The sequence below is a fragment of the Pinus tabuliformis genome, chromosome 8 (genome assembly GCF_031772625.1).
Source record: "Pinus tabuliformis cultivar Carrire ecotype Pingquan chromosome 8, CPIR1, whole genome shotgun sequence".
NCBI classification, from domain to species: Eukaryota; Viridiplantae; Streptophyta; class Pinopsida; order Pinales; family Pinaceae; genus Pinus; species Pinus tabuliformis.
Window position 1 is genome coordinate 1106097563 of NC_142294.1, and position 72089 is coordinate 1106169651.

The following is a 72089-nucleotide window of genomic DNA, read 5'->3' on the forward strand; positions in this document are numbered from 1 at the left end:
GTACCCCAAGGTCAACCCCAGTATCAATTTATACCTCAAGGTCAACCCCAGTATCAGTACATGCCTCAAGGGTATCTACCCCAAGGTCAGTACTCGAACCAAGGTTTCCAACCACCCCAAGGTCAATCTTATGTTCAAGGTACGGGAAATGTACCTTTCAATTATCAATCCTACCCTCAACCCGGTTTTGGATCTCAATATTCTCAACCTGTTATGGGTCAATACCCCGTAATAAACATAGTGTGGGATCCATCGCAAACTCAACAGGTGTTGCAGCCAAATGTACAGTTGTCATCTCAAACTGGACAACCCTTAGTTTTTGGTTCACCCCAGCAACCAGTCCAGTCTAATATTCAAACTTCTGTACCTTCGGTAGTTTCTCAGTCTGGGCTATTTCGCCTCGTACTCCATCTCAAACGACTGTTGCAACTGCTGCAACATCTGTTCAATCTACCCCACTTACTTCTGGAGTATCGACAGCTCCGGTTTCTACTGTTCCTGTATCTACTCCTCAGACATCTTTACCATCGTCTGGATCCACGATTCAAACTACGGTTCAGATGCCTGTAGGACAACTTGGTTTAAGTACGGTTTTCACAAGTCAACCACAATTCACTTATCAACCGTACCAGGGACAGTACCAATTCGGTCCTGCTGTCCAGCAGCCAGTTTACCAGTATCAACCGTATCCTGGGTACACTTATCAACAACCACAACAACCCCAGTACGGTCCGGTTAATCCTGGTTTTCCGGGAGGATACAATATCCCAAACGCGATTCCTATTCCTAGTTATCCTGGATATCCTCCTCCTGGGGCTGGTCTCATGACCCAGAGTTTTAGGGATCCTAATCGGCAGCTACCGTTTATCGCAACTTTGGACTTACCAGACTTGTCGCGCCTAACGAACGATCCAATAAATTATCTTCCGTTTCGGCCGCCAATGCCGAATAAGTTGCCCAGTGACATTCCCAAGTTCGAGGGTAAATCTGGAGAGGACCCGTCGAATCATGTGATGACTTACCACCTCTGGTGTGCCTCTAATTCCATCTCGGATGATTCGATCTGCTTACGTCTTTTCCAGCGCACTCTCATTGGTCTTGCGGCCAAGTGGTATTTTGAGTTACACGGGCCTCTTTTTATAATTTTAGTCAGTTAGCTACCTCGTTTTTAACTCATTTTCAGTTGCCGGTCAGATATGATAATGGCACGGAGTTACTAACTTCATTAAAGCAATCGACGTCCACTTATATTTCTGATCATATTCATGAATGGAGACGTCGAAGGCGGTTAGTGAAAGTTTTTATCCCGGACCAGATCTTAGCTGAATGGTTTGTTAAATCATTATTACCGAAGATTACTGAAGACGTAGCTAAGGCCAGAGTAGTTACTGAGGAGCAAGTGATTGCTCAAGCGCAGTACCTTGACTTAGTTTATACTCAGTCAGGTACGTTACATGAAAAAATCCCAGATCTTCCAAAGTCAAATCAAATCGCTGCAGCTCCTTCGGGATCTCATGCCGTTGATGGTATGATTGGTACGGTTAACACTAAAAGTAAGAAGAAGTCTTCCAAGAATTCTTCTCCTATCATAACCTTGCCTGATTCCCCGACAGGAGATTCTTCTGCTGAACTCTCCACCGATATTCACGCTGTAGAGTCATCTACAGCTAAATCAAAATCCGGTGGGAAGAAGAAAGGGAAGAAGAAGAATAAAGCAGAAAAAATTCCAAAGGAGAAAACTGAAAAGGCGGAATCCAATGATGAAAAGTGCAAACCTCGATATCCTTGTCTTATTTGTGAAGAAGAACATTTTACAAGAGACTGCCCTCATCGGGCAGAGGTTGCGAAAATCGTCAAAGGTTCCCAAATTCCTGCTGTCTTGAAGGATCCATTTCCAAAAGATAGCAAAATGATAGGTTCTTCCTCGAGTGCCATTGAAGAACCCATATTGATGATGTCTCATGTAAGGATTGTGACTCGATCGCAAGATTATGGTAGTAAAAGTCCTGTTGATGGCAAAGAAGCAGAATCTTCTCATTCTAATCCATCAACCTCAGCTCCCGGTTCCGATCCACTACAGATCGAGAAGCCTAACCCAGACTTAGTAATCAAACCGCCCGCCAAGGGTGTACTTCGAAGGTCAGCTTTCAATCCACATGCGAGAGCGGCCCAGAATTATAACATTGTTGAGGACTTAGCTGTTTCACCCTCAGCAATGTCGGCTTTGGAAGTGCTGCAATCATGTCCAGCACAACGCAAATTACTTTTGTCGGCTATAGGAGCTGTTGATGTTCAGGACCCGAACCTAATAATCTTTGATCTAGAAAATAGTACACCGCGTTTGCCTCATCAAATGGCTTTCCAGATCCCAGTGATAGTCAAAAACAGGCCTATTCATCGGACTGTAATTGATGAGGGAGCTTCAACGTGTATTATGTCGATACAGTGTTGGAGATCGCTTGGTTCTCCTTCACTAAATCAATCCCCAACAATTCTTAAGGCCTTTGATGGCTGTGGGTTTCATCCTTTTGGCATTCTATAGGATTTGCCTATAGGGGTTGAAGGAAAAACCGTTAGTCTAGATGTGGAGGTGGTTGATGCCCCTCTAGACTACAACCTTCTCTTGGGTCGAAGTTGGTCTTACGCTATGACAGCGGTCGTTTCATCGGTCTTCCGAGTAATAAAGTTCCCACATAATGGCAAGATCGTAACAATAGACCAGCTGGCTTACTTTTCATCCGACCCAACCTCTTCAGAGAGTATTCAGCATGTCGGTAAAACGACTATCCCATATAAGGATGTTGGAGTAGGATTAGTTAAAGATGCCGGTTTACTGGGAACTTTTCCTTTTCCTCCACTCAACGCATCATCTTCATTTGCAACCATTCATATGATTACATCAGACACTATTTATTATGACGATCCTTGGATCGTTCCTTCTGAATCTGAAATAGACTCATTTGGTAATTTTATGCCTTTGAGTCCATATTAAATTGCCTATGAAGTCGTGCAGTCTTTTACCGACCCGTGTTCAACCAAAATCGACCTAATGAATGTGGTCCGTGAGGAATCACTTTTCACATCAACCTCAGAGTTAATAGCGTTTCCTGAAGTTGTTTCATCTGACGAGCAACTTCGTGAAGTCCTATGTACAGATGATTTACCATGGGACGATCTCCATCATAGATCTTCGTTTTTACCTGAGGATGATCATTTTGAAAATGATTTCTCATCAATTTTTACAGCTGAATATGTCAAGGAACCTCAAAATCCAATGAAACATCTCGATTCAGAGTTAAATTTGGGAAACATCTCTCGAACTATTCCCATTGACATTTCGGTTAAGCCTGGAATTGTTGAGAACATTCATATAGGTGCCTCGTGTACAGATGATGAAATTCAGACATACAAGGCCCTATTTCAAGAATTCTGCGACGTGTTTGCCTGGTCCTATGAGGAAATGCCAGGAATTGATCCCGCGATTGTTGTTCATGAGATCAAGACTTACTCGGACGCTAAACCCGTCCGGAAACGTTTGCGTCAGATTCACCCACGAAAAGCTGCTGCAATTAAAGCAGAAGTTGAAAAACTGTTGAAAGCAGGTTTCATTTATCCGATCCCGTTAACGGATTGGGTATCGAATATTGTTCCGGTTAACAAAAAACAGGGAACAATAAGAATATGCATCGATTATAGGGACATTAATCGAGCTTGTCCAAAGGACAACTACCCAACTCCCTATATCGATCAAATCATTGATGATTGTGCCGGCAGCGAAATATTTTCCTTTATGGACGGTTTTTCCGGTTACAATCAAATCAATATTCTACCTGCCGATCAACCAAAAACGGCTTTCATTTGTCCATGGGGGACATTTGCTTATTGCAAATTGCCTTTTGGGCTAAAGAATGCCGGAGCAACTTTTCAAAGGGCGATGTCTTATGCGTTTCATGACATCAAACACATTGTGCAACTGTATCTCGATGATTTGCCTGCTCATTCATTACATCGAGCTGATCACCTTGTCCATTTACGAGCAATCTTCATGAGGTGTAGGCATTATCGTATTCGGTTGAACCCACACAAATGTGTCTTCTGTATAGAAACGGGTCGATTACTGGGATTTGTAGTTTCGAAAGCCGACATTCGCGTCGATCCCTCGAAGGTCGAAGCTATCATCAAATTGCCTCCTCCTTCGAGTCTTCGCCAACTCCAAAGTTTGCAGGGGAAAGCAAACTTTTTACGACGATTCATTCCTAACTACGCCGAGGTTACAAAGGGTTTTACACGGTTGTTGAAACAGAACGCTCAATTCTCTTGGGATGAGATAGCTCAGAAATCTTTTGATGCACTCAAACACGCGTTGACCCATGCACCGTTGTTGCATCCTCCCAACTACAACCAGGATTACTTTGTGTACCTCGCCGCCGCTTATTCCACCATTGGAATGGTCTTAGTTCAGGAAGATGAATTCAGAACGGAACATGTGATATATTACCTTAGTCGGACGTTAAATCCAACTGAGCTAAAATACTCACATGTGGAGAAATTGGCATTGGCAGCCGTTCAAGCTGTCGTCCCTACATTTTACTTCGTAAAACTACAGTCATTTCGGATTGCAACCCTATGATCTACATTTTGAACAAACAATTGCTAGGGGGCAAGTACTCTAAATGGATTGTTATCCTGCAGGAGTTCGACTTGGAGTTTGAGAAATCTAAGTCTAAGAAATCTTTAGTTTTTGCAGAGTTAATGTGTGACTTCCCGCGTGCTGACACGAAAACTGTGGCAGAGGAGCCCATTGCGGACGAATCTTTATTTCTAATCAGCACTTTAGATACATGGTATGGAGATATCATCTTCTATCTCTAGACCCAATCCTTTCGGCCTGAAGTTTCAAAGACGGAACGTCGGAAAATTCGATTCCAGTCCCAACAATACAAAATTATTGGAGATACTCTTTATCGCCGTGGGGCGGACTCTATTTTTCGACGTTGCTTAACTCACGAAGAGGTTGAAATGGTTTTAAATGACTGTCACTCTGGAGCATGTGGCGCTCATATGTCTGGGTATGCCACAGCCCAAAAGATATTGTGCGCTGGCTACTTCTGGCCGTCCTTGTTTAAAGATTGTATTACTGCGGTCCGAAAATGCCACAATTGTCAAGTGTTTGATCGAAAGATGCGCGCTCCACCTGCTCCTCTCCACCCTATAATTGTCGTTGGTCCCTTCGCCAAATGGGGTATCGATTTTATTACATGTAACCCTAACTCAGCCGGGGGGCATGCGTATATCATCCTTGCGGTAGATTATTTTACTAAGTGGGCCGAGGCGATGCCTACATTCGAGGCAGACGGAAAGACAGCTGCAATTTTTGTGTTCAATCATATAATTGCTAGGTTTGGTGTCCCACAAGCGATAATCACTGACCATGGGCGCCATTTTCGAAACGTTATGATGACAGAACTTACAGGCCAGCTTGGTTTGCGTCACGATAGTTCAACTCCTTATTATCCACAAGCGAATGGTCTGGTTGAGTCCATCAACAAAGTTTTAGTTATCATGATCCGACGAATCATTGGTATTCATCGGTCGAATTGGCACAACATGTTATTTTCAGCGCTTTGGGCATACCGAACCTCAGTGAAAACATCAACAGGGTTCACTCCTTTCCAACTAGTTTATGGTTTGGAAGCTGTGCTACCCATTGAATGCGAAATCCCGTCACTGCAAATGGCCATCGAGTTACTTCCAGCTACTTCCGAAGAGGAAAAGCGTTTATTATACTTAGCTCAATTAGATGAGAATCGACATGATGCTGCATTGGCGATCGAGAATCACGCAAAACGTATGAAAGCTCAGTATGATCGAAATGTGACCCCTCAAAATTTTTCGGAAGGAGACCTAGTGTTATTATATGATCAAGCTAATGATAAATTAGGTGCTGGAAAATTCGTTCCTATGTGGCATGGGCCCTATATTGTCAAGCGAAAGCTAGCAAAAGGGGCCTATGAGTTGGTAGACTTTGACGAGGACTCTTTGGGTAAACCCAGAAATGGACTTTACCTAAAGAGGTATTATGCTTAAAAGATGGGTATGGAGATTTTTAGTTAGGTTAGTTTTTCTTTCTAGCAAGTGTGTTTGTTAGTTTAGACAGTGTGCTTAGCTTAGAGAGTGTTTTTCTTCGTTATTCTGGCTTATCTTGGTCTTACTCTTGATGATGCAGATGTCGATGCCTCTCCAAACATACATTGGTTTCGCTGATGGTGCTTGTCGTAGTACACGGAATATCTCTTCCGTAGCTTGGGTTATCTATTCGCCCTCTGACAAGTTAGTATCTATGCATGGGGTGAGCCTCGGTCAAACAACAAACAACATTGCCGAATACAGTGCAGTGATTGAGTTATTGTCTGAATCTATTTCATTTGGGATTCGGAGTTTGATAGTGAGGTTAGATTCTGAACTCGTTGTATTACAACTTAATAGAGTGTACGCCATTAGAAATCTAGTGTTATTAAGGTTATTTTTGAGAGTGTGCCTCTTGGAACGTGAGTTTGATTACATTGAATATCAACATATTCCAAGATCTTTAAATACATTAGCAGATGCAATTGCTTCTCGAATGTTAAATAGACATTTGCAATAATCATACATGTAAATTTAAAACCATTCCATAACATGATTTACAAGATAAGCCGGTAATAATGATATATAGATATATAGGAGTGTGTCAAAAAATACATCGTCTTCGATCATAGGTTGAAAAACACCTTATGATCAGCAAAAATGATAAGTACAAAAAACCAAAATGTCACATGTGTCTACAAAAACGACCATCCAATCACTGGTGATGATCTCTATATGACACCATTGCATGGGCCACCCTACACAAGAACCTCCTAAAAGGTCCTGGGACCCCGACTACATAGCGCTGAAGCCTGATTGGAATATCATCTATGGTAGTCTCCGGTATATCTATTGTAAGACGCTCTAGGTCACTTTCCAACTCAGCCAAAGTCTCTGTGGCCTCGTCCTGTGGGGCCGGTGCTGCTACTACTGGTAGTCTCCTCTCATAAGGCTGGAGATTGGCTAGACGTCGTGGGCCTACATCTGCATTTTGAAAATTATTACTATCAATTTTGAGACGATATAAAAGCAAACAAAAAAAAAATAGATAGTTTAAAAACTTGTGGAAAATGAAGTTACCTGTATCATCCCATTGTTCTCCCGGTGGAAGAACCATGTCTGGATCTCCACGAAAATCAACTCCGGCATAAGGAAAATCCTGTATAGAAAAGACCTGGTCTTCTAACCAGTGAAAGTACTCCGGAGTAAATCGGACAACCTCCGTTCCCTCATCAGGATGACGGGCCATAACCGCAACCCATCGCATCAATTTGGGCTCTCGAGGAAGCCCAACCTCAACAGTGAGCTACTGTGGGATCAGCATCGGAACTCTCTCTAAGCCAAAAATCACAACTAAAGCCCCATACGCAAAGGTCTTTAGCTCTCCGTTTTTGGCTCTAGTCAGTTGGCCTTTTACATTGGCCAACACAGCATCACACCAGTTGAAAATGGTACCTCGATAGCAATCAATATCCATCCGCATCTGGGATCCAGTAGCAATGTGTAAAGCGGCAACCCCGCAAAGTCTGGTAACTGTAAAGGCAATCACCTTAAGTTCAGGATGGGATATAGTTTTGATCTCTATCCCCTTCTCCTGAGACTGAGTGTTACACCACTCTAGTCGGAGACTAGCGATAGACTGGCCACCTGGCCAAGTCCCGAACAGAGTCAAGTGTTCGCCTCTCTTGGGTAAACCAGTGAGAAAGTAGATATCTGCGGGCTCCATCTCGAGCTGGTGCCCTCCAATATAAAAACACTGGTCCTGAACGTTCCATCTTTCTACCAGCCACTCTAGAAAGCTCACTTGGGCCCTCATGCCAGGTATGGCCCAGTATTTATAAAGGTCGCATGCCTTCAAAGCATCAATTGACGGTTGATGATTAATGGCGGCCAAATCAACATCTTCGTGCTCTCTCTCGCGCCAATCAAGCATGGTGAACAATCTACATGCCAAAAAACATCCATTAGATTCCATAAAATCAAAAAAAATTGGTCCATTTTGGAGAATTTGGGGTTTAAAAACTTGTTGTGCGGGGTACGCACTCCACCTTTAGGGACAGAGCGTGGGTACGCAAATTCCCTAAAGGCAAGGTGCGTACCCTCGACATTTTTCCAACTGCAAAAAAGTCGGGGTACGCGGGTCTCTAGTGTGGTGCCTGTGTACCCTGAGAGGCGGTTTTTGAAACCCCAAAACCTCCAAAAAATGAAATCTGGGGCCTTAAAAAGAATTCTAAACAGATGAAATTGAAGAGGAGGATGTTGAAAATTACCTGGAAGAGATGGCGTTCGGTTTCAACGGTCGGATTCTCCACAATGTCCACGGGAAGTTTCTTGCCAAAAGCCCTTTTTCTCTCCTCTACAGTAAATTGGTAAAAGCCCTTTTTATAGGTTTTTTGGGTAAATAAATGGTAAATTTGTTTAATTTTCACCATAAAAGGTATTTTTCAAAGTATTTTTATCTATCTTCAACAGGTATGAGTAATGTGTTGGTTTTTGTGCAGGATAAAGGATTTTCAGGGAAAATTGTCATTTTTTACAAACAAAAACATCAGAGTCATCTTTAAGCCCTTTTCTGACTCCTAAAACATGAAAAGATTGCCGAGCGTTTCTTTTACAATCGTTAAAACGGAATTAAAAGACGGTCCTCTTACAGCCCTTTTCTAACCGTAAAAACATGAAATGGTTGCCGGATTTTTGTCGTTTCAAATTCGATATTGGAAATAAAACGACGTGTCCTTGATCGCTTTTTACTTTTCAGATCAGAGACACTAATCATGAAAGTACTCCTTGGTCGTAAAGATCAAGCGGTTCTCTCAAGTATTATTTTATACTTTTTCGGGCTTGGGAGACACAAATTTACGAAAAAGGTCAACCCTGGAGTCTTCTTAAGTTTTTTCAGACTCTCTAAAATTGAAAAACGCTGAGTTTCTCCTATACTGGACTCGTTAAAATTTCACAGTAAAGGACCTGTTCGATTACAAACAGGAACGGACCACTCCTTATTAGGGTTCGAATCTAAACTAAGTTGGACTCATCCGAAGGATGAGCTTATAATCAAGCAAATGTTATCCTCCTCAAGCTTGTAAAAAATAAAGAGGTACTTGCCAGAAATGGTGGGGGAAAAGAGAGAAAAATGAGCCTATTTGTTATCCTTTGTCTCGAAAGTACCTTATCACCTCTCTTGAACACGACACTTTTCATTCACCTCGGTTGGGAAATCCTTTGCCTAACAGTTGATCAAACCACATTGAAAGTCTCCAGCCATTTTTTGGGTATTAACTTTGGGTCAATTGTCACCAAGCCATCTGTTGTTTCGTTATGTGTTCAAGAGGTCACTGCAAATAAACCATTCATCTGCAAAATACCTGTCATCCAATTTGACCATCCCTGAGTCAGTCCTTACAGCTACATTTCTTCAACTTGATCTGTGATTTCGTGTTGTGGGCTTGCCTACGACGGATCGCTTTCTATCGACATCGGCACATTATCTAGAAAGATGATCTAGGAATCATCAGTACCTTGAAATCTGCATGTCTCAATGGCAGGTTTCTCGCCTTTGACGACAGTTTACATCATTGACTTTCGATCGAAGGATTCCGTGACATGTTCGACATCAACACATTCATTCACATCTCATGGATTGTATTGGGTACTTTGAGAACCATTGACATCACTGGTGGTCTCTCTCACACTTGTTAACAGTTTACATCATTGACTGGTAATCAAGTGGTTTCTACCATGTTCGACATCAACTCATTTATTCGCATGGATAGAATCGTACTATTTCGGGAAGTAGGAATGAAGACCCTGGATCTAGTTTCCGCCATCCAGGCTGTGAGGAGTTTTGTATTCATTATATAGTAGACTAATTATAAACAGATGGCTGCGTCCATACTGTGTCTACATGTGTCTATGATTATGATGTATTGCAAAATCATTCCTATATCAGAGCAGTAGTTAGTTTGTTAGTTAAGTTTTTGATCTGAGTATGGGAATGCCTACCTCAGCGATGATACGATCTTATATATGTATTTTGTGTTGAATATTTGCAGGTTCCGACTGGGCTCTCCACAAGATAATCCTTGAAATGATAAAGTGCTTCACCCTTCCTAGATGATATAAAACCCTAATCTACTACAGACCTCGCACTTTAAGGGGCAATCTGTTACACTAAAATTTGTCACCATGACTATTTGTTGTTAGTATGGCTCCATCAATAGTCATACTGTCCTCCTTGGCAAGTCTTATACCTCTGCTCCTCATGTCAAACTCCAAAAAAGAGAAAAAGCCTTTCAAAGTCAATATAACTCTGGTTACGCAGTTTCTCTTACTCTTACCTGCGTGTACGCACCTCAAGTACATAATACCTGCGTACTTGTACGCTCTGTATGTAAAGGGCTGGGTGCGTACTCCTGTAAAGGTCAAAAGGCGCAAGTTTTACTTCAAAAAACTTACTTGTGGTTGATTCTAGAGCATTCTAGAAGATGGTTTGACGTGGATTGAGCGCCTCCAGATGGTTCATGCATCCCAATGAAAGAGGAACTTATCCCATGAAGAGGGGAGCTATCCTTTTGAAAGAGGGGCTTATCCCATTGATGGTGGACCTGTTTAACTTCCTCCAAAGCATTATAAATACAGGCATTGGGCCAGAGGGAGGGGAGGTTGAAAGCTGAACATTCCTAAGGGTAGATGCTGCTGAAATTAGGACTCCCTTATAGAGCTTGAGAGGAGAGATCCCATTCCTTTCTTAGCTTCATTTGGAAGTGGGTGAGCTGATCAAAGTAAAGGAGAACTCTTGCTGGAACCTGGGAGGGACCTGCACAACACCAAGGCACTGGTTGTAAGGTTTCTTTTGTTTCCAATTAATACAATTAAGTTCATTTTTCTCAACAAGTTGTTACATATAATTTGTTTCATAAACTCCTTAGTCTTTATGATGAATATGTTTTATTATATGAGTTATTCAGGTGTTATGTAATCGTTTGCTTGTTAGTGAATGCAGGCTTCAAGGAGAAGGAGCTCATCTGGATCGAAGAGGCTTGGCTGCTACAAACAGCGTTGGACTAGAGGTAAGCCTTAAACACTTGGTTGCTTTTATTTTAAATGCATATTTAGGGAAAGATAGTGCTTGATTGTTTTGTTTGTCACTAGAAAAGCCTTGTTTTCTAGGGAGGTTGGTTTTGTCCGCAAAATTGACTCTTTCTGCATGACAACTCTACAGTAGGCCTAAGAAGAACTTTCCCAAATCGCCTAGCCCTCGGATGGAGTACCTAGTTGGTTTTTTTGAAGGGTCGGCACAAAGGAATATAAGTGGATGCCATTTCTGGATTGCTATAACACACGAGCACGAATTTTGGGTACACTGGGGTGCTGGTAGTGGCACGAACACAAGGGTTGAAGCGATGGCTCTTTGGGGCCTTCTATGGTTCTCTTGTTTCCTTAACATCCTTGTTATTCACATATTTGGGGACTCAAATATTATCATTGACCATGTTAAGGGATGCGCAAAAATTAGCCAACAAATGCTCCATGGATGGCTCAGGCAAATCGAGAATCTTTGGGCCTCCTTCAGAGATTCTTCGATTGTGCATATTGGAAGGGATTACAACCAAAATGTAGATCGGCTATTAAAGAGGGGGCTACATGATGATTTGGATGGTATACACATAGAAATCAAGCTATGAGATTGGACACCAGGGTGCTTCCTTTTCCTGGATAGCAACAACTTCTATTGGAGTACACACATTGTTTCTTCTTTGATGATTTTACTGGTTTTTATCTTTTTTGTGACAATGTATTAACTATATTGGGTCATGTGTATAGTATTGTATATCATTTCATGATGCCTTGATGTTGTCATTTTTGAAAAAATTGGATATATGATCCACTGTTTATATGTTGTTATTCCACTAGATATATTGTTATGTACTGGTTTATCAAATATATTTTCTATGTTGCTAAGCAGGGAAGTATGTGAGATGCATGCATCAGAAGATATAGGATGGCTATGTTTTGTCATCAGCATTACACTACATGTACTTGACATATCTAGATATATAAAATGTTTTTTTCTTACTAAGAAAAATTAATTAATTAATTAATTAAAAAAAAAATCCACGTGGAAACAAAATCACAGTTATGGATATTGTTTCGTAGTTGCGGCACACGCATTGTTTCTCTCCACCACCCTATTCCATAATTTTCATTTCAAATATTGATCGTTTCTATCCATGGCTTTACTTTGTAATTTTCATTTAAAATAATAAAACTAAAATTGATATATTTAGGAACACAAACATGGATATATCTAAAAAACCATGTATTGATATATTAGCTTCCAAAATTATTGCACTACAGAAATTGATATATTTAGAAAAGAAATTATAGAAAATTATAAAACATTTTATCACTCCACTTGACTCAACTCAAATTTCATTGCACAACATTTTAGTCACTCAACTTAAATTTAAATGGGCACTTCAAATTAGGCAAAACCCAAACCAAAAATTAATTAAAATAGCTAAATTTAATTAACTGGCATATCACAATGTTTAATATCTAATTAAAAGAGAATTAAAATAATAAAATTTACTATTTATATTTATATTTATTAAAATAATAAAAATTATTATAAATATTTATATTTATTAAAATAATAAAAATTATTATAAATATTTATATTTATGTTAAGTATAATTTTAAAAAATTATTAATTATTTCTTATGCATAATAAAAATTATTATAAATATTTATATTTATTAAAATAATAAAAATTATTATAAATATTTATATTTATGTAAATATTTGTATAAAATGTTAAGTATAATTTTAAAAAATTATTAATTATTTCTTATGCATAATAAAAATTATTATAAATATTTATATTTATTAAAATAATAAAAATTACTATATATATTTATATTTGTGTAAATATTTGTATAAAATGTTAAGTATAATTTTAAAAAATTATTAATTATTTCTTGTACATAAGGTGATTTTTTTTTTTAAAAATTCATATTTTTTTATATTTTTTTATATTAAAAAATTTGAAGTTTTATAATGATTATTGTGATTTATCTTGATTTATATTGATTTAGTTTTATAAAAATAAATAATAACCAAAATTAAAAAAATATACATATTTTTATATTTAGAAAAGTATAATTTTGAGAAAACATTTATATCACTCCACTCCAATCAAATGGACATTTCAAATTCAAATGATACAGTCTTTGACTCTTTAAAGGTTGGACTTGAGTAATCTGAGCATGTACAAAATTGTAAATCTAAAATTGATATATTTAGAAACCAACAAATAAGCAACATATCATTCACTTAACTTAAACTTAAATGGGAATTTCAAATTAAGAAAAACTTAAATCAAACTGATTATTGAGCCAACCAAACTAAATTAAAATAGCTAGATTTTCATAAACCAACAAATCACAATGTTTAATATTTGATTAAAAGAAAATTAAAATAATAAAACTAATCATAAATATGTATATTTATGTAAAATATTTGTAAAACAATAAATATATGTGAAGATATTAAATATATTTTAAAAATTCAAAAAAAAATTAGGCATAAATTGATTTTTTTAATTCTTCTATTTATTTATTTATATAAAAAAGTTAGTTTTTATGATGATTATTGTGAATTTATCTTCCACTCAAATTAAATGAACATTTCAAATGACACAATGTCAGCGGTTAGACTTGAGTAATCTAGGGCACGTACAAAATTGTAAATCTAAAATTGTTATATTTAGAAATTAACAAATAAACAACATGTCATTCACTCAACTTAAGCTTAAATGGGAATTTCAAATTACTCAAAACTCAAATTAAATTGAATGTTAATCCAACCAAACTAAATTAAAATAGCTAGATTTTCATAAACCAGCAAATCACAACCTTTAATATTTAATTAAAAGAAAAATAAAATAATAAATTAACTATAAATATTTGTATTTGTGTAAATGTTTGTAAAAATATAAATATATGTGAAGATATTAAATACAAAAACAAAAAGCAAAAAAAACAAACAAACAAACAAAACAAAAATGATGCATAAAGTGTTTAAATTCCTATTATTTATTTATTTATTGATATAAAAAATTAAAGTTTTTATAATGATTATTGTGAATTTATTTATAAAAATATTCAAGAATATAAGTTTTAAAAAATATACATATTTTTATAAAGTCTAAAAATTTAAGGAAATATTTAAATTTCAAAAATATTATTCTTCTTGAAATTTAAAAAAATCAAGGTTGAGAATGATATGTGTACGTGTCTACTTTTCATTTTTTTTTAATATTAATCATTATATTTTTCTTATTTGTGTCACATTAACATACATATCTCTAGATCTCCCCCATCCTAAGTTGTAGGAAGCACATTTCTTCTATCCTAAGTTAGTTGTGGACGCCACCTCTAGATACAACATATTAGAGGTGTGTTTGGAAGAAAAATCTTGTTGGCACTACTTTGGCAAGAATAATCACAATCACCATCCTTAATGATATCACTCTTGAGAGTAGCACCTCCAATATTGACCTCAAATATTTTTTTTGATATCCTTTAGTATGCATATAAGCATTGATAAAACAAAGGATGTGATCATCAAATCTATGAAAATCAATTGTGTGTAGAAGAAACAAGTTGTGTTTGCACTACTTTGGATTTGATGTCATCGCCATTATTCTTTATATTCATGATGTCTTTATTTTTGGAAATAGTCCCTTTGTTGTTGACAAGCAAGTAACAACTCAATGTTTTTTGTTATAGCTTTGGTTTGTCAATAAGCACTAACAAGACAGAGCTTATGATCGTAAAATCCAGGAAATTCAGCTATCCTAATGTCACCTTAACAACACTATGAAGATGCAAAAAAAATTGCTAAGAGTGAAAGCATTCAAGCCTTCCTTATGGTTTTTCAATTGACCTTAAAGGAAGCAACCCATACTTCCCTGCATTCCTCAAGATTTAGCTTTGCATGTATTGAAATATTATTATAATCCCCAAAGTTATAAATTTCAAGGACAAATCAAAAATATAACCAAATATTCGAGGGGAGACTTATTTTGGAACCCTTCTCATGCTCAAATACTAATGAACATAATACTTTGAAAAAAGGTAAATGATCAATTCCACATGGTAGACTCCTATTCAATCAAAAGGAAAATTAGCTTGAATCTTCTCCCCTTTTTCAGCTCCAAAATGTCTCAAGGTATGGACAAGTATCACACCCTCAATTGTTTTTAGAGGTAGTACGATCTTGATTTCAATCCAAGTCTTGAAAGTCATCTTGAGTCATGAAATATGTATAAACCTCAAGATAAAAGTTACTCCAAATGCATCCCAAGAGGCTTTACAGTCCTCATCCTAGTCTTTGGTCTAGCTCTAAATTACAAAAGGAAAGGGACACAATTTTTATCTCCATTTGTTTTAAGGACCAAAGATCCTTGGATAACAACTCAATTTGTTGAAAAATGCAGCAAGAAATTCTCAATTTGATTTTGCCTTGATTAAGTTGAGAAAATTGAAATTTCTACATCAGCAAACAACTTGGGTGTTCTTGAATTGTGTGACATGGCTTGCAGCACCTAGTTCACTCAGTAAATTCGAGTTGGAGGAGTTAGATTCTAGTTAAACTAGTTCCAATTGTTGGAGGAACTAATAGACTCAACTAGTTGTGTAGTGGGACTTCAGTCAAACTTAGTGATCATCTAGTTAACTAATCAATCAACCCAAAATAGCTAGTGCATGCAGAGAATTTGGGTTCCCCAACTATGGTGGAGATTCCAAGGTAGTGTAACACTAGTTGTAGACTATTCTTCAGGTATTGCATTAAATCCGATGATCGACCTTGGGAATTGTGCAATCCATTTTGGAGAAATTCCTAAATAATAGGGTCCTAATTTATCAAGGAATTGCTCAAGGAAATAGGGGCTCAAGAAGAGGCGGAAATTGGCTAAGTATGGGTTAGAGCTTCTTGATGAGTAGAGGGATAGGTTATGCACTTGCAAGTTGTGCAAACCAATTGTAATACATCTATATTCATCATATTAATGTAAGAAGGCATTGGGTTTTTTAGCATATTTCTTTTACCTGGGAAAAATACTATTTGCATGTGTGTGATTTCTTATTGCATGTCTAAGATTTTTGTTCTAGATTGTATATTAACTTCCGCAGAGTGGTAGAGTAGGTTTGTGTCTTGTGATTTGGAATAAAAATTCATGAGCAGTTGCAAACCTACAACACAATTTCTACATGGTATCAGAGTTGGATTCACATTAGAGCAAGAATTTCAAATTTGTTTCTCAGGAGGTTCGAATTTGGAGTTCAGTGCAGTGGGATTCCTTGAGAGCTCGGAAGATGGCCTTCAATGGAATAAGGCTAGAATATGCCTTGGAAGGCACCTCTAATTTTTTTGAATGGAAGGATCGCGTGGAGGTGGTATTGGATAACAATGGATTGCTAGAATACATCAAGACAAATGTTGCAAAACCACTGAAATATAATGCCCAAAACCTCGCTCAATTGAAGAAAGATGTAGCCAAGCCAAGGAAAATAATATTGGAGGGATTACATGACCACATTATCACCAATATCCATGGGAAAGAAACTTGTTATCCAATGTGGCCGGAACTGGCAGATCTGTTCGAGAATAGTAGTGACCATAGGAAGCTAGTGCTTAAGGATAAACTTCGAAATATCAAGATGTAGAAGAATGACACTATTATGTAATACCTAAGCAGGTTCACACAATTTCGTGACAAGCTTGCAAGAGTTGGTGGTACTATTTCAAATGATGATTTGGTAAGTCTAGCCCTTCTGCGCCTTCCCAATATTTGGCACAGCTACCAAGATTCAATGAATGGGAGGGAGAAATTAATGAATTGGGAATGTTTATGGTCTGATTTGGTACAGGAGGAAATTAGGTGGAATATCAGAGATGGAACTTCATCCAAAGGTGATGATGAAGAAAAATGTGCATTGGTTGGAAAGGAAAATAATGGAAAAGGGAAGAAATCTCAAATAAAACTAGAATCCAGTCAAGGGGGTAAAAAGAAAGATTTTTTCAAAATGAAATGCTTCCATTGTCATGCATTCGGGAGCTATGCCATGAAGTTCCCACACAAAAAGGAAAGAAAAATTACCTCAAGAAGAGCAGCAGGTGAAGCCTTGGCTTCATAGTTCAAGCTTGACTTTACCCTTATCACATGCATGGCCAACACAGCGATGGGGAGTCTGTGGTACTTGGGCTTTGGTGTGTCATTCCACATGATAGAGTGTAGATACTTTTTCAGTGACTTAGAGGAGAAATATTTGCAAAATCTCATTGATATGGGGGACGATGGAAGGTATAGTGCGACCAGGGTTAGTACAGTCACCTTTCACAGGGAGTCAGGCTCCCCCATCAAGCTCAAGGATTTCACGTTTGTTCCAAGCCTAAAGAAAAATCTCATGTTTGTTGCAGTTTTGGAAGACCGTAGTTATGATGTAATCTTCAGCAAAGGAAAAGCATCCCTTAGACACATAGCCACATAATAGATGAAGTAGATTGGGGTTTGTGTGAACAACCTGTATAAGCTAGATGTGGAAGTTTGTGTTTCATTAAGCACAAAGGTGAAGAAAGTGTAGGGTTGCAACGTCAATGAAATTTGTCATAGAAGACTTGGCCATTTGCATCATGGCACCTTGAATATTATGCATAAAATAGCCACAGGCCTCCCCAAAGGAGCACTTAAGCAGCATGATGTATGCAAAGGAAGTACCTCAGGGAAGTACACAAAATCCACTTTCCATGATCGGGACAACAAAGCACATGCAGTCCTTGAAAGGATCTGATGTTATGTTTGTGGATCTTTCTCGAGAGCCTCCACTGTCACACACAAATATTTTGTCATTTTTATTGATGAATTCTCACAAAAGTGTTGGATCTTCTTCCTACGGAAGAAAGATAGACATTCTCTAAGTTCGTATAATTCAATGCATTGGTTGAGAAAGAAATAGGCAAGAAGGTGAAGGCTCTTAGGAGCGATAATGGAGGTGAGTATGTGTCGAATGAATTTATAACTTTCTATGTGAAATAAGGCATTTTACAAGAGTTGACAGCACCCCACAACCCACATCAAAATGTGGTGGTTGAGAGAAAGAATCATAGCATTGTGGGAGCAGTTAGGGCGATGTTGCATGACCAAGGCCTACTTCTTCATTTGTGGGCTGAAGTATGCAAAACTATTTACAGAACCAGAGTCCTGATTAGATTATAGGCATGATTACTCTAGAGGAGGCTTTCTTGGCGAGGAAGTCATATGTGTTACACTTCATGATTTTTGGAGCCACTGTTTACTTCCATGTCTCCAATTCAAGGAAGAAGCTTGAGCCAACACCAGTATTGGCGGTATTTGTGGGTTACAAAAAAACTCCACACAACTACCATGTGTACTTTCCATCCCTCAAAATGACAGGTGTGCGAAGGGATGTAAAATTTGACATGGAGAAAATGATGTGGTGCTCTCTTGAGAGGGATCTTCAGATCCCACCAAAAGAGGATCTTTTAGCCCCAAATTAGGAACCCTAAGAAGTCGTGGAGCAACCACAAGTTGAGGAGCAGAGGGTGGATACATCCACTCAAGTAGAACCATCCGAAGAAGGAAGGAAAAGAACTAAGGAAGTTGAAATACTTGTACAAGATGCAAGGGATAATATGGGTGCTCCTTCAAATCAACGTAGTTAGAGAAGGTCACCAAATCGGTAAACTGGCTACATGGATCTAATGACCGAGCTTGTAGAGATTAAGCCATCCTATTTTGAGGGAGCAGTAGGGAAAACTGTATGGATTGATTCAATGGTGGAGGAATACAAATCCATTGTAAAGAGTAGTGTTTGGGAAGTGGTCCCAAGACCAGCAGATAAATTAGTTATGGGTTCGAGATGGATCTTCAAGGTGAATCAGGAAACATATTGAAGCATAGAGAAGTATAAGTCGATATTTATGGACAAGGGGTAGTCTCAAGTTGAAGCAATTGACTATGAGGAGACATTTTCTCTTGTAGCAAGGTACTCATCCATTAGATCAATTATTGCTCTGGCTGCGCGGATGGGGTGTAAGATCCACCAGATGAATGTAAAGACAACATTCCTCAATGGAATTTTGAGGATGAGGTTTACATCAAGCAACCAGAAAGTTTTGAGAATTTTGATCGTGAGACTCATGTTTGCAAACTAATCTGGTGATCAAATTTTAGCTCAAAAATGAAAGTGCCTAGTATCTTTCAAAACTGGTGTCAATTCGAAGTGTTCATCATTCTAATTCCAACGACACTTGTTTCACCTCAATCCGATGTTGTATGAAAAAATTATGGTGTTCTAAAGTTTTCGGTCAGCAACAAAAATATTCTGAATTCACGCTTTTGTGGTCCATAATGAATTGAGAAGAGTCTTTCGGTAAAAATCACATAGTGGAATTTTTTTCAACGTGTTTCAAACCAACCAGTGTGGTTCATCATCTTCCTCTCCATTGTCATACAAGCACTCAATAGCCTTATCATAACAATCCACCTTGGTCCTATGACGATATAACCAATCCATACCCAAAATCATATTATATGATCCCAAAGGAAGTACATTCATATGTGCTAATGTAGGCATACCATTTAACTCAAATGCACAAGCTCTTACCCAATGATGAACTCTCTTCGTAGTACATGTGGCCAACTGTACTAACCAAGGCTTTGCGTTCACTTATTTATTCAACAATAGTTATCCACTAGGTCAAGATTAACATGACTATAATTAGATCCAGGGTCAATCAAAATAGAAACAACTTGATCAAAAATCTGATGATATGCCTGCCTATTATCTAGTGCTACATAAATCTGAGGACTACTCTGTCCAACATTCCCCATTGTCTATGACCCATGAGCATTGTATATTTATGGTCTACCACCCTAATGTTGTGGATAATATCTCCTATGATGCTCTCCTCCACAAGTCCAACACTACAAGGGCTTCCTACCATCACCCGTTTTCTTCTCCTTGGACTGAAATCCCTATCCTTTATCAAATAAATTGAAATTCTTAGGTGGTGATGCATTATCTTTATTAACTATGTCATGAGGTCTTGTTCGATTCTTATCCCATTTTTCCTTATTCTTTTCATCACCTTTCCATTCTTTCTTAGCCTCATATCCGCTCTTTGATTGCTCATAACAATTCTTTAGCTTCCTTATCGCTTCCTCCAATGATCTAGGCTCATCAAACTCAATCCTATCCTTGAATGCTATGGGAAACCCATTGATGAATCTTCGAATCTTCGCTTTCTCCTCCTTAATATAAGCCACATACCTCAATAACTCCAAGAATATGATAGTGTACTCCTCATCAATCACGAATCTCATCTTCAACTCATAGAATCGTTTTTCCCTATCATCATAGTATCTCTCAGATAGATACTTCTTCCTAAAAAGTCTCTCGAACTCTCTCCAAGTCAAATCCTGTTCATGAATACCTCTAGCATTCTTTACATCTTCCCACCAAATGTCTGCTTTACCTTTAATACTGAAATTCATTATCTGAGACTTCACGTTCTTTTAGTAATCATGCAATCTGAAGAACTTATTCATCCCAAGCAACCATGCTTCGACATCCTGTGACTTCTTCATTTCTCTATCAAATGTAGGTGGATTTTCTTTCTTGAACTCATCCGACAAATATCACATGTCACTCTTCATGTAAGGATGATAATGATGATGACCATGAGACCTGTCTGAACCAGATCTAGAATGAAGCCCATGTCCACTAACTCGCCTATCAGGTGGATCCAAGAATTCTCCATCTTTGACTGTGTCATCTCTATCTGACTTGTGCCCACCATGTGACCTACTACCATATACTCTATTAGTGTTATCCTCCTATCCATCACTGATTCTAAGCAGTGCTTGTCTTTGCAACTTCTTATCTTTGTATTCAAAATTCTTAGAGTGTTTGCTATGTGAGGGCAGTACTCATCACCATGCTACTCATCTAATCTATAGGGAGAACCCTGTGAACTGTAGTCTACCATCTTGCTAGTCATCTTTTATCTTCTCTTCCTGCAAAGTATATCATGTAAGTTCAAGCAAATTATAAACAACCAACATACCTCAGTATATTTTAGGGGAGGATATCTCGTCTGCAAGATCAACCAGATTAGTGCAATATATGTATAATCATAATCATAACAGTATACAAACATCATCTTAATCATTATCCCAGTTACCATGCATAATACCACAATTATAACACTAAGTAGGTACTATGAATAAAAAATATATGGACGACATTCATGCATAAACATTAAATATAAACATTGGCATGCATTCATAGTAAACACATTCCAACAACAACCTCATCAACTTTTGCATGACAATACGACGGCAACAATGTACCTTACCATGCATACATAACAAACACATAAAACACAAGCATAATGAACATATATTCAACTTACATGTATGCATAACAACACATTCATCCAAAGAGAAAGGGGAACCATACATCACCAAATGAGAACGGAACCATGCTTTGATACCACTTTGTAACACCCTCCTCCCACATTTACCCAAACTAACTGGTCCACTAGATAAACATGTGACAAATATTTACTATGATATTATTCAACTTCCCATGTATAGTTAAGGAAGTGGAACTGACAAGAAAATACTAATCAAACCTTCCTCACAAGCTACAGAACCTTCAGGAGCCAACCAACCCCTGAAGGTGTCCAACCCCTAAGAAAACTTGATGTTATGTCAAACTAGATCCCATTCACTCTCGTGAAAAGCCTTCCATGTGATTGAGACCCTCTAGTCACTCCCACAGCAAGGCATCCATGCAACTACAAACTTTTCTAAGCCACTTTTTTAGGGCTAGGACTCAGGCCTCTACCCAGAACTTCATAAAACTTCCAGAAATGGTAAATAACGATGAAATAAAGCTAATAATGAAAACACTTGAACAAGGACTTGAATTGACCCCTACCAGCCATGACAGGCATTGTTAGGCATGGAATCCCCCCAAGGCATGTTTTGGGGCTTAAATCCCAAGTTTTGACCGAATCTTGCTGTAAAAGCTCTGCGAATTGCGGGCACGGGGCGTGAAAGTATAATAGAATCACAAGGTTGTCCACCCTAGCTTTTGTAATGTAATGTCGGCTGGATAGAACTACCCATGGTCTGTGGACGATGGGATTGTATAAATAGATCGAGGCTCTAAGTGTAGAAGGGGGAACTAGTAGAAGGAGAAGAAGTCTAAGTGATTGAGTCGAAGTGTAAAGTGAGCCTGTGGGTCGTAGAGTAGGAGAAGGCTCTGCAGCTGAGTGCGTAGAGGCCTAGTAGTCCACAGCTGAGTGTGCAGGGCAGGTCAAGTCTGTAACCATTGGAAGAATCAATAAAGAGAAGTTTTGCTATAATTTTGTGTATCTTTTCCTGGTTTAATGCATGATTGGATATAATTTTCAAATGCATTGTCTATTTACTAATGGTCGTGTATGAATGCTTTGTATTAATGAACGCTTTGTATTGCTACTTATAAAGGCATTCAAGTAGGCAAAGGTAGTTAATTAACATGGGAATATAATTAAGATCTCAAGTAATAGCGCAGAGTGTGGCACAACCCCTAGTTAGGGTTGCACGAAGGCAGTGTATCAGGCCACGAGGAACGGGAAGTGTGGGAAGAAACCTGCATGTAGGAGAAAACAAAGGACTAGTCGAACCTATCAGACATCTCAAGGGTGCAGAAACCTGGTTCTAGCACCCTCCCATACTACTTCGAGTGAGACCTCAATCCACGCTCTGCGGACTGTTGCCGAAATGGCTAGTAGTATAAGGATTTGTTTGGCTAATTAAGTCTGAACCTAGGTCAGTCCCCAGCAAGCTAACAAATCGTTCCGTTGTTGGGACCAGGATTTGCATAGAGATGTTTGATGTCGTATCACTAGAATCCGACAAAGAAAGGAATTGAAGAGTGGTTGGATAGAAATATTCACAAGTTCGCGGCACAGGAAAATAGGAATCCATGACTATCAAAGGAAGAGTGGTTAGATTACTACTTGTATATGGAAATCCATAAAATTTTCTTTGCATCCTTCCCTACTGAGTTGTACGAGTGGATTGTGAAGCTAGCAAATATCCAATGAATTTGTAAACTCGACAACCCTATTGTGTGGACTCCAGAATTGGTGCACAGACTGGAAGCATCAGAAGATAAGATCGCGCGCGCTATCGATCACTGGCTCGATCGAATCATAGGAGGATTCATCACCAAATTCACGGTAGATACTTCAGTCAGCTATAGCGAGGTAGAACGACGTTTCCTCAAGGGACCACGAGGTAAGTACGTTAAATCTTTGAACACTTGGATTAAAATTCTACTGTGTGAAAAATGGGTTATGCGAATAAATTGATGTTTGGGGCTATGTGGAGTGGGAAAATCTACATAAATGAAGGTAGCACTAGCCCCTTGATTTCACCTCCGCGAGGGGGCAAAGAAGAGCTCACGAAGGTTTCACCAAGAAGTGCGATCAATCTGATAAGGCAGATAATTTTGCGCATACCACCTCCACCCACAGCACCACCAGTTTCACCGTCTTCACCCCCGACTTCACCCATACCACCTTTGCCACCACCATGAAGCAATATGGCCAGCTCGATAAATCTACCAGTGTTCAAGGGACTAGGGAATGAAGATCCTGACTAGTTTTGGTTCGTGATAAATCCTGTATGGGAAGCACAAGGTGTCACAAATGACAATATAAAGAAGGCAATGTTTTTTAGCGCTCTACAAGATCGTGCACTGAACTGGTACATTAAGCATTCCAATGACAATTCGAATGCGAGGATAGTAGATATCCAAGCTACGGTAAACAAAGAATTTAGCAAGCCAAAATTGGAGGCACATTCGATCATTGAATTCAAGGAAATCAAAAGGCTACCAGGCAAAACCCCATGGGATTTGGATCAAAGACTGAAGTGCACAATTTGTGAAGCGAACATGACATTAACAAATGGAAAACACTGTGAATGGTTTGTAGTATCGTTAACACCACATCTACAGAACGCGATGTTGCAACAAAGGCTAACCACTCAGGCTGAGGCTTTGGAGGTCACGATGAGATTGCACGAGACTTTAATACAAGATCTTAACCTGGGAGTTAAGCAGATTCATGCGCAGTTGAAAAACTTATGCCTTAAGATGCAGAGTTTGAAACAAGACAAGACAGCTCACCCAGAAGTGCACGACGAGGTATGGTGCATAAAATACAAGGGCCAAGGGCACGACAAGGACCATTGCCCGGTGTTCGCGAATTACCTTGCAGGAGAAGGGCCAATGCCACTAAAACTAGAGGCACAAGCAGGACCAAGTTTTTCGCCTGTGTTATGGTGCACAATTTGTTAGATAGGAGGAAAGCATGCTACAGATAACTGCCATCTATTACAGAAGTATACACAGAATTCCCAACAGTTGTTCTGTAATTTCTGCAGGTCAGTAGGACATGATGAGCGCACCTGTAGAAGTTATGAATTGATGATGGATCAAACTCCTACCTACAGAGTTCAGGCCGAAACACGGGCCCTCGATCAAAACACAGGAATGACACGCACTGGATTTTAGGGGCATGGACGAGGCTGAGGTGGAGTGGGACTAGGAAGAGGTCGCAGACAGCTGATATGTTACAATTGCGGAGGGCCAGGACATTATGCCCGCGATTCTACGAATCCAACATGGCCATCATGCTTGTATTGTACATTGCTTGATCATGAGACAGAGGACTGTCTAATAATGATAGCGAGGTTGCACGATAAATGAGCACTCCAACCTCCCCTGACTTAGAACCAGCAAATGATGAGGTCTGAGTCGCATGAGGAAGACCCTAATGTAAATATCGTGCTCTGGAGTGGTATTATGACAGGGGATGACAAAGGCAAGCAGCCTAAATAAAGTACCTAGGTTCTCAAGGCCCCAACGAAGGAACCAGAATTTGATTTGGAGCGCGCTAACGAGACCTTCATGGAAGCTAAGAGGATCTTTGTTGATGCCTCCACTTCAGGAAGTAAAGGTAGACTGGAGCCGAAAATGAACCCATCGATGCTCACTATGTTCTTGGAGACATGCATGAAGCTACTGTGTGACGGTAAGGCTATAAAGGGGTTGCAAGAACTCATAACTAGATGCTCTGGGACTGTGCCAGGAGAACCACATGTATTCTAGAAGCTCAGGAAACACACGATGCAAACAGGAAGGGAGATGAGATTGATAGCATAGATTGGGGAATATGAGATGGACCAAGTGATTCTGGACCTAAGATCGGACGTGAACATCCTGCCAAAGTAGACATGGGAGCGCATGGGCAGGCCTATGATGCAATGGTCTTCTATCCAACTGTGAGTGGTGAACTAGCAAAAGATCCTACCTATGGGGATATTACAGGGAATCATAGTAGACATCGAAGGAGCAAGCGTGCTAGCATATTTTGAAGTGATTGAAATTGTTGATGACAGCAATCCCTACCCCGCACTATTCGGAATAGATTAGGCCACTGACATGAATGGAGTGATAAATCTAAAGAAGCGCACTCTGCGCGTAGTGGTACCTTTAGGCCCTGCAAAAGGATCGCGCTACACAGAGCTAGTGTGCGACTACGACAATGACGACAATCTGGACTGCATCTATAAGATAACCGCACGAGAGCTAAATCCAACTGTGGATGGCTGAATCTCTTGGGAGCGTGAAAGCTCCTGCACATCAGATTCTGACGAGGAGATAGAATGATAACAGAACCGGTTACACGAGATAACCAGTAACATGATGACAAGGTTGTTGCACTGCGTGGCAAAGAGGTAAGAGATCTGCCTACGTATGATGGGTTGAGTGAGGTGGATGACTTCCTGAAAAAATTCAAAAGAGAAGTATCGGAACAGCAGTGTTTCGACACTCTAAAATGGGTACTGTGAGCTACGCCCGTAAGATGGTGGGGGATGCACCAAAGAAGTTTTGAGGATTGGCACGAATGCAGAAGGATGATGCTCATGCAATTTGGGAAGCCTCGGATGCGATTGAAAGATAAGTATGACAAACACACTGGCCCGCACACCCACCTATCTAGGTGGATACAGGCATATGGTCCGAAACCTGCGTGAATGCACACCATCCTCATGATAGGATACACGATCAGTAAGCAGGTACGGGTAATGCAATGGAGAGAATGACCCCTCCGGATGGCACCACAAAGTATGGAAAAACCAAGTGTGCAAAAGAATATCCACGCAGAATCTTTTAACAAAGTACACAAAGCACTGAACAAGGTACACAATGTGAGGTAGACTGACAGGGACCTGTGCGTACCAGTGGTTCTCTGGGCTCATAGGACAACGTGCAAAAATCTGACCGTGCAAGCACTGCCAAGGCTGGAGTATGAAGCAACCATAGTAATCCCTATAGTACTTGGAGAACTTAGAATGCGCATGATAGCACTGATAGATACGACATTTCGTGAAACCTTGGAAGGAGAAATCCAACAGGGAAATCTCAAATTCCAAGAACTTAAAGAAGAAAGGATACGATTAAGGAAGAAAAGCACTCTGGTGGACGCAAAAGTCAAGAAGAAGGAGGACGAGATAAAGGAATATTTTCTCGGAAGAAAAACCAAGGTGATAAGGTAGGGTGCATACGATCGTGATGACAGGTTTAATGCCTATCACCACTAATTGATCAATTTGATGCCTTGGCTTGGACCGCACATTGCTAAGCATATTGACCAGGGTAGCGCATTGTAAATGGTAAAGTGCGCGATGTTGAACGTAACAATAAAAGGTGGGTATTCTCCAGGAAACATGATGGATGACAGAATGAAACTTTTCACAGGTGGTGCGACCACCTGACTAGCTAAAGCAAGAATAGTCTTAGTGCTCCAGGCAGTTGAAAAGGAGCGGGGTCTACCCGAGAGTTAGGTGATGTTGGAGCTACGCGCAGAAGCAAAGAGTCACAAGGTCCACGATCGCGCACGGGGGCGCTACGTTGCCACGTGGGTTGACCAAAAAGTGACAGTTGAATTCACTATTCATGATGGGGTGCTCGACTCGAGACCAAATGGAGTGGGTGGAAGGCATTTAAGATGCGATTTATGGGCGAGATTTGGGAAAATCTACTGCCAAGGGAGCATTAATGAACCGAATTTGTGGGAAACGGTAGAATTCAAATTCAAAAAGCGCTATAAATTACAAAGGGTTTCCCAGTAAACAACACTTGGTCATTTGCGAATTGAGCTATTGAGCAGAGCCCTGATTGTTGTGTGTCGAGAATTGATTGAGCCCTTGAGTTCGCGAGTGCTAGATTTCTGGACAGATACGATGGCAACAGCTGAGGATGTTATGGAGATAACAGAAATGACCGCCGAGGAGGCCGCGCAGGCCCTGACTGTGGGGGATGCTCCAAAAGGTGCTAGGATTGTGGCAGAAATCCCAAAATCATCGCACATGCCAAGACCCAAGAAGGAAAAACAAGCGATGGTTCCTGTACGTGTGTCCCCACAGAACCCGTTGTGCACCAATTTGTCAATGGAGGAGAAGGGGAAAGTCGTCACCATAGAGACTGATGAAGAAGAGGAAGACCTGGAGGACCTAATCATCGTAGAAGATGAGGATGAAGGCATGGAGGAGGAAACTCAGCCTGCGCACCCCCTGACAAAGTTGCTCGCCTATGTCCCCCCGTGAAAAGGGAAGGCTAAAGTGCCCAAGGACCTGGACAAGACCAAGAGCTCGCTCCAGACCCCGCTCCTCCCAGACAACATTATTTTTTAGGGCATGCACCTAGGACGGGTGTTGAGCCTAAAATTCGAAGACTGGGACCTCGCTAACCACGACAAGTTCCCTCACCTTGAGACCAGGCACCTCATGAAGCCCAAGCAGAACACCGCAGCAGGGATTACAAAATTAGAGCTGCAAAAGTGGTTGCGCGGAGTGGAAAATACTGGGCTACTAGACTTGCTCTGGGTGCCACATTTCTATTGCACACCAATAACCATTTTCATTATCAAGCAGTTGCTCTGCCTGGTGCATGATGGATGTTTGTGGCTGGAGGAGCCCATCCCCATCACGGAAAACTTGATTCACCGCTTCTCCCGGCTTCCATGCAAAGGAGAGGACCCCGCAGACATCTCAAAGGGGAAGAGTAGTGACTTGGCCATCGCGGAGGACATGAAGAAAATATACAAGTTGGTAAAGAAGAAAAGGGGCTATTCCATATCTAGCATCAATGAAAAAGTAGTGAAAGTGGCAACCCAAATGCTGGCTGGTAAGGTTATGCGCAAGTGCCGCACAGATGAAGTACCTACGTCGGTGGTCAGATTGTCTGAGCAGTGCGCGGAGGGGGTCCAGTTTAACTGGTCTGAGTTCCTCTGCAAGGGTTTTTTAGAGAATTGACGCAAAGCTCAGGAACAGGGTAAAATGTTCCATTATGCATGGCTTTTGTTGTCCATAGTGCTTGTGGCAAGGGAATTACCGGAGGATAGTCAATTCCCCATAATTGACAAGGACCTTCCATAGGCCACGAAGTACGCTTTGCTCTGAGCCACAAAGGATGCCAAGAGGATCCATGACAGTAAAATATTCTGGGTTTTCATGGAGATGAACCTTAGAATGGGGATCAACGGTAAGTCACGGTTTTCACCCACTATCTACAACAGCCTACAGAGTTTTGTGGAATTCAAAATAGACATCCATAACATTTACATCAAAGCGTGCAAGGACCTGACCAAAAAATGGATAAAGTTATTCTTTGTAGCCACAGATGACGTCATATTTAATGTAAAGAAATAAAGACGAGACCAAGTTCCGCATTGCGCAATTGGCCAAAAAGCGAAGGAAGGAAGCAACGGTAGCAGAAGTATGGGTGGCGCGGGACGCTTCACAGACAGCAACTGAGCAGGAACATGCTGCAGCAGTAGCAGCAGCGCAAGAGGTAGTTGCAAAGGTGCACGAGGGCCAAACATCGCCTTCGCATGGGCAAGAAGCAAAGGGAGAAGAGGGAAGCATGGACCCACGAACAGCGTCAACACAGTTGAAGCACCAGCACCCATCCGAGCGGACAAGGTTGCGTAAGAAGGTCAAGGCATCAAAGTTGTCAATTGACCCGATCACCCTAACTAAGAATGATCTGCATGACATCGGCGAGACAGTGCGCAATATCACCTCTCAACCCCTCCAAAATTTCATGCAGGAGAACCAGGTTGTGTTGGGGGCCCTTAGAGCGCAGTTGCAGGAATTACAGGTACGCCCTCCTCAGGCTGGTACCCTTTCAACCAGCCTTGCAGTCGGAACAACGATAGCAGAATAGATGTTGTGCGTGCGGATGACGAATACCATAGTGCTACCAGAAGGGGCACTAGTGACAACAAATGAGGCCAACAGGCCTATGGTTAGCACACTAAATGGTCTCGGTATCAACATAGATGCACTCCCGCGAGAGACCTTAAATGTTTTATAGGATGGGATAACTACAAAGTTCTGAGCTAGGGAAAGCTGCGCACTACAAGTCCTCAGCGAGCAGAAAATCAATATGGAACAATTGAGCTTGCAACGCGACAAAGTGGTGTCACATAATCAATAGCTGGTACAAGTAATAGACAATGCTTGCCAAAGCGTCCTGGAGCTAGTCATCCCAGTAGACATGCCAGCAAAGGCACGGATCCACAGGTTAGTAGCAGGGGTACGTGAGGCGAGGGAAGAAATGAAAAAGGTGCAACTGGAGCTGAACCTTCAGATCACCGAGCTATGGTTAAAGGCGCAACCATCCACCCCCCTAGAAGTCAAAGAACAACGCGCTAGCACTATCACAATGGGACTGGATGAAATTGGCAGTGCAGTGCAAGACTGCACCAGCGTGTTGGAAGAATCATTTTAGGTCCTCAAAAATCTACAGGAGGACCCCAACATCCAGTGCTTAGAGACAGAGGTGTGATAATTTCAACAACAATATGACAACATCAAAGGAACTGTGCAGATGGTGGCCCTCACTCAGAAGCTCACGAAGATGCAACAGGCTAAAGCACTGAAAGAACAGGTGGACACGGCACAACACAAGGAAGTAGTCCTAAAGGCGCACGTTCAGCCTTGGATCGACGAGGCCTTCACCATCACAGCAGAAATTGAAGGCAAGCTCACACAAATGTAGGGGATGCACGCACTGATGCAGAGAAGCACTTCCGACACAGAGGTCTTGGAACAACATATGCAGCAGATCCAGCAAGCAGCAGCTAAGTGTGCCACTGACCTTGCCGTAGTTCGAGAACAGTTGGAGGGACTCCGCGTAAGATCTCTGCGCTGACAAAGTGACTCGAGGGAGAGTCACGATGTTTGTGTTAGGGGCCTGTTGGGCATGGAATCCCCCCAGAGCATGTTTTGGGACTTAAAGCCCAAGTTTTAACCGAATCTTATTGTAAAAGCTCCGTGAATTGCGAGCGCGGGGCGCAAAAGTATAATAGAGTCACAGGGTTTTCCACCCTAGTTTTTGTAATGTAATGTCGACTGGATAGACCTACCCATTGTCCGCGAACCATGGGATTTTATAAATAGAGCGAGGCTCTAAGTGTAGAAGGGGGAACTAATAGAAGGAGAATAATTCTAAGTGATTGAGTCGAAGTGTAAAGTGTGTCTGTGAGTCGTAGAGTAGGAGAAGGCTCTGCAGTTGAGTGCGCAGAGGCCTAGTAGTCCGCAGCTAAGTGTGCAGACCCCTGCAGCTGAGTGCACAGGGCAAGTCAAGTCTGTAACCATTGGAAGAATCAATAAAGAGAAGTTTTGCTATAATTTTGTGTATCTTTTCCTGGTTTAATGCATGATTGGATATAATTTGCAAATACATTGTTTATTTACTACGCGATCGTGTATGAATGCTTTGTATTGCTAATTATAAATACATTCAAGTAGGAAAAGGTAGTTAATTAACATGGGAAGATAAGTAAGATCTTGGGTAATAGCACAGAGCATGGCACAGCCCCTGGTTAGGGCTACGCGAAGGCAGTGTATCAGGCCACGAGGAACGGGAAGTGCATGAAGCAACCTACGCACAGGAGCAAACAAAGGACCAGTCGAACCTCTCAGACATTTCAAGGGTGCAGAAACTTGGTTCTAGCACCCTCCCATACTACTTCGAGTGAGACCCCAGTCCGTGCTTCGTGGATTGCTGCTAAAAGGTCTAGTAGTACAGGGATTTGTTTGGCTAATTAACTCTGAACCTGGGTCAGGCCCCAACAAGCCAACAAGCATTATGTCAAACATATCATAAACATGTAATGTACAGGTCATAAATACACATCTGAACATAGGGGTCTCATACTTATCTGAGAATTGTCAAGAAGGACTAATGCCTCCTCATAATAGTTGCAAGATCATCTATTAGGTCATGCATTCATTAAAATTTCATCTACTAATCAAAACATGATGAGATCCATAACTCAAGTCTGTCATAAAACATGCTTATAACCAACAAATAACCAAAGAAATATCAATGATGAAACCACCATTAAAGCCACATAATGACAAGCACATTTACTCATGAAATACCAAAGGAAAAGGAGCTTATATTAACATATGAAAATCCAACCAAGTCAGGGACTTCCACGTACCACCCGACCATAGATTGGGTTGAACCAAATCTCTCTTTCAACCAATCACCCCCATGCCATATTCCAAGCATGAATGTGGGATCTCATGGAATAAACCAAGAACACCAAACCAAGGCTTCTAGAGGCCAAACCACCTCAACCCTCAACTAGTGATTCCACCTCATGGTCAGACATCACTAACCATCACCAGATCAGTCTCCACCCAAGTTGTCTAGGGCTCTAGAGCGTTTTCTCAAACCAAGTATTCCAAGACTAGTAACTCAACCCACCAAGGGCTCTAAAGTGTTTCTCCAACCAAGGCTTCTAGGACTAGTAACTCAACCCAAGTTGCTACAGGATTCCAGAGCATTTGTCCAACCAAAACTCCAGGAACTAATAACTCAACCCACAGTCATAAGGAACATGAGCACAAGTCAAAAAACAAAAGGGAAAACCCCCAACACCATGGCTATCCAAGAAATGGAAAGGCTAGGCAAAACCACTATCATTCCAGCCAATCCTCCATGCCAATGACATATAACAACCAAACAACCACATTCATATTCCATGCACGCCAAAACTAGCAAGGAAATCATACATGCAACTTGTAGGTTGTAACCCAATATAGAAATTACCTGCAAACGAATTCTTAAAACAAAAAATATACAATGGCAAGAACATAAAACAAATACATAGAGATTTTCTCGTGGATCTCAAAATCGAGACTACCAGATTAATTTTTCATTATGTTCCTTTCAAGTCACACTATATATATATATATATATATATATATATATATATATATATATATATATATATATATATATATGTAACCCCTTTGTGACCCCCCTGTTGCGCCCAACGCAACGAACAAGGGGGGTTATGAACCCCTTACACGTACGACTAGTCATGGAAAGAATATAACACACACCCAACATTCTCCCACTAGTTTTTTTCTTTTCCGCACAGGCAATCACAAGAGAGCTTAGTCATTGGTCCAGCCCTGCAATGCCTATTATTTCTCTACACCAAGAAAACTTCTCAGTGCTCACAAACTTTGTCAATGCATCTGAAACATTCTTCAAAGTGTTCAACTTTACCAACAAAAAAAATTTGTTCTCAACCATATCTCCCACAAAGTGATATTGAACATCATTAATGTACTTTGTCTTTGAATCATAAGCAGGGTTCTTTGCCAAGAAAATTTCACTTTGGTTGTCATAGTATATCGTTATAGCTCGTTGTACTAACCCCATACTTAACACAATCTCTGCAACCAAATTGTTTCCTTGCTTGCATGAGTGGATGCCATGTATTTTGCCTCCATAGTTGAAAGTACCACTATAGATTACCTCTTTCTCATCCAACTGCCTACTCCTCCAAATAGGTTAAACACATACCCACTTGTAGATCTTCATTGATCCAAATGCCCAGCCTAGTTTGCATCAACAAGGCAACGGATGTCCAAAACTCTATCCAATCATGTTCTTCCTTTGTAGAACATACCATAATCACTAGTACCATGCAAATACCTAAAAACCCGCTTCATTGTTGTCCAATTCGCCTTCCATGGTTTTGACATAAACCTGCTCAATACTCCCACTACATGTGCAATGGCTGGTCTAGTTTTGACCATTGCATACATCAGGCTACCAACTGCACTTTCATATGGAACACGGGACATGTCCTCTTTCTCTTATTATGTCTTGGGACATTGTTCAACAGATAAATTTACACCTACAGGAATCATAACCTTCATCGGTTTACTATCATGCATATTAAACCTCTGCAATATTGTCTCGACATACTTCCTCTAATTTAACAATAGCTTCCTCTTTTCCCAATCTTGTTTAATTTCCATGCCCAAAATATAGTTTGTAGCACCAATATCCTTCATGTCGAATTTGGAGGACAATTGGGTCTTTAAATCCTAGATAATTTATTTTTCCTTTCCAATCAGAAACATATCATCCACATATAAAACAAAATAAATAACACGGTCACCAATTAATTTAAAGCACACATAGTGAAGCCAAGTCCCCATATATATGTATCAAATTTTTGATACCACATCCTTGGTGACTGTTTTAACCCATACAAAGACCTTTTTAACTTGAATACCAGTTCTTTCTTACTCTTCACCGCAAAGCCTTCAGGTTGCTTCATATAGATCTCTTCTTCCATATCCCCTTGAATAAATGTTGTCTTCACATCCATCTGTTCTATTTCAAGATCAAAAGTAGCAACAATGGATAAAATTAATCTAATAGAAGCTAACTTGGCAATAGGATAAAAATTATCACCAAAATCAATTCCCGACACCTGGGAATAACCTTTTGCTACCAACTGAGCTTTATATTTCTCCACATTGCCTTATGCATTCATCTTCTTCTTAAACACCCATTTGCTTCCAATGGGTTTCCTTCCAGCCAACAAATCCACCAGATCCCAAGCCTCATTTTTTTCAAAAGATGCCATTTCATCAACCATGGCCTCTTTGTAGAGTTTTCCATCCTCTGAATCTATTGCCTCCCTGATTTTTACATCAGTAATTAACAAAATTTCACAGTGATTCCAGAATTTTTTGGGTATGATAAGTTTTTATCATTTCATCTTGTGTTTATTATTCCTTTCAAAAAAGAGTAATGAAGTTGTTGGGCTTTGATTTTACAGTGTTGTGAGTTTGAGTTTCTATAAATAAAAGTTAAAAAACCTTAAAGATGTGCTCCTCTTTCCTGGATTTCATTTCTTATTATTCATATCTCTTCTAAAGTTGAAGATAAAAGATTATGTGCAAGGCAGCCTATTATCTGAAACTTTCCACTATCACCTCTTTCTATTCTTTCTTCATTTGTATCCAACATTAGAAGGCCACTTTGGAAATATTGTTTGCATATGGAAATTTAAAGGGTTTTAATTAAATTTCTAGGGTTTTATAAAATGATGGGACAATCAATTAGTTCTTTTATAGTTATGAATAAATGTCTTGGGCACTGATCTCCTTTCATCCAGAGATTGTCTCCCAAGGTACAACATTTTTTGGCGTCATTGCCAGGGAACGAAAATTTGAAATTATTCTTCCCTGGATTTTTACTTTAAAATCATTTCTTTGGTTGGTGGGAAAAGAAAGTGATTAGGCTGAGTCTCTCACCAAGACAACAGTCTTGGCTCCTAAAAGACCACATATGAGGTCTGATACCTCACAACAGAAAATTCCTACTCTCTCAGACCCAGAGAAGTTAGTTTCTTGGATATTTGGGAAATTGAAACCACCTGATATCCCAAACCCCACTCTGTTTGCTCCTGGTACCAGTTCTGGTTAAAAGTTGTTTGGTGTTAAGTCATAATAAATTGCTAAAAATATTGATTTTCTTCAATAAGATTATTTATCCTCTCAAAATATGTTTCCTGGACCAACTTTAGAAGAAAAAAAAATTGAGTCGGTTTCTTTATCTTTTCCTGAATTGCGAGAAGTTAAAACTTCCCATCAATATGTTTCTAGTATTATTCAACCAATTCATATTTCTTTTATTCCACCTCAGTCATTTATTTTTCAAGCAGCGAGCTTTTGTGTTTCTCTTCCAAATCCAAATATGGCTATCCTAGCTTTCCTACTCAACAGATATGCACCTTTGAATCTGGCTCAACCAATTAATGCAATGCCACAAGATTATTTGAATTTGTTGTCCAAATTTATAGGGGAGGATGAGATAACAGCAGAGAAGCATATTTCTTTGTTCTGTGCATTTGCTGAGAACTTTAATGTTGAATTTTCAGATTTTGTTATGAGACTATTTGTTCAATCATTAGATGGGGAGGCAATGAAGTGGTTTAAAACTATTCCTGCAAATTCTATTAATACTTGGGAAGAGTTAGAAAATGTTTTTACACAGAGATGGGGTGAAAAGAAGGATCATGGATACTTTTTAAATGAATTCAATGCTATAAAGAGGAAACCTGAAGAAGGAGTTAATGATTTCATTAAGAGATTCAATCAATTGTATAATAGTTTGCCTAAAGAAATTAAGCCACCTCCTACAAGAGAAAAAGTAGTATTTGCAAGAGCATTTGACTCTGATTTTGGTTTCACTCTAAGGGAGAGGAGATCTTCTACTTTGGACCAAATACAGACTTAGGCACTTGCAATCAAAGAAAATTTTTCTGTTGTAGGAAAAAATAAGCCAAAAGAACCAAAGAAAGATAAAGGCAAAGGAAAAGAAGAAGAAACAAATGTTTCCAGTCAGCCAAAAGATTCTCAAGAACAAAAACTAGATGAAATGACCAAAGTCATTAAAAATATGTCTAACAAATTGGTGAAGATGGAATTGAAGAATAAGAATGCACCAAGACAATTCCAGTAGGTCCAAAATAGAAATTTCAACCCTCAATTTAGGAGATAGCCACTGCAAATAATGCAGAGAGAAAGAAAGGATCAAGATCAAATACAGCCACCTCTGTACATTGAAGATGGAACAGAGGTATTAGTGGAGGAATCTCTCAAGGAAGGGGATAATTAGATCTATATTTTGTATGGGGAAGAAGAGGATATGATTAGAAGTGAAGATTTTCATTCTAAATTTCCAATTTTTTTAGATGAGGATAAAATTGAAGATTATTGTCAAAGATTCACAGATTTCATGCAGGTGGAATTACACAAGAAGTATGACCTTAGATCAAGGAAAACGTCGAGGGTACAGGATGGTGCAAAATGACAAAAATATCAAGTGCTTCAACACATGGCAACTCCACAACAACCTCCAAAGTAGCTTGATTGAGGAAAACAGCAAGTCAATTCAGTTCTAAAGGTTACCTTTCAGCAGGGTGAAACCACAAAAGGAAAACTAGACACAAAGGTATTGAGTAAATTTGTTCAGCGTCCTATGGGTAGTTTTCATGAGGTTTCAAAACAAAAGGTGACTCAAGAATAACAAGATAAACATGGCCATTCTTTTAATTTGATAAAAGAATTAGAGAAGCTCAAAGTTCCAATTCCTTTAACTGAGTTGATTAAAACTCCAGCATATAAGAAACAAGTCTCTGATTTTATAAATCTTTCATAGGATAATCATGCAGCAGACACAGTTAATTTGTAGGAGGATAGACCGGTGGTAATGTTTGGCCCTCATGTAGAAGAAGTTGATTCTTCTACTCCTCCTTTCTACATTTCTTTATTGGTGCATACTTTTATTCTTCATAACTCTATGTTGGATTCTGGAGCCTCTCACAATTTAATGCCTCTTTTAGTTATGAAATAGTTGAACTTGCATATTACTAAGCCTTATAAGGATTTGTATTCATTTTATTCTAAAAAGGTTAAGTGTGTGGGATTGATTAAGGACTTGGTGGTTTCTCTGGCTCAAATTCTAGCCAGAAGCATAGTAATGGATGTAGTGGTTGCAGACATCCCAACACGTTTTGGAATGCTCTTATCTAGATCCTGGGGAGCCAAATTGGGAGGAGTGTTGAAGTTAGATTTTACATATGCCATAATCCTTGTTTTTGGTGGTGAGGAAAGGAGATTATATAGGGAGACCAGGTTTTTTTAAAACAATTACAAAGGAGGGTTCTAGTAATTATCCTATTTATAGTCAGGAATAAGATGATTTCTCCTATTTTATGTTACAAGAGACAGAAGAAATTGTTGAAGACACTAAGGTGCAACTCCCTTCAGCAATAGAAAGTAAGGAGCTGGCAGTCAGTGGAGTTTGGAAGCTATATTTTGATGGTGCTTATTCAAGAGATGGAAATGGAGTAGGAGTGCTTTTGGTTTCCCCAAAAGGTCATTTCATGCCCTTCTCTTATAAGTTAGAATTTGACTCTACAAATAATATTACCGAGTATGAAGCTTTAATTCTTGGTTTGCAAAATGCTAGACATTTAGGAATACAATGCATTTCTATTTATGGAGATTCAGAGTTAGTAGTTAAACATATTAAGAATAAATGTCAAGCAAAGCATCCAAGATTGAAGACTTACAGAAATGAAGTCTGGGATCTGGTAGACAATTTCTTTGTTTCTTTCAATATACAATATGTACCTAGAGATGCAAATAGATTGGCTGATTCTTTAGCAGTTGCAACTAGTACTTTCAAGCCTCCCTTGAATCCCAGGTTAAGATATGAAGTTGAAATCAGACACAGGCCATCTATTCCAGATAATATTAAACATTGGCAGGTGTTTGAAGATGAAGAGAAGATCAAGGATTTTCTGGAAATGATTGGTGAGTTTGCCAATTTGGAGATTGATCAAGAAGAAGAAGTTGAAGGAGAACATAAAGATGGATTGTCTTTTAAGGATTCTATAGGAAATCAAAAGATATTACAACTCAGAGATAATGTGATACCAAAAGGCTTAGTACCTTTGGAGAGATTGTTCAATTCGAATGACGTTGCAGTCAATCTGAAGAAAACAGACTTGGAAGAAGACCTTGAAGATTGTAAGCTAGGAACACAACAGCAACCAAAGATGGTGAGGCTAGCTAAGGATGTTCCATAGAAGTATGTAAATCTTTTTAAGAAGTTTGTTGATATATTTTCCTGGTCATATGAAGATCTGAAAACATATGACACTAGTATTATTCAGCACAAGATTCCTCTAAAACTAGGGGTAAAATCTTATAAGCACAAATTAAGACAAATCAACCCCTTACTACTCCCATTAATAGAGAAGGAAGTAAAGAATCTACTGCAAGCAAAAATAATTGTTCCTCTTAGATATTATTAGGTAGCTAATTTAGTTCCTATGAGAAAGAAAAATGGAGAAATCAAGTTGTGCATTGATTTCAGGAAATTGAATAGGGAATATTTGAAAGACAACTATACTCTTCCTAAAATGGACCATATTCTACAGAAAGTAACAGGATCAAATAGGATATCTATGATTGGTGGTTTCTCTATTTATAACCAGATTTCAGTAGACCAAGAAGATCAAAAGAAGACAACTTTTACAACTCCATGGGGAATTTTTATGTATGCCAAGATTGATCTAAGTGGATATTGGTGGCCACCCGCCTATTTCACTTGGACCCCCACCATTGTTTTGTCAGTTTCTTTTTCATTTTCCTTAATTGTAGCATAGTTTACTATTTTTGGCAATTTCGGGTCCTAGACTTCTAAAGTCGTTTTGAGGCCCTAAATGACATTTTTTGGCAATATTTCTCTAGGTGATTTCATTGAAATCACATTTTTAGTTGTAATCCTCAGGGATATATTTCCAATGAGGTATCATGTGCGTCAAACAGAGATAATATGACCAAGTTACAACCCCGAGGAGTTGGTTGCCCAACTAACCCCAACGGGGCCCAAAAACTCTTGGTGTTACATCTCATCGGGTTAGGGATTTGGTTGTTTAGAGTTTTCTCTTATTGTTTAATAATAAAAAGGCCCTTGAGCCTCATTGTAACTTAGTTCAGAGGCATGTAGCTGCCACATCTCTTCTCATAGATAAGCTACCATCACCCGAGCTAGTCTCATTTCCATTTTGTTTGTACCAATATTTCATTATTTGATATTAATGAAAGGAAGTGTTATTTCTGTTGCATCTTTGTATTTATGGTTATATCCGTACTTTTTTTGTGTTCCTGTTTAAATCCTTATCAGTGCTATCATAGCGGTCTGCTCTTTCTCTATTTTTCTTTGCATGTCTCCAACAAGGTCAGGGTATAAGGAGTTAGGGCTCGAACTGGTCGAACCTTTGCAAGACCAACCTTGTAAATCCCGACGGCCTCCCATGGGGGAAGAAAAGAAAGATGAGGGAGAAGTAGATCCTATCAAAATATTGCTCGAGGAGGCCCTCGAGAAACAAAGGAACGCGATGATGGATAACTTTTCCCAGATCCTTCAATGGTTGCCCACCAACAGCACATCCACATCCAACAGCCATTCTAGAGGCTCCACGCCTTTTAAGCTACAAGTAAACTTTGACATTCCCATAATTGAGGGCCAAATAGATGTAGATGCTGTAGATAAATAGTTGAATCTGCTAGAAGGATATTTTTGTGTTCATGATTTTTCCAGCCGAGAAAATATTACTTTTGTTATTCTCAAAGCCTCCCCCCAAGTCAAGGACTGGTGGGAAACCCTTTGTGAGCAAAAGGATGAAAGTACGACCTCACTATTTTCAGTCACTCCCACTTGGAATTCATTCCGGGATGCCATCAAGGAGCAGTACTACCCTATCGGGAGCTACGAGGACAAATACATAAAGTGGACCACGTTGCGGCAGGGAAGGGACCAAGATGTGTCGGAGTTTACCAATGTTTTTCATACACTTCACACAAAGTTGGGTATTAAGGATTTTGAGAAACATTTGGTGCTCAAGTACCACGGCTGCATACATAGATACATCTAGGACGAGATGGAGTTCCTAGACATATCCTCGCTCAGCACGGCATACCGATACGCCGTCAAGATCGAGCAGAAGTTTAAACAGAAGAAGCGAGACTTTGGATCTGCGAATCCGAAGCAAGAGAAAGGTACCTCCAAACTACAGAAAAAATGACAAATCCAAGGCAGGACGGCCCAAGACAACCCAACAAGGGAACAAGCAAAGGACAACGCTACGAAGCTGAAGAAGGACACGGGAAATTGGTGTGAGTTCCATAAGATCTCCACCCACAACACAAGTGAGTGTCGGGCCAAGCAGTCAATAGTGGCCAAGCTGAAGGTTTCAAAATAAAATGCATGTTTTGACTCTAAGTTAGAACCCGACAAGGGGAATGACAAAGGGAAGCAGATTATTGATGTGAAGCCCAATGCCACCGTTGCCATCAAAAAGATCCAGAAGGAGGAACCCGAAGATCCAGAGGAGGAGGAGTGTCTCTTCCACTCCTAGATGTGGGTAAAGGGTTACCCACTACAGTTCATTGTTGACAGTTGGAGACAAAATAACCTCATTGCAGCAAAGGTCATGAAGTGGCTAGGATTACCGACCACAGCACACCCACAACCATACACCATCAGGTGGCTTCACCAAGGACAAGATATTCACGTGATCCAACAATGTCGCCTTCCATACAGCATCAAGCCCTTCATAGATGAGGTATTATGTGATGTTGTTGCCCTTGATATTTGTGATGTATTATTAGGCCAACCATACTTATGGAAGTGGCATGATGTGTATGAGCCAATGCATCGCGTTGTTATTGTTACATTGGGAAATAAGTTGTACAGGATACAGGAGGTAGCACCGTCTACCGCCATCTCTTTGGTTACTGTAAAACAGTGCAGTGAGCTCATTTTAAAAACCAGGAAATTTGTTTTCCTGATGATACACCCTCAAAGAAAGAAGAATATGGTGGCCACGACCTCCAGATAGGGCCCCTCCACACGACAAAAATAGATGGACAAGGTCATGGAGGAGTACGAGGACATCTTCACCTCCCCCGCAAGGGTGCCTCTGCACCGCCAGGTCAAGAACTCCATCGATCTGACCCCAAGTGCATTGTTACCCAATGTACCAATCTATCAGCACTCCGTTCTGGAGAATGATGAAATCAAGAGGCAAATTCAGGAGCTATTGCAGAAAGTTCACATTTGGCCGAGTTCATTGCCCTGTGGGAGCCTGATCATGTTGGTACAGAAGAAGGATGGGACTTGGAGACTCTGTATTGATTTTCGGGCACTGAACAAGATCACTTTCCAGAATAGGTACCCGATCCCATGGATTGATGACCTTCTGGACCAACTTAAGGGGGAAAAATATTTCAGCAAGATCGACTTGAAGTATGGACATCACCAAGTAGCAATCGAACCCTCCGATGTGTGGAAGACTACCCAAAGCCAAGGAGGGCCTTTTCGAATGGTTGGTTATGCCTTTCAGGTTGACGAATTCTCCTACAACCTTCATGACACTGATGGATGACATATTGAGGCCATTCACTAACTCATTTTTAGTGGTATACTTGGATGACATCCTGATCTTCAACCAGAGCTGGGAAGAGCACATCCACCACATCTGACAGGTTCTCCAAACATTGTAGTAGCACAAGTTGTGTGCCAATTTGGATAAATGCACTTTTAGCATTACCCAAGTTTAGTATCTGGATACATTATTGATGAACGGGGGGTGCATGTGGATCCAGCCAAGATCCAAGTCATTCAAGATTGTCCATCTCCAACCACTCTGATAGAGCTCTGCAACTTTCTGGGTCTTTCCAATTTCTACCGCAGGTTCATGTTGGGGTTCTCTCATGTCACTTGGCCCTTGAGTCAAGTCACTAGTGGAGGAGAGAAAAAAAAAATATTTTGGTCTAACTATCAATAGAAGGCATTCACAGAGTTGAAACATTGTCTCTGCTCTGCACCAGTGCTCACATTACCAGACTTGCAACAACCATTTGAGATCGGGACAGAAGCCATTGACTATGCTATTGGGGCAGTCCTTACTCAATAGGGGCATCCAATGGCATATCACAGTGAGACACTTTCAAACACAGTCTAGAATTATCCCACTTATGACAAAGAGATGTATTCCATTATGCAGGCCTACCGACAATGGAAGAATTGCATTTTGGGGAAGGAAACGGTCATCCACACAGACCACCAATGCCTGCAGTTCATACAGATGCAAGGGAAGTTGCAGAATGATCGTCATCATAAGTGGTCCACATACCTGCAACAATTCCATTTGAATATCAAGTACAATAAGGGAAACACAAATAATTTTGCAAACTGCCTCAGTCGACCACCAATCATGGCGTTAACCACTGTGCTCAACTCTTGTGGGCACGATACTTCTGATTGGCTACTTCTATACAAAAGTGACCTAGAATTTGGCCACACATACCATACGCTCTTGGAGGGTCAACAAGTTCCATATTTTCACCTCCAAGATACTCTATTATGCCACCTGGGCCAACTTTGTGTTCCTTCAAGCAAGCGTGCGAAGATGATTTGGGAAGCACACAATAGTCGGGCCGTTGGGCACTTCAGGGTCGAGAAAATGGTGGTAGTACTACAGAAGTATTTCTATTGGTTGAATCTTCGACAGATTTTCGGGAAGTACATCAAATCATGCATTGCCTGTGCCATTTCCAAACCGACCATCAAGAAGTAAGGTCTCTATACTCCGCTTCATACCCCTAGTTGATCTTGGGAATCCATCTCCATGGATTACATGTCATACCTTCCTTCTACTAAGAATGGCAACAATTTTGTTTTTGTGGTCATCTACAAATTCTCAAAGATGGCCATTATGGCAGCCTGCAAGAAGAGTATCACAGTAGAAGCCACTGCTAAACTCTTCTTTGAATGAGTGTGGATACACTTTGGGATCCCATAGTATATCATCTCAGATCGAGACAACATTTTCCTCAGTACATTTTGGTCCAGTCTCTAGTCAATGCTGGACACCAAGCTCACTAAGTCCACAGCTTTCCATCCCCAAACTAATGGCTAGATAGAGGTCGTCAACGGAATGATCGAACACATTCTGCACATGTACAACTCAAAGCATCCACACACATGGGATGAGAGCCTCCCATATGTCCAGCACAGCTACAACTGAGCTCTCCACAGCTCGACTGGTCACAACCCTTTTTAGGTGGGCTTAGGATTCCAGCCACTATGTCCCATTGATGTGGCCATACCATTTGCAGCGGCTCGGACAGATTCAGCTCATGTCCAGTCCGAAGCCGACAAGGAAAATAGCTTCATTGAGCACATTCAACACATCCACCAAAAGCTCTATGTCATATTGGACAAAGCCAATGCTAAGTACAAGCAATGGCATGATCAACATCGGGTGACAAATTCTAACTACATTTGCAGAAGGAGCGCCTCGCTAGGCCCCACCATAAGATTCACGACTTCGATATGGGCCATATACCATCACCAAGGCTATGGGAGATAATTATTTTGAGCTCATCATTACCCCATTCCTTGGCCTGCACCCAGTGTTCAATGTGGATCGCCTTCGGCCATACTTTCCTCCATTACTGGACACATCCGACATTGCAGTTAATCTCACACCAACAAAGTTAAATCCATACTGCATGGAACAAGATGCAACTGATCGGATCATGGACATGCATATCAAGAACACTCACCAGCAGTATATCCAATTGTATCAAGTTGTCAAAGCTGACCAACTCCTACACCAAGGAAAATGGCTTACTAGGGACCAAGTTCAGTAGAAGTTTCCTCATCTCATGGAGGAACTCAATGCAATGGAGACCATTTCTTCCTAAGGGGGGAGGAATGATCCAAGTGGATATTGGTGGCCACCCACCTATTCCACTTGGACCCCCACCATTTTTCTATCAGTTTCTTTTTCAGTTTCCTTAATTGCAGCACAGTTTACTATTTTTGGCAGTTTTTTGAGTCCTAGACTTCCGAAGCCATTTTGAGACCCTATACGACGTTTTTTGGCAATATTCCTCTGGGAGATTTCATTAAAATCGTGTTTTCAATTGTAGTCCTCAGATATATCTTCCCAACGAGGCATCATGCATGTCAAACGGAGATAATATGACCAAGTTACGACCCCTGGAAGTTGGTTGCCCAACCAACCCCAACGGGGCCCATAAACTCTTGGTGTTACATCTCTTTGGGTTAGGGTTTTCTCTTATTACTTAATAATAAATTCCCTTGAGCCTAATTGTAACTCAGTACAGAGGCATGTAACCACCACATCTCTTCTCAGAGATAAGCTACCATCGCCCGAGCTAGTCTCATTTCCATTCTTTTTGTAAGAATATTTCATTATTTGATATTAATGAAACGAAGTGTTATTTCTACTATAGCTCTATATTTATGGTTATATCTATAATTTTGTCGCATTCCTGTTTAAATATGGATCAAAGATGCCTTTGGACTAATGAATGCTGGTGCCAAATTTCAAAGGGCTATGGATACAGCTTTTGTAGGGAAAAAAGACAAGTTTGTGGTAATTTACTTGGAAAATATTACAATTTTCTCCAGATCAGATGAGGAACATCTGGAGCATTTGCAGTAGATTTTTAGAAGCGTAGAAGGTTTGGCCTATCTTTAAATCCCAAGAAGTCTCATTTTGCTTTAAGGGAGGGAAGATTATTAGGCCACATTGTGTCAAAAAAGGGAGTTAAAATAGACCCAAAAAGAGTGGAAGCAATTAAAAATATACCTCTTCCAAGGAGTAAAAAGGAGAGTTAGAGCTTCCTGAGAAAAATAAATTTATTAAGAATATTTGTCCCAAATTATGTGGAGATTGTTAAGGAAATCACTAATATGTTGAGAGAAGGTGTGGAAGTCAGGTGGATTGCAGCTTCCAGAGAATCTTTCTCAAGGATCAAGGAGGCCCTTCAGGAAGCTCATGTGCTGGTAAGCCCTGATTATACAAATCCTTTTCATATTTTTTCCATTTGCTTCTTCCTCTACCATTGCAGCAGTGCTTTTATAGAGAAATGAAGAGAAAAGGGAACAACTTGTGGCATTCTTTAGCAAGGTGTTAAGGGATGCATAATTGAAATACAATATCATGGAAAAACAATCTTACACTCTGATCAAAGAACTGAAGGCTTTTAGGGTATATGTTCTTCAATCACAAGTTACTTCTTCTGTTCCCAATGAAGTTTTCAAAGATGTATTGACTCAAAGTGATATTTGTTGGGTCGTTAATATGCCATTATTATTATCACTTTTGAACACTTATCCCACCCATTTCCACTATTCTTCATCATATCATTTGTTATAATTTATCATTTAAATCCATTTTATAAATGATTTATGCTCTCATGGATGAATATTATTTATTCTCCTTTATTTCTAATAAATTGATGATTATGCATTATTTTATCAATGATAGTTCTAATAAGTTGGTTATAACATTATTCACCATTTTTAGCCTCCAAGATAACTTCAAGATTGAAGATTTGATTTTTAAATCTGCCAACTCAGAAATTCGTTGGTTTAAGGAGTGACAGTTTTGTGGTTGAGATTCTGAGAAAATGAAGGTGAATTTGGAAAATCTGGAACATGGGTTTTGTCCAGAACGGACCCAATTAACTTTATTAAAGAACGGTTTGCCCAAATTCGGCTTGTACAGAGAGAAACGTAGGGTTCTTTGAGCACGATTTTCTCAGATTTGCAGTTGCGGCCGACCTCCAAACTTTAGCTGCAAACCCAAATTCGTCTTGCTTTTGTTGAGAGATGAAAGGAAATATATTTTCTTGTTGATCATCTGGTTAGAATCAATCCAAATTTGTAAAAGAAATCATGTTGTAATTATCTATGTTATAACTGCTCTCTGATCTTTCTCTATTTAAATGAAAACAAAGATCAGAGAGGGCGAGACTTCAGGATGACTTTGGGGATTCGAATGATGGCGAATTGATGATTTGAATTAGAGATTCAGAAGCAAGGATTCATGATAGGATAGGAGGAAGGAAGGATTGTTTTATGTTGTAAGTCTCAAAGCTTCAATTATTGTAATGATTTCACTATTTAATGATTAATACATAATTTGGGCGTCGCTGTTCACTCTTTTCCTTCTGAAGTAACCCAGAAGCGTCCGCTGGCGGTTAAGGGCCCAGCCTCTGGTGGAGTACGTTGCTGCTGTTGTATATCATATCTTTACAATTGCTGTTGTATCATTATACTATGATTTATGCGTGGTTTGCTTATCCTTATTACTCGGTAATCTGATATATCTTTCATATGCTATGTTATGCTCTGTTATGATCAATGCACTAATGGTTTTTCTCAGGAAATCTGTGTAATGACTCTGCATTGCATAATTGAATCTTTTCAGAGTTGATCGCATGCTTTTAGTCTCAACCAGTTATTTCTGTTACAGAGCGTCTGTATTGAATATTACTGTCATTTGATTCATTTGAAATCCTGATTATGGGAATCCGAAAGTAATGTTATTCTATTTGGAAACATGGTCGTATTATCCTTAATTGTCATATTACTATATTAGTGTGAGGTGTGCATATATGATCGATTATTGCCGTTCCATAATCCATTAATGAGTGTTGTTCCATAAAGTATATTCCATCCAGTTTGCTTGAGGAGTGAAGAGTGTTATTTCATAGCAGAGTGTGAGTAAGTTGGTTTTGACTCGCGAGATTTAGTTCTTTTGATTGCTGTTTCATTTACTGTTGTTCTATTTCCTTTTGCTATTTCATTTTACTTGCTGCCATTCCATTTCCTTGCATTTACTGCTTTGGTGTGAGAGAAGGTCTAAGGCTGTAGTGAGCCAGCAAGTCGTTGCTGAGCTCCCAGACCTATGGTCCATGCTCTAATTTCCTTTCCATCAGTTTCTAGAGGGATGGGTTATCACTTCCGCACCCTTGACTGATAAGTTGTCTTGTGTGATTTTATCCTTTTGAAGTAATTTAGTCATAGTTTAGCATCCGTCTACTCTTGTGTTCTCTGAACGCTGTACTACTAAACATTACTCTTAAGTAAATAGCCGCCTCAGACTGAGTACACTCTTGAAATAAAAAGTCGTCCCTGGGTTGACAATTAATGTGAAGGTAATTAGGAGTTCAAAAGACACCTTTTTATCGCTCCACATTTTGGCGTCGTTGCTGGGGAGAGTGTAGCCATTTCTAAAGAGTAGTGTGAATATGATGAGTGCCTGCTAGGGAAGAGTTGGATCTTAAAAACGGAAGGTAAGAACCTGCGTACGGAGCATGTAAAAGCCCTGTTCCCCCGTCCGCTTTCCAGCAGGACTGTTAAAGAACCTAGAGTAGAAATAGATGTTTGAATTTTTGTGTGAATAATTAGGAAAAAGATAGAAATTTTTAAAAAATGAATCACATGATCTCACGCAAGTGGTGATGTAAGCACCACCCATTTCACTAACCGATTGACAGGAACATTTGGAGAAGGAGCCTTGAAGAAACACATGAAGAACATCTTATATTATGGTAAGAAATGGCTCACGTTTCTACTTTTGAATTTCCTATCAAAGATCTAGGAGAAGTGACACAAATGCACATAATTCCCCCATCTTTACCAAATTTTCATGGTTTAGCAAATGAAGATCCAGATACATTTTTATTTGAGTTCGAAATACTTTGTAGAGGATATGATTATTGTACTAATGATCAAAGATTGAAAGTGTTTCCTCTTACTCTAAAAGGAGCAGCTCTCCGATGGTTCATGAGCCTAGGTGGGAATTGCATCCAATCATGGGAGAACATGGAGAACATATTCTTGAAGAAGTACCAAGACTATTGCAGATCCAATGAAGATATTTTCGGTATGATACAAGGGGAAGATGAAAGTTTGGAGGATTATGTAGATCGATTTCATTATAACCTTCAAAAATCAAAGCATAAGCATTTGGAAAAAGAGATCTTAAAAACACTCATTCTTAGAGGAATTAAAGATAAATTTTTAGAACTTTTAAATCTGATAGGAAAAGGTGATGTTTTTCAGTTGTCATATGATGATGTTTGTGAATTGTGCATAAGGTATTCAAGAGGAATCTCCAAGGCTGGTAAGAATTCTAGAGAAGTTTGTCCCTTATTTTCTAAATCTGCTACAAGAATAGGAAACATAAAAGCTGAAATCAATGTTTTATTTGAAAATTTTGAAGTTGATTTTATTAGCTCTCTAAATGAAAAATTGGACGTTTTGCAGGTTCAGAAAAATCAAGAATTTGATGAAGTGTTTTGCCCTTATGACCGAAAGGAGCATCTCATAGATACTCACTCTTCCTTATCTAGGATGGAAGTGGCATATCAAAGAGATGGGAAAGTTGCAACAAGGCCTATAGGTATGGTTCAAAACACTTTTTCTCCATTGTCATACTTGCATAATCCATTATGGAATGCTAATGTGTTAGGGCAGCCATGTCAATTTCAATATAACCACCTATCTTGTTTACAAGTTGGGCATGGTTCATCTTATGATGGCATGACTGCTCTCCCTCATCTTGTAGCACAAGCACATTCTCCATATTCTCCACCAGCTCTTTCACAACACCTTGCTTGCCCATCAAAACCATTCACACAACCCAATCAACCACATCATCAAAATGCTCCATTCGATACAAATTTTCCTGCTCAACTAATTCCACACCCTCACCATAATAAACCAGTACAACATGCTTACAATGTTGAACTGGCAAATTTACCCACCCTTCCCACCCATTCTATCTCACATGTGTTATTAGAGAAAACCTACAATGAGATTCAGAATGTTTCAAATGCAAAAATTGTAGAAGCTATGGAAGAAAATGAGGTTTCTTTTACTATGCATCAACAAGCTATTTTAAAAGCTCAAGAACTTCATGATATGATGGCTATGCGAAATCAAGAAAATAAAGGATACATTGAAGATTGGTTTCACTCCATTTGTTTGCAACATCACTCCATGCTTCAACAATTTTTGATACCATTTTTTGAAGGGAAGTTGGCTTCTCATACCCTAATATCCATTAACATGCATTTTTCAAATTTGGGTATGTGCATACGTGAAGCCGTATTTCGAAAATGGCTTCACTGGAAGTACTCATATACGTAGTCATATTCATCCTTCAATCAAAGTAGGTTAATGAAAAAAATAAAATAAAATAAAATAAGGACATAAATAAGTGCATTTTGTTCTTTTGTAAAACTAGTTGTTTTTGTTGCAACATGCTATCGAAATCAACATCGGTGATAATTTCTTTTTAATAATTTTTGTATGTAGATGATTTACAATGGAAATAATAAGTTCTACAAACACTCATTTTCATTTTTATCACCAATTTGAAAAAATGCTTGAATTTCATTTTTTTGGCTTGCGGGCTTGATGAACTTTCTGGAAAAACAGTCGGGACAGTCATGTTTTGAGGGACCAAAAGTGAATATTTCTAAAATCTGTTTCTACCCCAAGTAGCCCTTGATGTCTACATTCTAACCCAATTTGAATCACTCAATTTGGATTTGAAACGAAAAAGTTAGAACCAAAACATTGACAGGGTGTCTAGCGGGCAACTCAGGAACAGAGTTGGGACAGTCAGTTTTTGGAGGCCTAAATGACCATATTTTTAAAACTTGTTTCTACCCTAAGTAGCTCTTGATGTATACTTTCTAACCCAATTTGAATCACTCAATTTTGATTTGAAACGAAAAATTTAGAGCCAAAACATTGACCGGATGTCTAGCGGGCAGCTCAGGAACAGAGTTGGGACAGTCAGTTTTTGGAGGCCTAAATGAATGAATTTTTAAAACCTGTTTCTATGGTAGATTCCCCTATGAATCTAGTTTACAATGCAATTGTAATCACTCATTTTTGATATCGTATGGGGAAGTTATGATCAAAATACTAACTGTCTATCGTAAATCAGCACTCTTAACACTATGTCTTTCTGGCTGTTCCTTACAGTATTTGACCTATCAATTCTTCTTGTCTTCAAAACCTGTTTCTATTGGAGATAAATAAATGAATATATTTTCATTTCCAATTTGAATCATTCGAATCCGACATCAAACGAAAAAGTTACGCTTGAAATATCAACTGTTGGTCTAAGCCGGGTAGTCGACAATGACTCTATTATGCAGGTTGTTCTAACTAAAATTGACATATCATATCATTGAATCTTTAAAACCTGTTTCTAATGGAGATAAAGCTTCGAATTAGCTCTCATTTGGCTTTGGAATCACTCAATTTCTGACTGAAAGTTTTACATGCATCTTATCTATTTCTATTCAAAACTAACACTATGGATTCAAGAACATTGTATGCAAAATAGTGCTTTGTTTACAGGCGAACAAAAAGTATGGGCAGAACTCTATTCGTAGCATGACCACACTATTGCACTTCACAGTAGAGGCTCACGAACGTGAACAATTCTTCAGACATGTTGTGCTTCCCTGGATTCCACCTTTTGCATCACTTTCAGCACCAACTCTGCCTACATCAGCTTCAACAACTACCAGTCCATATATGTCATTCCACATTTTTGGAGGTAAAACTTGAGGTAAAATTGCATAGTTTTCTAATTTATTATAAATTTAGGAGAATCTAATGAAAATCCATTTTGAGCATTATTTGTCATCCTTCATTCTACATCTTTACCACTTCCCCTTTTTCAGCAGCATGTCATTTTCGAGTGTGGGGGAGTGTTCCTTTCATTCCTTTCTTTCTTATCACCACGCCATTCATATTCTTTATCATCCATTGCTATTCTTATTCACTCTCAACACCTCCCTTATTCCATGTTGTTTTACACCAAGCATAGAATTCAACAGCTGGTAGCAACCACCTCTATTTGTTTTCTAGCATCGCATGAGGACATGCTAATTTTTCAGAGAGGGGGAGGAATTGCTATGCATGATGGATGTTTTCTACTTTCTTCCTTATTTAAGGCATACAATTTCATTTTCACACAGTGCAGAAATTGGTTTCCACATATTTTTAAAACTATGAACTCCATTCTTGTGATCTCTAGGAAACACAGACATACTATTAAAATACACATACCTAGATAAATTCAAGATAAATTGGTTCATAAAAATTTCAGAAATCATGCACTCTCACCTACAACCATTTTGTTTATATCTCATGATCCGTGCATCAAAACAATCCGATTTTTGGATCATAAAGGCATTCATATATTATAAATTTACTTGCCAAATTTCAACAAAAGCTGGGTTGTAGTTTTTGGGAAAATGGTTAATAAAGGTTGTTGTTATTTATATTATATTTTGCTGCAACTTAATTGTTATGCCTTCATTAAGATTCCTAAAATTGAATATTCATTAATTGAGGAAGAATTCATTTGTTCTATCCATTTCATGCGCTGAGATGAACATATTTATTTTATTACTTGGCTAACACATAGGTTTTTATCTTTGGGTTGCATGAGGACATGCAATATATTCAGTTTTCGTTGCATGAGGACATGCAACATATTGAGTGTGGGGGTATGTTGGGTCGTTAATATGCCATTATTATTATCACTTTTGAACACTTATCCCACCCATTTCCACTATTCTTCATCATATCATTTGTTATAATTTATCATTTAAATCCATTTTATAAATGATTTATGCTCTCATGGATGAATATTATTTATTCTCCTTTATTTCTAATAAATTGATGATTATGCATTATTTTATCAATGATAGTTCTAATAAGTTGGTTATAACATTATTCACCATTTTTAGCCTCCAAGATAACTTCCAGATTGAAGATTTGATTTTTAAATCTGCCAACTCAGAAATTCGTTGGTTTAAGGAGTGACAGTTTTGCGGTTGAGATTCTGAGCAAATGAAGACGAATTTGGAAAATCTGGAACATGGGTTTTGTCCAGAACGGGCCCAATTAACTTAAACAGAACGGTTTGCCCAAATTTGGCTTGTACAGAGAGAAACGTAGGGTTCTTTGAGCACGATTTTCTCATATTTGCAGTTGCGGCCGACCTCCAAACTTTAGCTGCAAACCCAAATTCGTCTTGCTTTTGTTGAGAGATGAAAGGAAATATATTTTCTTGTTGATCATCTGGTTAGAATCAACCCAAATTTGTAAAAGAAATCATGTTGTAATTATCTATGTTATAACTTCTCTCTGATCTTTCTCTATTTAAATGAAAACAAAGATCAGAGAGGGCGAGACTTCAGGATGACTTTGGGGATTCGAATGATGGCAAATTGATGATTTGAATTAGAGATTCAGAAAAAAGGATTCATGATAGGATAGGAGGAAGGAAGGATTGTTTTATGCTGTAAGTCTCAAAGCTTCAATTATTGTAATGATTTCACTATTTAATGATTAATACATAATTTGGGCGTTGTTGTTCACTCTTTTCCTTCTGAAGTAACCCAGAAGCGTCCGCTGGCGGCTAAGGGCCCAGCCTCTGGTGGAGTACGCTGCTGCTGTTGTATATCATATCTTTACAATTGCTGTTGTATCATTATACTATGATTTATGCGTGGTTTGCTTATCCTTATTACTCGGTAATCCGATATATCTTTCATATGCTATGTTATTCTCTGTTATGATCAATGCACTAATGGTTTTTCTCAGGAAATCTGTGTAATGACTCTGCATTGCATAATTGAATCTTTTCAGAGTTGATCGCATGCTTTTAGTCTCAACCAGTTATTTCTGTTACAGAGCGTCTGTATTGAATATTACTGTCATTTGATTCATTTGAAATCCTGATTATGGGAATCCGAAAGTAATGTTATTCTATTTGGAAACATAGTCGTATTATCCTTAATTGTCAGATTACTATATTAGTGTGAGGTGTGCATATATGATCGATTATTGCCGTTCCATAATTCATTAATGAGTGTTGTTCCATAAAGTATATTCCATCCAGTTTGCTTGAGGAGTGAAGAGTGTTATTTCATAGCAGAGTGTGAGTAAGTTGGTTTTGACTCGCGAGATTTAGTTCTTTTGATTGCTGTTTCATTTACTGTTGTTCTATTTCCTTTTGCTATTTCATTTTACTTGCTGCCATTCCATTTCCTTGCATTTACTGCTTTGGTGTGAGAGAAGGTCTAAGGCTGTAGTGAGCCAGCAAGTCGCTACTTAGCTCCCAGACCTATGGTCCATGCTCTAATTTCCTTTCCATCAGTTTCTAGAGGGATGGGTTATCACTTCCGCACCCTTGACTGATAAGCTGTCTTGTGTGATTTTATCCTTTTGAAGTAATTTAGTCATAGTTTAGCATCCGTCTACTCTTGTGTTCTCTGAACGCTGTACTACTAAACATTACTCTTGAGTAAATAGCCGCCTCAGACTGAGTACACTCTTGAAATAAAAAGTCGTCCCTGGGTTGACAATTAATGTGAAGGTAATTAGGAGTTCAAAAGACACCTTTTTATCGCTCCACAATATTGAAGGAAAGAGAGGGAAAAGGATAGCAAGGATTCATGAATATGACATGGATATAAAGCCAACTAAGCTAGTGTAAGGAAAAGGTTTGGAAAATATTTTGACAGAAACAAATTTTCAATCTATTGGGATGAACTTGTTAGCTGAAGTTGAGGATAATAATTCCACTGAAGAAAAAGGTAAGAGTACAAATCTTGATAACAAAGTTCACTATAAATACCTTTGTTATCAATGGTATAAAGACATTGTACATTATCTATGTTTTCTCTGTTGTCCTCCTAATTTTGATAGATCAAAGTATAAAGCTTTGAGAGTCAAGGCTCATAAATATGTGTTAGTAAATTGGAAATTATATTGGAGATATCCGGTTGGTGTCCTTTTACTTTGTTTGACAGAAGGAGAAACTGTTGAAATAGTAAATGAATATCATGGCTATCTTTGTGGTGGTCACTATGGATGGAAGGTAACAGCTCATAAAATTTTAAAAGATGGGTTTTTCTAGCCCTCTCTATTTTCAGATGTTTTTAGATTGGTAAGGAGTTGTCAAAAATGTCATATTTTTGCTGAAAAGAAGAGACTGGAACCATTGCCTTTAATTCCAGTATTTGTGGAGGAACCTTTCAGGCAATGGGGATTGGATTTCATAGGGGAAATCAATCCATCATCTAGTGGGAAATATAAGTGGATTTTGACAGGTACAAACTATTTTACAAAATGGGTGGAAGTTGTCCCAGCAAGAAGAGAAAATGATTCAGTGGTGATTAAATTCTTGGAAGAGAACATATTTAGCAGGTTTGGTTGTCCTAAAAGGTTAGTAGCAGATAATGCACAAGTTTTTAAATCTGCAAGATTAATTGATTTTTGTCAAAATTATAATGTAATTTTGTCTCACTCTACTACCTATCACCCTTAGGGGAATGGGTTAGCGGAGTCTCCTAACAAAACTTTGGTGAAAATACTTATGAATGCTATTGTAGAAAACCAAAAGAATTGGGATTATAAACTGAAGTTTTATTTATGGGCAAGTAGAGCAACTCCAAGAAGGTCCACTGGAAAGTCACCATTTGAGCTCGTATATGGAAAAATTACTTTATTTCCAAGCCAATTAGTAGAACTTGTTGTAGCATTTGTCCAAGATGTACAAGAAGTATTAAGTCCCTTGATTAGAAGAATGCACCATTTGATAGAGCTCAATGAAAACAGAGAGAAATTTATGGAGAATTTGATTGGTTACCAGGAGAAAATGAAATTGCTTTTTGACAGAAAAGCTAAAGATATCCTTTTTCAGCCTAGAGATCTAGTACTCAGATGGGATACAAGGAGGGAAGACAAAGGCAAACATGGCAAGTTTGACCCATTGTGGTTTGGTCCTTTCAAGATAACAAAGTCTAGAGCAAACAACACTTTTGTCCTGGAAAATCTGGATGGTGATCTTATCCAACTGCCAGTGAATGGGCAATATCTCAAACATTACTTCCAGCATTGACTTGCAATCATTTTCATCATTGTATATACCGGTGTGGCCATTGTAAATGTTTCAATGAGTTATTCATTGTAATGTGCTAAGTTACAGTTTGACTCCATGCTCGAGGAGAATGTTAGAAAATTATATATTACAGAGCAATGGAACACATAGAATATTGCAGAAATATAAGTAAAAAAATTCATAAAACCATAGAGACACAGATATACGTGGTTCACCTGGTTTGGGCTACGTCCGCCCCGAACAGCCAGTCCTTCCTTTCTATTATCCATCAAAATGAAGAGACACAACCTACAGTAGATCCGCCGTAATATCCTTTGTTTTCTCTCACAGTCTCACCTCTCTGTTTCTCGCTCGGAGAATACACATCTATTACACAGCCTCAATACAATGCCCTCATACAAAGAGAGGGGTTGCCTTCTAGGGAAAAAAACCCTAAACTAAACGTAAGTTATACCGTCAGATCATCCACCTAATGAACGACCCAGATTGACTAGAAATTACTATACTTTTACAAGGCAATTTTACATCTATTTTTAGCTTCGGGGGTGTTGCCCCTGAAACCCCCGCCAGGGGAAGGCTGGCCCCCGGACCCCCCCAGCCGGGGGAGATCGGCACCCCCGAACCCCCGCGAGGGGGACAATTCCCCCCCACACCCCGCGTGGAGGGGTGTACAAACTTCCTAAGGTATACATCCGGCTGAAACAAAGACCTATAAATAATCATGCTCCACACCCAACAATCTCCCACTTGGAGAATGATTGTAGAAACTCCACCACTACTTCATTTGCTGGACAATGACTCCTCTTTGGACCTAATTGTTTCTCATCTTCATCGTCATCCTTGAAGACCAATTGAAACCGAGCATATTCTCAGTCTCTCCCTGGTTACAACTTTTGTTAGCATATCTGCAAGATTCTGGCTAGTGTGTATCTTTTCCAGCTTCAACTCTCCATCTTCCAACAATGATCGTATGAAATGGTACTTGAAATGTATGTGTTTAGTCCTAGAATGAAATGTTGAGTTCCTGGCAAGATGAATGGCACTTTGGCTATCACTGTATAGCGTGCCCATATCATGCTTCTTACCCAATTCACCCATAAACCTTTGTAACCAAATCATTTCTTTACTATCCTCTATAGCAGCAACATACTTTGCTTCTGTTGTTGAAAGTGCAACAACACTTTGGATTTTTGAAACCCAACTGGCAGTTGTTCCACCTACAGTAAATACATATCCTGTAGTGCTCCTCCTGTTATCAATGTCACCTGCCATATCTGCATCAACATATCCTTGTAGAGAAATGTTTGAACCACGAAAGCATAATGCTTGATTTGTGGTACCTTTCAAATATCTGAGAATCCATTTCACTGCCATCCAATGTTCCTTTCCTGGATTTTTCATGTACCTACTTACAAATCCCACTGCATGTGCAATATCAGGCCTTGAGCAAACCATTGCATTCATTAAGCCTCCAACTGCTGATGCATATGGAACTTTAGACATATAAGCCATGTCTTCTTGGGTCTTTGGGCACATTTCCTTACTAAGTTTGAAATGGCTAGAAAAAGGTGTACTAACTGGTTTTGCATTGTGCATATTAAATATTTTCAACACCTTTTGTATGTACTCATTCTGAGACAATGTTAATTTGTGATTTTTCCTGTCTCTAGTTATTCTCATACCAAGGATTTGTTTTGCAGCTCCCAAATCCTTCATTGCAAATGAATTTGCCAATTTTCCTTTGAGCACATTTATTTCCTGCATGTTAGACCCTGCAACAAGCATGTCATCTACATACAATAACAATATAATATAGCTACCATCATTTTGCTTTTTCAGATAACACAATGATTAGAGTGACATCTAGTATAACCTTGTTCAGACATAAACTTGTCAAATTTTAGATACCACTGCCTTAGAGCCTGTTTTAAGCCATACAAGCTCTTCTTCAACCTACACACTAGTTTCTCCTTCCCTTTCACCTCATATCCTTGTGGCTGTTGCATATATATCTCTTCCTCCAAATCCCCATGGAGAAAGGTTGTCTTTACATCTAACTGCTCAAGATGCAAATCTTCAACTGCTACTAGACTTAAAATAGTTCTGATTGAAGTCATTTTAACAACAGGAGAAAATATTTCATCGAAATCAATACCTTTCTTCTGTGCAAACCCCTTCACCACAAGTCTAGCTTTGTACCTCTGTTTTCCTCCATCTTCTTCCTTCATCCTATAAACCCATTTATTCTGCAATGTAGTTTTACCTGCAAGCAACCTGACTAAGTCCCAAGTCTAGTTATGCATTAAGGAGTCCATCTCTTCTTCCATGGCTAGCTCCCACTTCTTCCTGCTTTCAACCTGCATTGCTTCTTCATAACATTCGGGTTCACCATAATCATTCAACAATAAATAATATAATGAAGGAGAGTATGGTTCAGGGGGTATACTTATCCTGGTAGATCTTCTAACACCACTTTCAGGTGTTTGGGGTGCCTGTTGTTGTTGTGGTGGTTGTTATTGTTGTGGTTGTTGATTATTATTATTTTCAGGCACCTTTACTTTTTAATTGATCTCATCAAGAACTATGTATTCTTTGTTTTCTTTTTCCTATTTCTTTTCCTGCAACTGATTCTTATACAAGACCTTTTCATTGAATATTACATCTTTGCTCCTAATTATTTTGTGATTTTCATAATCATATAAGCGATAACCAAAATCATTAACACCATATCCAATAAAGGTACATTTATTTGATTTTGCCTCAAGCTTTGTTCTATTTTCTTTATTAATATGGACAAAGGCCTCACAACCAAAAGGCTTTAAAAAAGAGTAGTTTACCTTTTTACCTGTCCATGCTTCCTCTGGAACACCACCATCCAAGGAACTTGAAGGCCCTCTGTTTATTAGATAAACAATAGTATCTACAGCATCTTTCTTTTGATGAGGGAGGCCTTCTAAAATTCTTGCTCATGATCAATTTTCATTTCATAGTGGATGAGGTCCCATACTAGGTATGTTCCTTCTATATGAATATCTTGAGCTATATCTACCATGCTCCTATATTTTAGAAGATATAATTTTAACCATGCATCCTATTCTATTCCTACCTGCTCCTATACTACTAAAAACTTCTAAACAAGACTTAAGCAACGAGGTTGACTTAGTCATAGTAGAGATCTGGGGGATCTTCCTTCTTTTGCTTCTTTTCCTATTCTTTTATTTCTTGAGTCATGTGAGCTTCTTCCCTTTTTCTCTTGTTGTTTCTCTCCTTCTTAATTTTAGGAAAATTCCTTTTGTAGTGTCAATATTCTTGGCATCCAAAACATTGGATTTTGGACATGTCTTTGTTGTTTTCTCTTCGTGGACCAAATTTGACAAATTTTCCCTTTCTCTTGGCCATGGTAGCAAATGCTTGCTCCTTTGATCCCGCATCTTCTTTTTCTTTAAGTCTGGGTTCCTTTGTTTTTCATACAGACCACATTTCAATGAGTGTGGTGGCTTCCTTCTTGGCATATATGCTTGATGTGAAGTTACCCCAGTCCTCAGGTAGAGCATTGAGTACTACGGTTTTCATTTCTTTGTCAAACATGACTTCCCCTAGCTCTTGAAGTTGATCCCTCATCTCAGAGATTTTCATGAAGTAGGGAGTTATTCCTTCTTTTGGTATCTTCATCTTGTACAATTCATTCCTTAGAGATATCACTTCTCTGGTTGTGGATACCGAGAATAACTCTACCAGCTTATCATAAATTTCTTTTGATGTCTCAAATTTGGAAACATAAGGAATGAAAGAGTCCTTGATAGATTCTATTAGAACCTTTGAGCTCTTGTCTCATCCTTATTATACTTGTCTAAGGCTTGAGTTTGTTCCTTAACAGGGACCGTGATATTCCCTTTGATATATTTTGGAAGTTCATTCTCCTTGAGAAGTAGATCAGTCCTCTCGGATGCAAGAAAGTTATTGGTACCTACCAATTTGTTGTTTTCCTTGCAAAAAGACATTAATCTATATTCAGAAGGGAACATATACTTGATATATTTTGAGATGCAGTTGACTTGTTTTCTCCTTGAAGTCTTGATGGCTTGCTTTCCTTGAATCTTGATGTTCCTCAAGATGTTTTCTCCAAGTGGGCTTGCTTGATGATGAGACTTACTTGATGGCCTGGCTTGAGGTGTAGGTCCCTTCTTGATCTGCTCTTCTTTGTAGGTGCCTTTGTACAAAATGCTTCTCCTTTTGCTTTGTAGTCTCCTTGTAATCCCTTCTTGTCCTTGAGTAGATTTGGCTTGATGCTTCAACCTTGCAGATGAGTGTTCTTGATTTTCCCTTTCCTTGATGTGTTACCTTAGCTCTGATACCATGTTCAAGAATCTAGGGCAATTATGTGTAGTGTGATTCTTCTTGACTTGATAATAATTTGTGGAGTCTTTTTACTTTTTCTTGTTAGCTTAATCTTCTTACTCTTATTATTAATTCATGTGTGTGTACTTCATCAAACTTCCACCCAAAACATAAGAACAAGAACACAATATGTTGGCTCTCTGCTAGGGCCAAAACCTCTCTTCTCTTGAGAGGAAAACCCTTCGGTAAATTTCTCTTATTGAAGCTTCTTATTGATCAATGAAAAACCCTAGACCCCTAACTAGAATGTCCTCCAAGCACAAGTCAACTCCTTCCTCCTTTCTGCACTTTGTTCCCCGACACTTAGTCTTCCTTCTTCTGGTACTTTGCTCCCCGACACTTCATCCTTCTTCTGGCAACTAATAATAGTCCTTGTTAGGTATCTTCTATAAGAGATATTCCTATTTTTTCCTTAGTATATTCCTTTACACATGAAGAGTACTTTATCCTTCCTCCAACCGAGCCCTTTCTTGAGATGTAGTTGCAGACTTTGATATGGCAGCATTGCAGCCCTAATTTCTCATGCGTGTGGGAGGTTTCCCCTATTCTTTGGTTCCTTTCTCTTCGCTTGAGAGACTCTCTTCTTCACTTGAGTAGGAGGCCTTATAGGCCTAGGTTACTAGCCCAAACCATGAGATATATATGATTGTTATCTTGTTGTTGTAGTGACCGCAGACTGTCCTCTATTTCTTGAACGTGTAACTGTTTTTCACGCTAAAAAGAGTCCCTTCAACTTTGGTTTATGTATCTACTTCTTCACTACACTAGAGGCTCCTTCTACTTCGTCTTTCTTTACCCTTTTTTGGTCTTCCTTTCTCGTTGATTTCAGAGGTAAGTTATGATGTTATGAGGGAGTGGACAACCTCTATACATAGAGGTGTGTCCCTCCTTTTAAGCCGACTTGAAGGCTGACTTGAAGACTGTAGGCAGGCCGACTTGTTATGCTTACTTCAGATAGCTTCTTTGGTGGTGTCACATGCTTAGAGGAGACTCTTTGATGGTGCCTTTTCTTTGGAGGAGACTTGACTTTATTTGGAGAAGTATTCTTTGACTTTTATACAATCATATACATGATGCAACATGCCCTTAAGGTCTTCAACATTTTATTTTGACTATTTGACTCAACTATAGCACTTTAACTTGTGCTAGACCTATTTCAATGAGCAAGAAACTCATTGACATTTATAATAAAAATAATATTTATTTTCTTGAATAAATGCAAATATCAAAAGTACTTTTATGAAGACCGAACCTAGTTACATTTCCTTTAACACTCTTGAGTCATGAAATATGCATAAAATTCAATATAAAAGTGAATCGAAATGCATTTCAAGAGGCATTTCAGTCCTCATCCTAATCTTTGGTCGAGCTCTAAAATACAAAAGGAAAGGGAAACAAGTTCGATCTCCATTTGTTTTACGAACCAAAGCATCCTTGGGAAGAATTCAATCTAGCCCTACGAAGACATAAGTGTGACAAAAAGACGTATAGTAGTAAACAATTTGAAGGAAATTCAACTAAATATATTTCCATCCCACCATGCCACCTGTACACCCTTAATCCCACAAGTCTTTCGAAGAAATCATAACATGTAAAGGTTGACAGATGGGAATGAGACACTTAGAAAAAATTTGAAGTTTAAGAGGTCAATTCCAAAGACCTTTAAGTCAACTTATTGAAAATAAAAGTTAGTTATGGCTAGGTCATTTGATGTTTTGAAAACACATACTATATCTAGAAATGATGGATGGTATTTATGGAAATGATAGATGGTATAAATTTGTGATCTAAATAGGATAATTATATTAATTTTCATCTAAATTGATGTAAGAATAGCCTAAATCGGAGCTCGTAGGAGAAATTTATGCCTCCCACAAGTTGACATACTTAGTTGACCACCATGGTATAAGTGAGTTCCACTTCATGCCCCTTACTCAAATGTGTGGAGCTAGCCATGCATGTGGTTTCAAGAAGTATCTAGAAAGTTAAATAACCTTATCACTAGTTTAGGATTGAGGATGTCAAAAATTACCTCTAGATGGCTATTGGGACATGTTAAATATCAGGCCACTAAGAGAAGTAGAGGTTCCATTCTATGTTATTGTGCCTTGTTCCATAGTAAAGCAGAGAAATTGCAAGTGGTAATTAGAGAGCAGGAAAAATGGGGTGAGTATTATGTAGCAATATAACATGCCACGTGTCTTAGGTATCTCCATAGAGAGTGCCTTCTCATTTGTACTTGCATTATTATTAAGAGAAGAGAGGTCTCACCTTCTAGTTTGGTTCCCTACCATAAGGGATTTCTAGTGCAATTATTTGTATTCATTGTGGATGGTGTGTGATTGTATTTGTTGTTCTCTATTTTCCACATTTTATCTATTTCATACATAATAACAAAATGAGTAATTAACAAAATTGAAATATAAAATAATTTAACCTTCTAAATATAGATTTTGAATCATTTTATTAGATCCAATGTGGTGTGGTGAACTATTTAGTAGAATATTTCCATTATATTTTATAGATCATATTAGTATCAAAGTATATTTCTTTAAAAAAAATCTATAAGAAATTACAAAAATAAGTAAAAAGCCTCATAGCCCATTCATAATCTCTATTCAAAATGAAAGTGAAGGTCCACATAGAGTTGTGATGAAGTTCTTGCCCACGTAGTGTGAATAGATGGGCCCTACTCGAACGGAAGTCAGGCCTTGGTGGCATAAGTCAAACGTTCTCTCGGTTTTTAACCTCCATATATAATTATTAGAATTATTAGATTGTTGACAAGAAAAATGAATATTTACATCGTAAGGCGTTTCCCTCTGAAATCAACTGCCCTCTCTGCACACCTATCATCTTGTGCACCACAAGATTATATGTTAGACGATTGCAAAAGTTTCAGTCATTCGATCAAGGTAGTTACCAATTCGTTGTAGAAACGATTTGTGGAAACTCGATGTTCTTTCATTCTTCTCGGTTCGGTTTGGGATGAACAGACAGTTGTGATGCCTCACCCCAAATCTAAGGCCCATATTAGCGTGGTTCCATTCTTGTCTAGCCCAAACCCTACTTTCTCAGTTCATTGTTTTATTGGAATCCCTCTCTCCCAGCGGACAGGTGCTTCAGATAAATCCTTCAGGGACCTATGGCGCCCTGATGACAGGACTGTGATTATAGTAGAGGACATCTCTTCCCCAAACATCTTGAATTTCAGCATAGGATTAACAATGGGTTCCATGTTTCCTCATCAATTCTTTAGTGAGCTGCAGTCTAGGTATGGGAACCAGTTTTTTGTATTGGAAGAGGACTATCAGGCAGCCCTTTTGAATACAATTGATTGCATCAAGCAATGCATTTTTAGGGAAGAGGGATGCAATAACGTGCCTGGTTTGACAGATGACATGTGCTTTTTAACTCTTGCGACATCCATTGCTGGGGATTGTGTGTTTGGGTTTGTTGCCCGGCTTAGCCCTCAGGGCAGAGTGGAGGGTTCATGGCAGTGGGTTGTTCTTCTTTCTCCTCTGTGGCTATTGTTATTTGCTTCGTTTGGGATACTTCCAATTGTGGGGAGAACTTCGGATTGGGAGCCTTTGGTAAAGAACAGCTTAGGGTTTTTAGGAGCAGTTGCTGCTTTTTATCTGACACCCATCTTTGGAAAATCACCTATTGAGAAAAAATTATTTAACTCTGATATAAAAGTCTGGGAATTTTTTATTTTGCAGAAGTTCAGGGCTCAAATGCAACTCATGTTTATTAGTATCCTCAGGAGGGTTGCAATGGCTGCTTATAATTTTTTTCAATGTAGCCTTATGTTAAGGGTTGTCCCTGTGGCATATCTAAACCTATCTCTCTTATATGGGACTATTAATCCATTGTTTGCATCGAAGGAAATGGAGATATAACACTGAGAGTGATCATGCAGGACTGCATTGATTAATGGGTCTCCTCCACATATCCACCATGCTCTGTAGTGGCTGTAATTAGTTGTAAATTTCCCAAGTCTGACATTCTCTGTGCTCAGCAGCCCTGTTATTTTGTTATTCTGGTTTTAGTTACATTTAGTAGAGAATAAATTTTGTTTTGATTTGTGTAAAATAAACCTTTTATTGCATGCATTATATTGTTTTTTATTTCAGGATGTGGTTACTCCAAACTCATGAATTTTCTGAATGTATGGCAATGAGGCCTTCCCCTATAGCTTATAGGTATGTCATTCTTGTGTTTATTACTTCATTTCACATTCCCGTGGTGTGGGCATTACCGTCTCGTCTAATTTTCATGGGTTTGGATGTGCCAGAGGATCTGTGCTGGTATCGTCAAGCTAGTTCAAGTATTTGTGGGACAAGAGAATAATGGATTCCATTACCATCATGGTGAAAACTCTCAGGTCTGCATTTATTGTTTTTCCCTCAATTCCTTGTTATTTTCGTTTTGTGTTCCTCAAAGGAACGTGTTCGGTTCTCATGCAAACTATTTTTCTCTGGTTGTTTAGGGTATCCACAGTGGAATGGAATTCACCAAACTATACCAACGGAACCAAGAGCAACTTCTCTTCAAGTGTGCTATGTATCTATAGGTATGGATTATTAACCCTTGTCTCAGAAAAATAACTCCCCTATTTACTTTTTTTCATTTATGCTACCTGTAGCCATGGTGTAAGCCTCAACTGGTTGTGGCTCTGTGACCTCAACCAGTTCACTTGGTTTATCAGTGGGTATTTCAGGGCACCATTGATGGTCGCTACAACGCTAATGTTTTCCCTCGTACATTTAATTAGGAGTGTTATGCATATCTCGGTGCCTGCTGCAACCGAGTGTCGTAGTTTCTTAGTCTACGTATCCTCATTTTGGTGTGTGCCTGGCCTTACAGGTGGAATCAGGTGGCTCAGATTTTTGGTTCATTCAGTCTTTCATGATTAGACCCATCTCCAGTATCTCATGGCAACTCAAGATCAAGCCTCAGCGAGCAACCATCAAGAGCATTCTGAGTCTTTCTCCACCCCCAGTTAAAATGCCACTCAGTTCCTGCTGCGTCATCTCTTTTAAGTCATTCTCTTTCCTCTCCATTTTCAATTACAAGCCCACCTTCAATCGCATAAAACACTCATACTCTATCACTCAATGTACACCCAATTCAATAACCCACAACTTCAACCCCTTTCAGATCACCTTCAAAAACCTGGGTATTTCTCAGTTGATATATGCATAGCACAAAAACAACATTCTCAAGGATGTGGGTAAGCAAACTCTGTCAATGGCATCCATGCTCTTGTTCACCTTTCTGATTCAGCAAGTGCAGTTGACACCATCTCTAGCAATTACCCAAATCTCGAACTCAGAATTTCAATCCAACATGCCCTCAAAAGAGCCAGAAGCAATAAATGTCCTAGACCTTCAGCTACCCAACAACTTCACCAATGTTATTGACATAGCCAGGGTCTTATCTCCAGCCCAAGTAGTGAAGATTTCACAAGAGTTGCAGGCTTTGGAAGACAAATCAAAGTGGAAAATGAGAATCCTTACAAGGTCTAGGCCATACCTACCTCCCCTAATTACCTACCTCGGTTTCCTTCCACATCCACCTGGTATCCACCCATAAGAGAATCTTGGGAGCTCTTTCTTTTCTGTAGCTGCTAGCTATGGGTTTAGGGCCAGGCCCTGCCTGACTGCCTGTCACTGTATGTACTTCAGAGAATCGTTACAGCCACGGTTTTTGTCACCATCTAGCCGCCTGCCAATCAGATTCCCTTAGCCTAATCCCATGCCCATCATCATCATCATCCCCACTCAAGCTATCATATATTCACACGCCCTCTTCTTCTCCACGCTTGTCTTATGTGCCTTCCCTCTTTTTTTATGCTGGTCTTCTGTGCAATCTGATCTCTTCTTCTCCTCCTATTTGTTTTCATCCTACTCCCTGTTCTTTCTGTATTTGTATTTCTCTATGTTTGCGTGCAGAGAAAATATTTGGAAATAATTACTATTTTCCGAATACATCACACTGTGTTATTTGAGTTGACCTTTCCAGCCATAGAGTAAACGTTACTAGCCATTCAGTGTGATTCACTTTCAGAACACTACAAGCCAACAGTTTGTTATTTAATACCAATGTTATTGAAGCCTGAGACTCCAATAAGCAAATCAAGGTGTTTCGATTTTACATTTAATTTATGTTTCTTTGGGTAATCTCATCTCAAGATCCCATAGCCCATCCATTTGTTTCATGGTATTAATTCTTTTAGATTCTAACTATTCCATGTTACTACAGGATCTGTTTATTAGATGCTTCCATATGGGTCTGCAACTTGGCGCAACAATGTAGGACTGGTTTGTGTCCGCCTGCATATCAATTTTTCAAACTGTAGTGATTTTCAAGGTGTTGGGTTCTAAGTTATCTTTAGAGCTAAAATGGTTCTCAGCTCCATCTAAGTCTGCATGGATTCTGACTGGCCACAGGTATAACAATAGCCTAATTGCACTGTGATTAGGCTCAGACTCTTGTTTCTGCCCTCCTCCTCTTTCTTGGTTTTCTTAGGGTTAGGGTTGCAGCAAAGGCGATGGTATGTAGGTCCGAATTCATCCCATCCCATCTAGGGTTTCTAAGTATATTATATGCATATTTTGTAGCTTTACAAGCATCTCACGTACACTTTTGTAATGAATCATTACTTTAAGCCTTGGAAATTTAGTCTTGATTCATGTTTAGATGCAGCTCAGGGTGAATTTCACAAATATATGATGCTTTATTGTCAATTATTCTTAGAATTTCATATGAATCACAACTTCTTCTACTAGCATTCTTATTCCATGGAGGAGGTCAAATGTTTTGGCTTGTGTTGGAGATGTATCAATCTATTAGAATCCAAGATCAAGATCATTTTGATTGATTGTTTTTGTTTATTTGAGTTTTATCTTCGTTTATTTGAGTTTTATCTTCAGGATACATCACATAGAGATTTATTGTGATAAAGTTTTCAAGGTTGGAAAGTTTATTTGAGTTTTATCTTTAGGATACCTCACATAGAGATTATTGTTACACAGTTTTCAAGGTTGACAAACAAAAAATAGATTTATTAGAGAGATAAAATTCAAATGAATTAGAATCACAAAAGCATAAACTCTGAAACTTTCATTTATTTTGGCATAATTAGAAATTTGAGTTGTAACTGAGATATTGATGCTTGTATTTGATGCAATATTGCCTTTGATTCTTTGTGCAGAGTTTCATGCACGAGAGAACCCTAAAGTCTTTGGAGGAAATGTTGTCGGCTTGCCCCCAGCCTATGATGGAACAAAGTGGATTGAAGCCACCACCGTCAGATCAACCACTCAAATGCCCTCGTTGTGATTCGGCCAACGCCAATTTTTGCTACTACAACAACTACAGCTTGTCCCAGCCTTGCCATTTCTACAAGACATGCAAGAGATATTGGACTAGAGGAGGCACTCTGCGCAACGTTCCTGTTGGTGGTGGGTGCCGAAAGAACAAGCGTGCCAAGAGAACAATAGATCATGCTTGTGCTCAAATGAATGAAGCTTCCACATCTATTAATGAGTAAAACATAAACGGTTCAGCTCCCCTAGAGCCTTCTCAAATTGCAAATTCTATGTTCTATGGGCTTCCTGCAAGAAGTGCTACTACTCATGATGGCATCCACAGTCTTTCTCTTTCCACAAGGCTGGAAGATCAGAGAGCTCTATATGGCAATGATTCTGAGTTTCTAAGGACATTCTTTGATCCATGTAGCTGCAACCTATCCCCTCTTAATGGGCTTTCCTCACTGAACGCCCTCAACTCTTTTAAACCCACTTTTCCAAGTCTCAATTTTAATTCTAACCCTTATAGAACAGAAGCCCTAACTAGAGCAGTTAGAAATATAGATGCCAGCTTCTTTGAAAGTCTCCCCACACAAATCTCAGAAGTACTGTTACCAGTGCTGAATTCCACTAATTGTGATGATTTGTCTCGGTATTCTCTATCTCTGCAGGAAGGGATCAATAATGGCAATACCAACAGGTATTCTGAGGCCAATCAGTGGAGAGAAATTGAGCAACATAAGCTAGTTGAGGGTAGTGATCCTGTACATGTAGGTATAACCCCTTTCTCTGAACTAGAAAATAGTAATAGCTACAGGAATGATATTAACCTAAAAGTGGTCACAGGCATCCCTTCTTGTGTCAAGGTGGAAGGTCAAGACAATCGTTTGAATATAACTCCAGAATGGCCAGTTCCATCAGAGCCCTTGTTTGAGACAGCTACTGATTCTGCATATTGGAATGGAGGAGTATGGCCTGAACTCACTAATTATGGATCTTCTGTAGGCTCCTTGATCTAGAATTAAGATAATACCCATTAGTTGTTGCACATGAAATGCTTCTTGAAAGAGCATGAATTGATGAAAGGAACGTATTTTTTTCAGATGAAGGAAATGTCAAGCATTAGGGTTTAGACTTTCAGGGCTGACTAATTGTCATGTAGTCTGGTCGGTCTCTCCAGATGAAGGCTTCCCTACACTTGAATTTTGTTGTGTTTGTTTGTTTGTTTTTCATTTGTCATGAAGATCTATAAGATAGGTCTTCATCTATGTCCAAATTCACTTCATAGGAATGCAGTGACATGATGGACTTGGGACATGATCACCATGACAGAAGCTGACTGAAGAATACAGATCAAATGTACAGCATAAGAGGTTTGAAGCTTCATTTTTTTCCAGCTTCAAACATCGCAGGGCAACAAAGGTTGGGGTTAATAATTTGCTTTAATTATCCTAGCAAAATTGCAAGGAGAGGAGGAAATCAAATTATCACATCCAGTTATATGCAGGACAGCTGAATATGCTAACTCACTTTTGTCTGGAGTTTGTGAGTCAAGACAAATTTATTGCTAAGGTCAGGTGAAATTGTTTCCCAAGTTTAACAATTTTCTTTTGATAATCAGTTGGTATCATGATGATATTCTTTGTAAATATGTGAGGGTTCATGGTAGTGGGTTGTTCTTCTTTCTCCTCTGTGGCTATTGTTATTTGCTTTGTTTGGGATACTTTCAATTGTGGGGAGAACTTCAGATTGGGAGCCTTTGGTAAAGAACAGATTAGGGTTTTTAGGAGCAGCTGCTGCTTTTTATCTGACACCCATTGGTTAAGAAACACATATTGTATTTGATATTATAGTGACCATAGTGATGAAAGGTTACATTAAGAAAGGGAAACAATTAGTGGGGCTAATATATAATGTAATATATAGGAATATCTAATAGTAAATTCATTATAAGTATTTTTATTCTTTATGAAAGTATTTTTTGGTTGTATTTGTGTTCTTCAATTTATGCCTTAAGGTGTTTCCTTTGCAACATTTGGTGCAAATGATAGTTTTAATTTTTCTAAAAACGACTCCACATGAACAATGCAATAGTTTTAACAACGGGTGAGATAACATGTTGTCCAGAATTACTATGATTCAACAGGAAAGAGAGAATAAGGATTTTCTTGTGATTCGTCACAATTCGGCTAGTATCTTAATTAGCATACAAATATTACAACTAACCAATACTAGGGGACTCTTAAGCACTCGGATCAATAATATTATTGCTAATTGATCAAATTTAGTGTTAATTAATATTGATTATCACTCTTAGTAATTCATTGATATTTTTTTGCATACTAATAACATAGTGCCCTAATCAATCGCATTCTATGTATCTGAATTTTAATTAGTGGTAGAGTAATATAAGTGATATCATGAAATTGCATATCAATGTATATGGAATTTTATTGGTGTCCATTCATTGGAGTGTATGCCATTTTTTTCCGGTCAGTACACGAACACACGATCTTAGTGGTATTAAGTTATGCTTAATGGTATCCAAGAGCATTTAATTGTTTTAAATTAACTCAAAATCCATACTGAGATTTCCATGACTAGAATAATTAAATAGAATCCAATAAGCGCCACATGTTGAAGTATCTTATTCAACGCTCTGATTTGGATGGGGCCACTGCCAATAATAAACCTTGAAGATCACATGGCATAAGGAAATATATGTAAGCAAGAAATTTAAACTTCTTAATATTATTCCATCCAAGAAGAATCAAAATGAAGAGGAGTTTGTATTATTGACTTTATATTTGGTCAAGTTGGCATTTTGTAGACTCGCAGGGGTATAGGATAGTTAATCTTAATGAACACCTTAATAAGTTATAAACATGTGGAAACTAGTGGGAAACTGTGGGGAATGAGTTTGTGCAAAGAATGATAATGTGCGAAGAAGTTGTTTATATAAAACATTCAAGTGAATTTAATAGCCCTTTCAAATTATTTTAAATAAATTAAAAAAAAATTAATGCGATTCACAGACAGATACTGAGTGGTCGTTATATTTGACAGGAAAATCCAGGTAGATCAATCTGAAGGGATCTACTTTCTGTCAAACTAGTAGGGCCTAACCCCAAAGGCATAAAGGAGATTTGACCCCGTGACCTCCTGATTGGTTAGGTACTTAGCAATGGGAACTCGACCAACTGAGTTATCCCTTGAGGCTTACTCCAAATAAACTATGAATATAAAGCAATAAAACAATAATAAGTGTTTTTACCTTCGCAAATAGTCCAAGCCAACAGTTTCCAATGGTCATACCATTTGGTGAATTAGGCAAAGTTAACTATGGCAGTCGACGAAAGTACTATATGTTCTTTATATATATATATATATATATATATATATATATATATATATATATATATATATATGTATGTATGTATGTATGTATGTATGTATGTATGTATGTATGTATGTATGTATGTATGTATGTATGTATGTATGTATGTATGTATGTAGACACACACGTTAAGCATTATATACAAATAAGAAATATATTATCATACTCCCCTATCCGATATTAGTTTTGTCCCGTTGATATTAGTATTTGATTATCATTAGTAATATGTTATTTTATTGTATAATGATGACGGAGATGGCAGGCTCCCAAGCTCTGGTTTAGAATCTCCCGCGCGCTCCTGCCTCCGCCCCCCAGGCCCTGCCTGGCTGGGCCTCTGATCCCCGATCCCCTTCCGCCTGTCGTTTTGCGCTGGCCCCTGCCCTCGGGGTCCCAGCCCCCCCTCCCGCCTTGTTCCTTTCGTAGCTCCCTGCGGGCCTGCAATGGCAGGGCCCGCCCCCCCCCCCCCCCAGCTTCAGAGAATCACGAAGAAATCTTTGCCTCACTATTTTCCGAATCCTCAGATGACAGACCTCGTCCCTCAGTAACAAAGTTCATTAAAAAGCTGGATGAAATCCCTGAGGTTAACCTACCTCCCGCCCTTCCAAGGAAATCGGCAATAGCTCTTGCGGAAAGAGGTTTGGTAGACCAGTTCACAGGCCTGTGGCCCTCCCCGAGATCAGTCCAAAAATGGGTGGAGCGCAACTGGAGTGCAATGATCCAAGGAAAGATCGCCATCAGATTCTGTGGACGTGGATACTACACCTTTCTTTTTGAGTCGAAAGAAGACAAGAATCTCATTTTCCGTAATGGACCTTATTTCATGGATACAAGAGGACTCTATTTGAACAGATGGACTCCGGACTTCGATCCGGAAATGGATATCCCAAACGCAGTTCCAGTTTGGGTGCGGCTCCCCCATTTGCCGCTTCACTGCTGGGGGGATGAATCAGTAAAAGCAATAGGTAATGCAGTAGGAAAATACATTGACAGATCTGAACCAAGGGAGAACATGCACGCGTGCGCAAGGATCTGCGTTGAAGTAGACCTAGGGAAAGGCCTGCCAGAAGCTATAAAGATAAAGGTGGATCAATGGATGCACATCCAGCAGCTGGACTACGAGCAGCTCCCCTTCAAATGCAAGGTATGTCACGAGTATGGCCACTTCGCCAATAGATGTAGTAAGTTAAAAGCAAATGAAGTTGAAAATAATGAGGAAAATGCAGAGGGATCATGGGAACATGTAAAAAGAAAAAAGCCCTCCCCTAACCAGGGAATCAGCTCTAAAACCCCTCCGGAATCAAGCCTCCCCCCCCTCCCCTCCACTCCAACTCAGCCTTCCCTTCATCCTCCAACCCTTTCGAATCCTTATCTGCTGAAGAACCTTCCTCCCCCCCCCCGTCCCCTCGTCCAGCCTCTCCCCGCTCGAACCCTCCCCCCCTCCCACCATTGAAAGAATCCTCACTAGAAACAAAGCGAAAGAAGCCAATCAGCCCTCAGACCCCCCGAGAAAAGTTGGTAGGAAGACAAACAAAGAGCTCAGAGATGAAACAGCTGCTAAGGAGATGGCAACGGGAACACAGCAACCTATGGACTCATATCTAGGTAAGCTAAAAGGGAGTGGAGAAAAGGCAAAGGAGAAGTCCGGATCCCACCCAACAAACGGTAAATAATGATCTTGGTCTCTTGGAACTGTAGGGGGATGGGCTCTTCCGTCAAGCTGAAAGAAATCAAGGATCTACTAAAACAGGAGCAGCCAGACTTTCTCCTTATCCAGGAGACCAAAATCACCGAGCAGGACTTTCATCACCAAACCCAACAATTCAAAAAAATTTCAGGCTTATCAAAAGGCTCAGATGGGGCTTCAGGAGGTATAGGAACTTTATGGAGCAAGAACAAATGGGAAATCATCAATTCACAACTATGCAACTGGTGGATCAGATCAGACTTGAAAAATA